The sequence below is a fragment of the Stegastes partitus genome, unplaced genomic scaffold (genome assembly GCF_000690725.1).
Source record: "Stegastes partitus isolate 25-593 unplaced genomic scaffold, Stegastes_partitus-1.0.2 Scaffold1362, whole genome shotgun sequence".
Lineage (NCBI taxonomy): Eukaryota > Metazoa > Chordata > Actinopteri > Pomacentridae > Stegastes > Stegastes partitus.
Window position 1 is genome coordinate 1 of NW_007579093.1, and position 58624 is coordinate 58624.

The window sequence follows — 58624 nt, forward strand, 5'->3', positions numbered from 1 at the left end:
TGGACCTGTCGAACCAATCCCTGCTGGTTGATGTAAAACCACAACCGCAGACCTTTGACCTAAATCTTCAGTGAACTGTTCTGTTTGTACTCAGTGTCGTCTGTAACGGCTTTTTAATGGCAGATATACAACACAAATGTCACTGTCATCTCTGATGCTCACACATTACAGAGACATGAATAATAACGTCCTGAACCAGGAGCCTGGTGAATCCCACCACCCTCCATCTGCGGCACTGTTCACTCACTGACCTGTGACCTCACTGGAACAGGGATCAGCTGATCAGATGTCGTATTTGTGTGTGTTTTTGTTTCCAGCCTGGCTGTGAGAACGTCTGTTACGATCAGTTCTTTCCCGTCTCCCACATCCGTCTCTGGTGTCTTCAGCTGGTCTTCGTCTCCACGCCGACACTCCTGGTCGCCATGTACGTGGCCTACCGGAACCACAAAGACAAGAAGAGGCTCATGCAGGTCTGTGTGAGAGACCTGGTGGTGTTTCATGGACTGTGATGTTATGCCATATCCTCTGGGTTCCTACTATGTCCTGATGTCATGCCGTAAAAAAACTTGTCCCATGTCTATGTAATGTTGTGTCCTCTCCATGTCCTTACATCTCATGTGATAGAAGGACTCTCATGTCCAACATGTGTCTCTGCATGTCATGTCTTTACTGGTTGTGTCTTGTTGGCTGTCTTAACTTGTCATCTCATGTCTTTCATCTAGTCACCACATGTCTTATCTTGTCATGTCCTATCCTCTGATGACGTCACCTGTCTTCTCAGGTCATGTCTTCACTTTTGTCAGGTTGTGTCCTTCATCTTGTCACCTGATGTCTCGTCTGGTGTCGTCTCTGATCTTCTCTCCTTGTGTATCGTGTCGTGTTGACACCTGAAGTCTTGTCTCATATCCTGAGACGTGTGTTTTTATTATCGTCATGTGCTTCTGGCTAATTGGGAAACGAGCCAATTGCAGATACACAAGGCAGGAAGTCCAGACAACACAAACTAACTTTAGTCAGAAACTTACTGAAGGGTTAACGGAGGTCAGAGGGAACAGAGAACAGAGGCTGGAGGTCCAGGGACAAACTCAGGCTACGTTTAACTGAAAACAACAAATCCAAGAAAATGAAGATCATAAAGACATGCAGAGCAGATCGATGCAGGAAACACATCTCACATATCTACACAGAGAAGTAATGAGGAAGCAAGACACATGAATGAGGTGGAGCAAACGATCAGGAAGGAGGGAAAACAAACAGTGAAAATCAAAACCAAAGCCTGAAGGCAGTCATGTCACGTCTAACTTTCTTTCATGCTGATTTGTTCTGTCCGTCCTGTGCCACAGAGTTCTGGCAGAGCTGGTTTCCTCAGCAACAAGGGTCAGGAGGAGGAGGTGGAGGCTCTGAAGAAGCGCAGACTCCCGATAGCCGGAGCTCTGTGGTGGACGTACGCCTGCAGCCTGCTGTTCCGGCTGCTGTTTGAAGGAGGATTCATGTAAGACCTGCGATTCTTATCATCAGTCAGTTTATCACACGGCCTCGGTGGTCTAAGCACTCGGTGTGTCTCTCTGCAGGTACGCCCTGTATGTGGTGTACGACGGCTTCCAGATGCCCCGGCTGGTGCAGTGTGACCAGTGGCCGTGTCCCAACCTGGTCGACTGCTTCATCTCACGGCCCACAGAGAAAACCATCTTCACTGTTTTCATGGCCACGGCCTCCTCCATCTGCATGGTCCTTAACATGGCCGAACTCGCGTATCTTGTCGCCAAGGCTGTCACTAGGTAGAAGTATTACTCAGTCAGACAGTCAGGTGATTAATCAACTGATTGATTTCCTAATTATTTGATCGATTAATGTTTTTGTCGACGTTAGAATTGCAAAGCGTGTCGACGGCGGTCACAGCTTTCAGGCTCTTCGTCTGTATTAGCAAATTATGCAAACCTTGTTCTTGCAGGGCTCTGTGTGGTCAGAGGGAGAGGAGAGCCAGCAGGGACAGAACGCAGAGTAAGACCAACCAGAGGTCACTTGTCTCAACCTGAGGAGCAACAGGACGGATCCAGAGACTGAATACACTGTAAAGCTGCATAGTTCCAAGTGGAGCACATGTGAATGAGCCGTCAGTGTAAATACAAGTGAGCACGTTGAATGAAATCAAAGTGAAATTTTCTGTGAAACCCGGATTGTTGAAATGAAACATTCAAGGGGTGGAGAGGATGTCAGCGACTCTAGACTGTATTTAAAGACCGGATGTCAATAATTTGTACCAAAGCGTTGTTCGTAGAGCAGCTGGACGATGTGATCACGTGTTGTCTATTCTTACATTAGGGTTCTAACTAATGCAACAATAGACGAACACAGATGGTTCAAAGTTCCATCGACTGGGCAGAAAGAAAACTGCATGAGGAGATGTGTGAGGGTTCACTAGCAGCTACACACTCTGTATACTGTGTACACACACACACACACACATGGTTGTACTTTTCATGGATTCATTGAATAACAGTTCATTGAATAGAAACACACTCACAAGTTCTCACTTCTCAAATAAAGTTTCTTCTTATCTTTGTTTTGGTTTGTCTGCTAGTTTCACTGAACACACTGATCCCTGACTGTTCCAAGGATCAGTCACACACCAGCGTCACATGTCTTTCCTTCTTTAATGGGAGGCTATGAATACATTTGTCCTGATCAGCTGCCTCATCAGCAGCAAGTGTCCACACCTGCACAGAGGCTCACCTGCCTCCAGCCACCTCTCCCATGAAGCCCAGGTCAGGCCTCACTCTCTGCCACGCTAACACTGGTTCCCTTTCTATCCTTTGTTCTTCTCTTTGGATCATTCTCTTCTTGTTTCTGCTGCCAGAACCTCTGGACTCTGAACTAGCCGTCTGGTTTTCCTGCTTGCCAAAGTTTTTTTTCCTCTCTTTGCTTTGCTCAGTGTCGTTGCTCAGCCGGTAGTTCATGTTGCGTCTCAACCTGTAGCTTTATGTGTTATCTCTTGCCTCCTGGGAGTTTGTGTTATTTTGTCACCTGCACTTTGATTTCACTGTAAAATTCTAACTAATGATGTCGGGCTCTGGGTCCTCTGGTAACCTGTGACGTTATGTTTCCCAACTGATGCACTGCAATGACCTAAATATCTACTTAAACACAGCATCCTCACATTCATATCGTAAATCACACAATTAAATGGGAGAAATAAACAAATAGATCCCTAACCACAGGATGTATATTACTTAATATAAATGCAAAACTAAAGGATGCCATTGGCAGTGATTTCCATATGAGAGCTTTGTGTGTTTGTTTGAACATTTCCAGAGATGCTGCTTCACACTGAAAGTTATAAAAACACAAGACAGAAGAAAGTTAAGAAGTGAACAGGACAGGTGATATAATCTGATCTACTACAGGTGGTGATGGAGCACTGTGTGGACTCTGCTGCCCTCTGCTGGTGAGCACGTCAAACTCCATTGATCCAGTAGAAAACTTAAACTTTACCTTCATTTTTTTTTAATGGACATTAGCATGAATAATGTCTGGTAAATTATATATTTATCATGTTAGTCTTACTTATATTGGAAAGAAATATTCTGTAGATTTAGAATTTAACAATGTTAGTAATTTTTACACCTGTCTGAACCTTCAGCCCTGAACTTTCACACTTTGTATTTGTTTGTTTGCTTTTTTTTTAAGCATATTTTTATTTGGTGCCCTTCCTGCTAGATTTTATTGTTTTTATACTTTGTTTGTTTGTTTTACAGGGTAGATTTTATCCTGTTGCTAAACATCATCCTGCCTAGTTGTTTAATATCCAGCTGTTACATCCGAAAAAAATCTAAATATTTTTGCCCCCTGTTTCTCAAAATAATAATTGTTTAAAAAAAAAAATTTTTTACAGCAGTTAAACCTGCTTAAATATTATTTTGCATGTATTTACTGTTATTTTCACAGCTTTTTTTTTGCAGTTGCTGAAGGTTATAATATTCCATCATTATTTAACGTGTTTTTTCTGGTATCCTTGCTGCCAGATGTTTTCTCACTTTTCCCGGGTAGCTGTTGGCCTCCTGCTGACTATGAGCCGAGCTTCTTCCACCAGCAGCCCAACATGAGCCCACTGCTGCTGCAGCAGCTGGAGCTCCAGAGGAGCTTCTACCAGCAGATCAATGGTCATGTTGGACTGAATGGAGCGCTGTGCAGGTTGATGATGGGATGTCGGTCTCTGCCCCCCGTCTATACCCACGCATACATGCACGCGCACACAAGCACGTATCCCCCCTCGTGCGCCCCCGCACGCGGACACTGACAGTGGCCTCGGGGCACGCGGGACGCAGCCGCTGCGCTTCGCCTTCGCGGGTCACACCGGACCAGCCGCCCGTCTTTTTTTTTCTGAAACTCTCTCCCCCTCTCTCTCCGGAGCTCCGTGCCATTCTCTCTCTGTGTCTCTCTCTCTCCCTCCCCCCTCCTCTCCCACCAACCTCACCTCTCCCGGTTGCCTGGAGCCCACCCGCGGGACTAAAAGAAAGAAGAAGAAGAAGAAGGAGTGACGGGAAGAAGCGCGCCGCCGGCAGGGAGACGTGTTTCAGAGGAGGCGGTAAGCAGCTGGAGGCTGGGTGATGCTGAAGGGGGAGGGAAGAGGAGGGATTATCATCCTTCCACCTGCTGGATTATCAGCACCTCTCACGCTGCGTTCACTCCCCTGTGGGAGAGACCAGACCAAGGCTCAGCATCACACCAGAATCACTTGAGAGCTTTTAGACCAGATGGTAAAACTCTGATGTTTGGAGGCCTCATGAGATGTGCTGTTATTTATTCAAACAAGCTAAACCTGGTAAAGCTGCAGGAACAAACTGTTGTTTAAACCAGTCTTCTGTAGTGGAGCAGACCAACCTGCAGGACGTCCTCCTGACACTTTATCTTCCTGGTTCAGTAGAAACTGTGTCTGGTTGTCCATCTGTAGATGTTTAATGTTAACATGACAGGACACAGGTTCCTACAGGTTTTCTACTTGTTGATCTGCTTTAGATGACTTTCAATCATCAGTGCAACAAGCAGACTGAAGTTTTCCTTCATCACTAGCTGTTTGTTGAACTGATTATTTCTGTTTTTCCCTTTTTCTGCTGGACCTTTGATCCATCATGTTGCTCTCTTGGGGCCCAAACCTTGATGATGCTTGAGTTCGTCCACTCAGTTTTTTTATTTATGCACATTTCTTTTCCAGTCGTGTGTTCTGCTGCTCACACGTGGACGTCTTTACTCTCTGATATCTGCTCACACCTGCTGCACTTTTCTGTACATTGCACACCGTCGTGCTCCTTCATTCACTTTTTTTTTTTTTACAAATCTTTGCACATCTTTGGCGACGTGACACATAGTTTGTGCAACTTTATCCATCTTTACAAAAACAGCATGTAGCTTTACAAACTTTATGCACATTTATTTTCACTTTGAGGCGTTTTTCTGCACGTTGACACACAGACTGAGTGAGTCTGAGCTCTTATCAGTGTGTGGAATCGTTTCTTCCACAATGAACATTTCTCATATTTACATGCATGGAGTCGTGACCAGATGTAAGCGAGTCTCATCTAAACACCTCAGAATGTTTGTGGATGCACCATAAGCTGCTTGATTAATGGGCAGAACTGTCTTTTGTGCGACTGTCTGCACATCTTGAAAAGGGTTTCGGGGTGCACACGGCAGGCCAAGAGTTAACTGTTTGGGCTGTTTTAGCACAAAGACCTCTGATCCATCGAAAGCACACAGCAGCCAGGACAATGTCCATCTGGCAGCTTCTCCATTGTCCGCCGTGACAGATGGTATTTCATCACGTCAACACATCATGTACATGTACACACGCCGCTGATGGATTCATGTATCTATAGACGGCTGCGTGGCCCCGTCATTCGCTGGCCGGGATTCAACTGTACGGCTTCAGACACAGTGTTCAGAGCCGGCTTTAGCAGACAGGCTTTGAAACTTTAACTGTATGCATCACGACTGTAATATTTTAATCGTGTCCCAGCTGTTTCATCAGTCTGCTGCTTCTCATGAGGGGGAATCAGGTTTTTTATTTAGCATATCCCCTGTTGGCAGGTGATCACGCTGTCGGCGGCCTCCTGGTGGCTCAGACACACACACACACACACACAGCAGAGGACGCTACTGTAACTGTCAGAGTGTGTTCATGTCTGTGTGTGCTCATATCGGTGAATCCCGGGCAAACATTTGCCCCCCTCAGCATTCCTGGGATGTGATGAGTCCGGCATTCAACAGGGACGACCCGTTATCCACTCATTCACTTCCCACAGATGGCCGGCCTTTGTCCACGAACCGGCCGGCCGTGCACACGCTTGTGCACACAAACACTTACACATCTGTGAGCAAATGTACACTGTGCAGCAAATGCATGAGGGAGTTTTTCCTGCATGCATTTACACACATGATGACACAGTTGGTCTGTCTTTACAGAGGATAAAGAGCAATCTAGTGTTAGAACTGGACTGATGTGTCAGCCAGGGGGACATACTGGCCACTGCATATATGGCTGAAGCTCACCAGATTTCATATTTCATCATGCAGCACCATCAGGGAGTGACCTGATGGTTCCCAACTTCATTCTGCAGCACGACAACAAGCCCAAACACACAATCAGTCATCTTCAACAAGTCTGGCTTCATGTGTTTCCTCCTGATCTCAGCACCATAGAGTCATAGAGAGACACTGAAGCCACAGAGGAATTATGGTAAAGATGTCTGGAACAATCCAAACGTCCTCAAACGTTTGTCCAGTCATTTATAAAAGCTGCAGCCTGGAAACAGTTTTAAAGGCAGAGGAGGCTTTAAATGTACTGAGCATCATCTCCACTGCCCAGTTTGTAATTAGAGAGAGTTACAAAATGTTCAGGTATGGAAACTAAATCATTATTGATCCGAGTTTCTAAAACCCGGGTTTGATTCTTGGGGATCTGATCAGAGCGTTGTGTCTCTCCTTCCAGATACAGATTTCTTCTGATCTCTGGTCGATGGATTTCTCACTGACAACACAACAATATTTTAGTAAGTCTGGTTTTCTTTTCTTTAATACATTCCAGAGTCATTTTTAACTCTAAAGTGTTTTTCTTTCTTCCAGTTAGCGCTAACGTGGCTGCTGTGAACGTTGTCTTATTCTCACATGGCCAGAGCTTCTCTAATAGTCGGGACAGCTGCCTTGTTTTCTGTAATTGTGTTGGTAAAATGCCTGTTGACCAGCGTTTAAGACAGTAATTTTCCAATTATGCCGAGGCAGAGTAAGGCGCAGGTGTTGGTTATAGTTTGGCTAAGAGCTACTATTACTGAATAACTGAGTGCCGGATGAGGATGAAGCTCCAGAGATCCCCGTCGTCACCACAGTGCTTCTCGTTCTCGTATCTGTGAAGACTTTTGTGGCTTTCAGATGAAGAACTAATTCCAAATTTCCAGGCTAAATAGATGGATAGAATAAAATAAGCCTAACTCTAATCACTAAGCCTCTTACAATTAAACTATACATTCACGACCTTTAAATAAACACAGAACAGGACTAAGAAAACCATGAATGCTTCTTTTTCCTGCATGGAAAAAGTTCTAAGATATTGGACGTTGGTATTTCAATATGTTCAAGTACAAAATCTTCTTCCCCCATTTTCTTTTCAGTCAGTAATTCATTACCAGAACTTCCTGGTTGTTCACCACAGACTCTTGTTTCTGTCTCTCTGTCTTCAGGCTAGAAAATCGAGTGAAGCATGGGTGACTGGAGCTTTCTAGGGCGACTGCTGGAGAATGCTCAAGAACACTCCACTGTGATCGGAAAGGTATTGATTATTTAATATATAATACATCTACCTCCAGACTTTTGATGGCTTTTACATCATCCTCAGTCGTACTACTTTAGCCACAGCTTAACAATGTTCTAAAGACCCGGTTTTAATCAGAACAGATCAGACAAACAGCTTCTGAAGGTGCTACTTGAAGTAAAGGGTCAAAGATCACCAAGGAGCCTATTTGCATTATTCCAGCTGAAGCTATCTGCCCTCCATCATCTAACTGCTCTGTTTTCTAACCCCTCTGCTCTTCCTCTCCAGGTTTGGCTGACTGTCCTCTTCATCTTTCGCATCTTAGTGCTGGGTGCAGCAGCTGAAGAGGTCTGGGGCGACGAGCAGTCAGACTTCACCTGCAACACGCAGCAGCCCGGCTGCGAGAACGTCTGCTACGACGAGGCCTTCCCCATCTCCCACATCCGCTTCTGGGTGCTGCAGATCATCTTCGTCTCCACGCCCACCCTCATCTACCTGGGCCATGTGCTCCACATCGTCCGCATGGAGGAGAAGAGGAGGGAGAGGGAGGAGGAGCTCAGGAAGGCCGGACGGCACCAGGAGGACCACGACCCCCTCTATCACAATGGAGTCGGTGACGGAGGAGGAGGAGGTGGTGGGAAAAAGGAGAAGCCCCCCATCCGCGATGAGCATGGGAAGATCCGGATCCGCGGGGCGTTGTTGAGGACCTACATCTTCAACATCATCTTCAAGACTCTGTTTGAGGTGGGCTTCATCTTGGGACAGTACTTCCTGTATGGCTTCCACCTGAGGCCGCTCTATAAATGTGGCCGCTGGCCCTGCCCTAATACTGTGGACTGCTTCATCTCCAGGTTAGAAGTTATGGTTTTATTCCTCTGCATCATAGAGGCTCAAATGCCCGTTTTATCATTTGTGTCCCTTGTTTCTCTGTTTCTATTTTTCTGCTCCTTTTACCTAAAACTCTTCCACTGACCACAGCTGAAGCCCAACATGATCATCACTGTTCCTACACCTGTCAGTTTGTTGCTCATGTTGTACAGTCATAACAGTTTCAGATTAAACACCTGAAATATTTAGAAACCTTTGACACAACGGTTCAGTGATTTCAGACATTATGTTTCTATCCAGACCTGTCCGGTGTTGCTGGCAGATTTGATTAACTGTATATTCATGACCCTTATTAAACACAGAACAGGACTAAGAAACCATAAATGCATAGTTTTTCTGGCATGGAAAGAGTTAAAAGATGTTGGTTGTTTATGCTAAATATACACATGAAAGCTTTGCGGATTATATGTGGTAATGACAGAGCATATAAACACACAGTTTAAATGCGTTTAAGTTTCTCTCTCATGGTTTGGATGCTGGTTGTCCTTCCTACAGCAGCTACATGCACACCACTTCATACGTAGACAGACTGCCTGCCATGGTGCAGCCACTGATCTATGACTGGAGAACTGCTTTTGTCATTTTAAACTGCAAAAAATCTGTATTTATGTTTGGTTTGTCATATTTCATTTTCCTGTTTCCTGTTTAGTAAATGTTCTTTTATTTTGTTGTCTCAGGCCGACTGAAAAGACGATCTTCATCATCTTCATGCTGGTGGTTGCCTGTGTCTCTTTGGTCCTCAACCTGCTGGAGATCTACCACCTGGGCTGGAAGAAGGTCAAACAGGGCGTTACCAATGAGTTTGTACCCGACAGTGAGTCGCTGCAGCTCAGTGGAGACGAACGTGGAGACGCAGAGACGATTCCTGAGCAGACCTCTCCATCGGTGCTCAACTGTTTGCCAACGTACGCCACTGTGAGCGTGGTGAGGGCCGGAGCAGCCGGGGAGGGAGCCTACAGCCCAACCGAGTCCTCCCCCACAGTGATCTCCCTAAACCCTGACCTGGCCTCCGCCCCTGTACCTGCTGGATTCAAGATGGATGCACTGCGCTCAGACGAGCTCCTGCTGGAGGCCTTGCCTGCTTCTTTTTACAGCAGCCGTGAGAGGGTGAGCATCGGAAGCCATGGACAGCTGGCAGCCATGGAGCAGAACTGGAGCAACATGACGCTGGAGCTCCACAGTCTGAACGGAAAGAACTCCTCCTCCTCCTACCCTCCTCCTCTCCCCTCGCCCCCCACCTCGGCGTCCTCCTCTCCTCAGGAGGAGACCCCGCCACCTCCGGACGAGGAGCAACGCACCACATGTCCCACACTTCCTCGCAACACTCCTCTTTCAGCCCTCACACCGGACGAGACGTCGATGGACGAGGACGACGCCGTCGCCGCGGCGCCTTGCCTGGTCCAGCACGACGACTTCACCGTGGTGACCAGGGCAGAGATGCATCAGCCTCCTGCAGCCGCCGGGACAGACATCCGGAAGCCAAGTCGGGTCAACAAGAGCAGTGGTGTCCGAGCTCGCCCTGATGACCTGGCAGTGTAGCTAACACACACACACACACACACACACACACACACACACACACACACACACACACACTCACACACACTCACACTCTACCATGCAGACATTATTCATCATATTATTTAACACTCTACATATAAAAACACATATATTTTAAAATGATTACTTTAAGCAACACGACCAGCATTTCGTCAGTCAGCTGCTACAGATCTCCAACATGGCTGCCAGAGGGTGTGTCACAGCACCTCGGTCTCAGTGTGTTAACGCTTCCCTGTCCGGCACAAAGAGAAGAACGAGGCCTACTGCTTCCTGTTCTGGCCTTACTCTCACGTCTCCTTGAAGAAGGAGGAAAAGGAAGAATTGCAAACACACACACTTACACACATACACACACACTAAAGTATGCATATAACCAGCACAGACACGAATAAGGAAGGCTTATAGTGATGATGATGATGATGATGATGATGATGATGATTGGACTGACTAATAAGTTTTGGAGCGTAGAGGCAGCAATACTATATTCTTTTATTTTCATCTTTCTTTTGTTTCTTCGCTGGGAGACATACGAGGAGAGGTTTGCACTTTTTGTTTCTTTATTTTTTTCTTTTTCTTGTGACGTGATGATGGAACCGATCGGTCCGTGGGTCCGTGGGTCCGTGGGTCCGTGGGTCCGTGGAACTCGTCCGTCTCCGTGTGTCGCTCACACCCGGCCTGTAGTTTCAATGACGAGAGGGACGCACCGGTGTTAGGACGCAGCAGACGGCCAGAGAGCAGCGATAGAGCAGTCCCACCCTGAGACGTAGTCCTTAGGCTTCACAGGCTGTGAGTGTGAGTGTGTAGATGTGTGTGTGTGTGTGTGTGTGTGTAGATGTGTGTGTATTTAGGTACCTTAATCCTGTTTCCGTGTTTATAAAATGACATCTCTGCAGTTACATCAGGGTAAATTATATAAAGTATATAAATATGTAAATACATACTGAGCTTTAGTATCGATATGCACCACCGGATGTTATACAGAACTACCTACATTTTTAAAAAAGTTTGTCTCTGATTAAGCTGCAATTTGGAGCAACTTTCATCGAGAATCAAAAGAGCTTTTCTGACAGCGGCCCAAACCCCCTGTGTTAGACGAGGCGGGCCAAATGATAGGGCTACAAACACATTTTATTGTGTTCTTTACTAAACAGTTTGAGGCTTTGCAGCTTAAACGGAGCATTAAAACCTTCTTTCTGATGATTGTGCTTGCAGTGTGTTACAGACCTGTGGAGCTCCTCCTGGCCGGGCTGTATGGGAGGACTCCAGGTTAATTATCTAGATGAGCTGTAGAATAAACTGTAGCTTTTAGACTTTTTTTTTTTTTTGGAAAAAACAAGAAAGCAATACGATCTTAAACTGTTACCTTTCATTTCTCATCCCACGTGTTCACTTTCCCTGTTTTACTTATTAATTCCTGCCAAAAGAAAAAAAAGAAAAAAACATACAGGAATAGTTCTCAACTTCCCAATAAGTTTAATTTATTCGATTTTAATCATCAGGAATAAAAATATATCCTGATAACAAGGGAGAGTGGTTTGGGGCAACCTGTGCGTTGGGTTTGTGCATTTTTGTGTTTCTCTCTGAGCAAAATATGACTTAATTGTAATTAAGATACTTGAAAACAACAGTTGCTAGATCACACCAAAGATCATGTGTTTGAACACTTTGATGAAAATAACCAAATGAAAGCAGAAAACATGATTATGATCGAAATTCGTCATGTTCTTCACAACATTTCTGAAGAAACTGTAAATGTGCCGATGCAGCTGTGTCTTGTTCTAATTATACAAAAGGTATAACTTACAGAAGCACATTTTATTTTGAAAAGCCGACATGTTTCTCAAACTCCAATCAGTGCCTTCTGACATCTTTGAGCTTTTACTTTGAAAGTTTAGACAGTACCAATCAGCCAATCAGATAGAGGAGCAGCAGCCCTCGGAGCTGTGTCGGGAAAATGATTTCACCGCCTGAAGCTCAGTCTAGTTGTGAACAAGCTGATGTGTTGTCATGTGAATTATTCAGGTCTGATGGCAGGTTAGAGACTCTGGGGCTCAGATATAATGGGAGTCAGTGAGGGGCGTGGTCGGCACACTCGCTGTCCAATAATGAAGCTCACACTGGGTGAAAGAGGACAAAAATTACACATTTTTAATGTTTCATGTTCAGTAGAAAGTGTTAGAAGGAGACCAGGTTCAGGATCCATCTCAGCAACATGTTAATTGTAATTAGAGTCAAATCTAATCATGCTTCATTTGGCGCAGTGATCCTGAGAAGCCTTGTGGTGATTCTGTGCCAGTATTCCTTCCTGCTTTGGCTGCAGTAGCTTTGCTGCATTATATTCTTAAATCCATTACAGTGGTTTAGGAATACGGTTTGTTCTGATTGTGAGACGTATGCAGCCGTAGACCTGGCCGTGTTGGATCGTCTGGTGCCAGCACCACTTCATCATCTTTAATGTGAAGGTGCTCGATTCAGAAGTCCTGGGTTTGCTTAACGAGGTGATAACCACCATCCTGTGACGTCTAGCGTGACCTTATTTGTTGGACTCCGTGGTGCTGAGCTGGTAGAAGAGGCCTCAGGTCTCATCGTGTTTCACCATCAGCCACATAACACACGACATCGCTACTGAAATGGAGATGGTGCTACAGCCGTGATGCAGTCGACGTTTTATTGCAGCAGGCAAATCTCTAAGTGCCTTAAACAATGCTCATGTATTTCAATCATATCAAACACATTCCGTTCACTCATCTGCCTTAGTGACAATCTGGAATTTGCTCTAAAACATTTAAACTTTTTAGGTATAAATAAAAACCAGTGGTCTCAGTAAATGAAGACGTGTACCACTCCACACCTGTTTGGTGTGAACTGGAGCTCCACGCTTTTTAAAAATCATCAGTTATGGGCGTATACTGTCCCCCATTTGTTCGGGTTTGGAAGGCGACGTTGGCCATCGCTGTGTCGATCTTTTGAAATAATTCGTGACAAGTGAGGCGTGGGTCTGACTGAGAGCTCAAGGACTCAACAAGGCGATCCGCTAGTGGACTATTGACTACGATATACAGCGTTCTTTAACAGCTCGTCTGTTTACTCCAAATTGGGACCATGATTTAAAAAAACCAAACATCTGTACTGATGAGATCTGAGACTAGTGACTGACACCATGAACTAAACAGGAGGATGTTTACTAAACTCATGAATCAGGGGAGACGTGGGGTCGTTTTCTCATTGACTTCTATGCGGTCCAGCTTCTCGTAGCAGACGGTACAGTTGTCCCCTGACTGCTGCCAGAAAGAATGCATGTTTATTTAAGACACTTCTGCATTTAGCTGCATTTGTCAGGCTATTGGAGGCTATTTCCATTTTATATAGTTCTTCCTTTTATGCTTTTCCTGCTACGACCAGACAAAACATCCATCGACTATGCTGTGGTGCTGCTATGATTTGAGCATTTAAAGTTTTAAAATCAGCGATTTCAAACTGCACAAACCAACACAGGATGAGTTTACAAATGAAAAGCAAAGCATGCTGGTTGCAACACATTAGTTTAGTTAACGACAGCTCATGTTGACCAGACAGGATGAAACAGAGGCGGCACATTTCGCTGTTTGTGGACGGTGTCTCTTGTTTACAAGTCTGATGAAGCTTCGGTGGCAATAAACGAGTTCAGCACACGACAGCAGCTGAAATCTATTCTTAGTAAAGATGTCGCTAGCTATGATGTGTAGGACCCAAAGAAAGATTTTTACCAAAGCAATACGATGTGTGCCAAAGAGATCACAACACATGATGGACTCTAACCACCAGATCAGCTTTACAACCCATTGACGAAACACATTTTGTTGAACTTTGTCTCTAAAAGATTGTTGAAACAAGGTTTATTTGACTTCTTTCTATTGGTGAAATGTTTTTTTTTTTCTTCCATAACCTTGTTAAGAGCCGAGCTGTTCTTAGTACCTTCAGTATGTCGGTAAAGATTTGCACACTAAGTTATGATAATATGAAGAAGAAAAGTCCCAGAGGCTGTCCTACGAGGAGGGACATCAACATGTTTTTGTTTATTTATGGAAATAATGCAAACAAAGTTGGTTTGGATAAGAAATTAATCTAAAATGATTTGATTTTTCTGTCCTGAATCTTGATTAAGAGGCTTTTGGCTCCTCCAGTTTTTACACAATGGACGTGCCTTGAATTAAAGATCCTCTAAAGGAAAATGAAGGAGGGTGTGTGTTGGGATAACGATGGCGCACCAATGAGCAGGTGAACACTCCCACTTAGAAAAAAAATGAAGAATAACTCCTGTTATGACCCCCACTGTAAAATGCCTGTCTTTGAAGAGAAGTGCCTTGTGTCTGAACCTTTTGAACATGTTGATGTAAATGTTCATTTACCTCAGATGTTTACAGAACTGTCACTGAATAAACTTTTTGTACCATACCTGTTGTTTGTTCTCGGATACTTTGGGGTCCAAAAACCATTTCACCAGTTGTCCAGCATGAGTTGTAAAAACATGTGACACAACTGACTGTCAGCTAAAATCCTCCTGCAAAAAAGCTGCTAACATTAGCATGGTTTGCTAACTACTGTATTGTATAGTTGCAGTCTAATGGAATTTTAAAGCTAGCATATTATTAGCTTCATATAAACAGGACTGGAAATTGCAATTGTATTTTCATACAAACTAGGCAGAAAACATAAAAAAATTGTCTGAAGACTGAGTTTTCAACAAACTCATTAAGCGTTAGCTTATAGTTATGTAATTAGCTAGCTACTTAGCTAGCTAATTACAGCTAGCAGTCACTTCAGTTGCTGACTGACTTGAAAAAAGAAGCCTGCTTTTGTTTACACTGTATAAAAGGATGTATTATTTTAAAAAACCAATAACTTTTAAGCAATAATTATACCACTGTTGTATTTAAAACATAAAATGTACCCTGCTCTATCATCTGTTTTACTCTAAATACGACCATAACTGACAAAATTAAGAACATGTCGCATTAAAACAGTTTAGAAACCACCAACTGAGACCATAAATTCATTTTGAAACTGTTTTCTGAGGTAATAATTTAAGGGAGAAGTAGTGTCATTTTCTCATCGACTTCTATGAAGTCCGAGCTCTTTTTACCCAGAGGAGTCGCCCCCTGTTGGCTGTCAGAGAGAAGGCAGGTGTAAAACACTTCCACGCTGCCTTCACCTTTTAGAGGGTATGTTCATCTTTTACAGTCTATGATGGAAACGTGTCTTTGATCCTGCAGTGTAGTAATAACTTACTTTGCACTTAAACTGTTGAAGCACGATCTGCTGAAGACAGAAAGTCAGAACGTTGGGGGCATTAGCTTGAGGAATAAAAACCTGTTCCTGTTTGTTAGCATTTAGAATCAGAGTGTGTCTCGCTGAGCTTCGTGAAAGTAAAATCTGTCTTTGGCAAACAACAAAAACGTTGAATATAAAAGCTCACTGTGTATTCTGGGAATAAACATCTCAGCATGGGCTCTTTTGTTGGACTGACCTGTGGATTTGTCCCTTCTGGGACACCATACAGTCTCTCTGACAGCAGCTGTGCATTAACTGGAAACAACAATCTGATGGTGCCCGTTTCTAAATCAGCTAATAAATGTAAATGTTAATTATCTCATCGTGATGATGGGTCCAGCTATTCATTTGGCCTCACCGACGGTGGCTGTGTGTGTGTGTGTGTGTGTGTGTGTGTGTGATTGTGTCTGTGTGTGTGTGCATCTGTGTGTGTGTGTGTGTGTGTGTGTGCGTTGATGTCTCTATGTGCACATGCACGTGCGTCCTGCTGTGTGTCCTCATGCCGTCGCCCATGAAGCTGTGCTGAGGCCAGCGCTTCCTTTATGTTTGCTGAAAGTCCCGGGGATTTTGGCCGAACAAAAACCTCTCCAGGGAGTGAAAGGGCCTTGAATGCCTGTTAATGCCGTCCCGACCTCTGGACTCTTGCAGGCTGCTGTGTGTGTGTCTATATGATCCAATATGAGCGCAGACAGTCACTGAAAGTACTATATATTGTAATAATGAGAGCGATTGACGCTAAATTAATCGTCGTTCTGACTTTTGAAGGGTGCAGATGTAAAGTCTGGCGTTGATGTTGCAGAAAATGTCATTAAATTCAAACTGATTAATAAGCCTGGAGCAGTTCATTCATCTCATGAAAGCATGGAGGTGTTTGACTTCACGTAAACATCCTGAAATGTGTTGTGATTCTGTCGTTGCACAGCCTGACAAGCGCTTTGCTCTCAGCTGACTCGTCTTTGGTTCGACGCTGCTTCAGTCTTCACAGTGTATCTGAAGGAAACGTGATTGGGCCAAGTGGACTGTGCATCAGGCCTTTCTTGCAGAAAATCCACTCTGAATTGACTCCACACAGGCTGATCTTCAGTCTGCACCTGCCACTCAGTCCTAGAAATCGTTGACATCTCTTTATAAGAACTGCAGCTCCTTTTTCAGCTGAGTATTAAGTCAAGCGTCTGCCCCTTTTTTTATGATGGATGTTACTTCTGAAGCGATTTATGGTTGACAGAGATGCCTTAATATGTGCACTGCTGGGCTGAGCTGCAGCACATCATGGGTGTTTTCAGGGACGTAGACTAAAAACTAAATGTGGAGGCCAAATGTAAAAACTGGATGGAATCACCTGCATCACTGTGGTTATGCACCGAAATGTTTTCTGTTAAACTTGCCTGATAGATTGAAGGTGCAGGTCGGACACATCGTGCTGACGTCGGATTACGTCACAGCATGCACAGCTGCTCTCCAGCATTACTCGGATTTGCTGCGTTCTTGGCTTGTCAGAGGTGGAATAGAGATGCTTTACAGAAGTGATCAAACCTCTTGCTGCCTTTATGTATGTCTGCAGTCCACAGATGCTCTTAGTGGCAGAGTTCACGTTTTTAACCCTAATTTTCACATTCGAGCAGCACTTAAGCAACCCACAGCGGTGTTTGTTCAGACCGCAGAAGCTCTTTGAGGGCAATTGCTCTTAAAAAAACGAAGCATTTACACCACTCAAGCTCCTGTTTGGTGTGACATCCGGGGAGATGTCCCTTTAGGGCACCGACATGGAGGTGAAAATCTGTGTGAACTACACTAATGTCTTTTTAGACACAAACAGGACTTTAAGCTCATGTACCTGCGTCTGGTTCACAAAGTGTGCTGTGAAAAGTGGGGATTAAAGGTTGAGCATGGGTCAAATGGATCCACTAAACAGCAGAGTGGTGCAGAGAGAGCCAGGAGGTTCACAGGCACCAAGCGACACTTAATGTCCCAAACATGTGAAGGTTTCAGACGTCTAATAACCGAAAAAGGTCAGAAAGCTGCTATGAACAAAACCAGAGAGAAAGGCTTCAAGAAACTGCTGATCGACTGAATGCAAGTAGCAGCTAAACGTAATGAAATGTGTTCATTTATTCCAGGATGTGAACTACACGGGTGTCAGGGGGACATTTTGAACTTCACCAGCAAGCACCACACAGCGATGGGGACTGTTTGCAAGTGTCATGATTGAAGGTGGTGACGGGGATGGTGGTGAGGGTCAGCGTGCTTAGAGAGGTTGTCTGGAGGGCTGCTCGGGTGACGAAACATCGGTCTATTATGGACCCCCAAATGTGTGGTAATGTGGAGCCAGGTTGAGCCTGGGCTTGGTGGAGACAATCAAAGCTATGTTGCTCTATTGGTGTATTTTAGATTGAGTCTTATTTTATGCAACATCGGCCTAAATGTTTGATATCACGTCCTGAATACTGATGTAGAACCATCCATCCATCATCTATCCACCACTTCATCCTCACTAGGGTGGTGGGGGGCTGGAGTCTATCCCAGCTGACTCAGGGCGAAGGCAGGGGACACCTGGACAAGTAACCAGTCTATCACAGTATCTAGAACAAACCTGACAATAAGTCAGACTTACTGAAATAAGCCAGACTTACTGGGCAAACTTGTCTTTGTGAAACAGGCTCCCAAACATTCAGTACTGTATAAAGAAATGAAAAGAAAAGTTCATATTTCTAAATCAAAGCAGACTCTTCCTCACTCAGTGTTTGGGGCGTGAAGCTCATCATGTAGATATTTAAACATTCAGTCAGACGTTGGTACTGCATGCTGGTGTAGTTTAACAGTGGGCCTTGTATTATTCCTCTCTTTGTACAGTAGGTCCTCTAGTGGCAGATCTCTGACATCACTTAATGATCAGAGCTGGTTCTGATCACTCTCAGTTTCACACATGCAAACGGAAAACACAGAGATGATGCTTTTTCTTTTCATAATGAGAGTTTTTAAATAATAATCACTGAGAAAGATGGAATAACTCACAACCACCAGCACTGCAGTTTTCTTTTCTGCTTTTATTCACCAAAGTCAAGCTCAACTGCATGACGGTCGGGTTTACCCACGATCTTACATAAGAGGCTCACACAGCTCTCTTCTCGCCGTTGAACTTGTGATTGATGTTTGTTTCCGTGTTGTTGGTTTATCTGGATTCATTTGTTTCCCTGACTCTTAATCCTGGCATCCCATCATTGCTGAGGTGATGTTCTGAGGCTCAACAAGTATCCTGCCCATGGCCAGAATCATGGGGCTGTCGTATTGGTAAAACTGAGCGCCCTTGAACACTTTGACTCCATCAGCACCACACAGAGCAGCATCGATGTCAGAAATAGGCAACGGCACGTCGTTGGTGACAGCTCTGGGTGTGGCGCTGAGGTCGACGTCACGCATCCTGTTTCCTGTTGGGAGAGATATGTGTACAGTTGGTTGTTAATCACTGATGGGACCGTTTAGATATCTCTAAAGGTTTGTTAACATTCAAGCTGTACCAAAAACAAGAGCTGAACGTTCAGTACTTACCTTGGATGATATGAACTGTGTGTTCATTGGGACAGAGAAAAGAAGCGCTCACAGGTCCTTCGATACCCAGTTCCTCTTTCAGGGTTTTAGGGTAGCCTTCGATCAGGGTGTAGCGAGCGTCTCCTTTATAGATGTAAACCTTTTCATCCTGCAACAACAACAGTGATTTTAATTTCAACTCCAACGTAGATATGGAGAAGATTTTTTTTCTGGTTACTTTAAGGTCTACCTTCATCAAATACATTTTGTTCTGGTAGGAGAAGACGGCATCCACACCGCTGGTGACTTCTTTCCAGGCTCTGGTTATTGGGAAGCCGTGAAGGCCGTCACGATGGGTGTCCAGACGCATGAAGGAAGAACCTGAGCAGATTGAACAATTTCATTAACATGTAAGTTAATGAGGGCTCGGCGGTTAGCACCGTCGCCTCGCAGCTAGAAGGTCACCAGTTCGTGTCCCAGTGAGGACACCCGGGATCTTTCTGTGTGGAGTCTCCATGTTCTCCCCATGCAGCGTGGGTTCTCTCCGGGTTCTCCGGCTTCCTCCCACAGTCCAGAAACATGCTGAGGTTAATTGGTGATTGTAAATTGTCCGCAGGTGTGAATGTGAGTGTGCTTGGTTGTCTGTCTCTAAGTGTAGCCCTGTGATAGACTGGTTACCTGTCCAGGTGAACCTGCCTTCACCCTGAGTCAGCTGGGATAGACTCCAGCCCCCCATGACCCCAGTGAGGACTAAGGTGTATAGACAATGGATGGATGGTAAGTTATTGCCTTTGTTCTGTGATTTTGCTGGTTATTATCTGTAGTTTAACAAAACGGGGAAAATCATTTTTCAGTCCTTAATATACACTCATTTATCTTATGAAGAAGAAAAACATCCGTAGAATATTAATATTTTTGCTAATTTAAATACAGTAAAAAAAAATTTAAAAAAGGAGAAGAAGAAGCGTGGGCCTGTATTTTTTAGTGAACATGTAAATTAATATATTTTATCTGTGATTTTACTGGTGTATTTTCTAACTGGGGCAAAAGCCAGGCTGTATTATGCTAAGCTAAGCTAATCACCTCCTGGCTTTAGATGCAATTCAATGCTCAGTAAGCAATATTTCACATAAACGTTGCTTTTTTTGTGTGTCTAACTTTACCTTCAAAATAATACGTTTTGCCTGAATCGTCCGTGGTGATGGCGTCTAGTTTGATCTCGCTGCATTTAGGGACTTTGGAATCACCTCCATGACCTGCAGGCAAACACAAGATTGCACAAAATAGTTCACAACCACTCTGGTTCTGTTTCTTTTACTGAATATGGATGTTTTTAGATTGGTTTTCTTGATGAACGTACCGAAGTTAGGGCACTTCATGAAGTAATGGCGGGCATCCTTTGGGTATCCAGGGTCCACCTCTCCCGTTACCGGGTGGAACCGGGTGAAGTTGTGTCCGTGGAAGCAGTAGTAGTGCTCCAGCCACTGGACAACAGAAGTGCAAGGAGGCAGGTGGGACCATGTCTTGGTTTTCACCGTCTTTGTGACAATATCGTAAACATGCACATCTTGCCCTGTGGGGGAAACGATCAGTTACCAAACCTCGTTATAATGTCATCATTTATATGGTGCTGACTAATTAAACCACGTTACAATCACGTCTTCTGATATGATCTTCCTACAGTTCACTGATTCATGTTAAACTTGGCACCAAAGAGGAGAAACGTAACTAGTAAATACTATTTCGTTTACTTTCAAGCTGCTACAGAATTTGAGAACAACTAGTCCTGCTGTAGCCAATCGCCTCCAGTAGGGGGCAGCATTATCTTTATCATATTTTCCTCTGTCAAGCGAGCTCATTTGTTGAAGAATATTTCAGTTTTTCAGTTGCAATATTTCTGCAGCAAATGCCAACACACCTTTAAAAAACAGGACTGAGTCAGTTGTGCACTCTCCTTTGGGGCACTCTACAGCAGCATCCAGGTGATCAGGGACTCCTGGGAAATCGTCAACCATCTTTTTCGGATACCCGTCCTCCAGAGATCGGTTATAGTAGCTGAACACCCTGTCGTCCTGGAAATTTTATCAACAAGTCAAGATTACAGTCAGTACAACATATTTATGTGTCTCCTAATCTAATAAAGGTTTCTGTGGATCGTACCAAGAAGAAATAAATGTGATCATGGTCGTCTGGTTTTAGTGTATTGTGCATACGGAAAGCAGCATCAACATGACCGATATCATGGATGTCATCCAGCTCCTTGAAGGTTTCATTGGAACGCTGAGCAGGACCATGGAAACCTTTCCACAGGTATTCACCTGAGGAGGAAACGTCAGAGGAGCATGTATTCAGTTTGGATGAATATGTTAACCCTGTGCTCTTATGTACATGCCTCTCTCTCTTTTTTTTACATGCTAGAAGACATGTCATCAGTGAAGTGAGCAGTGAACGCCATGATAGTGCAGCGTACTACAGCGAACACAGATTCGTCCTTTCTGTGTTTCTAAGGAATCCGTGCCATCAGCGTCTAAGGTTGGTCTTTCTGTGTTACTATTCGACAGTTTCTGGTTTGGCTGAATTCCTCCAGTATCACTACTTTCTGTAAAGTGGCTGAGCAGAGTGTCAGCAGATTTGTAGGTTAAGAAGTGAACTCAAGACTTCATAGATCTGCACAAGGAGGCAACTGCAGAATGACATCTAAGACATTTTTAAATAAAAAAAGGATTATTCACACTGGGGGAAAAAAAAAAAAACGAAAATGTAACTATGATACACGAAGATGAATCTTTAAGGGTTAAACCAATAACCGGAACGGGACTTGAAGGATTTTATAGGAAAATATAGCTCATTGTCTTAGTCATTTTACCAAGAGACTGACCTTATTGAAGTGACTTGAGGAAATGTGACACAGTCAGGATATTGGCAAGCCAATGTAAAGAGAGACTCCTGATAAAACAAAATGCTCCACACCTTTAAAGAAGAACATATCTCCATTCTCATCAGGAGCGATGGCATCAAATTCAACACCAGCACATCTGTCTGGCACAGCAGCATCTTCACTCCCAAGAGAAAAAAACAACACACTTGTTATCATCAACGTAAATGGAACTGTGAAACTAGAAATACACATCATGAGACACATGACGGCGTTGCTCATTAGAGATGTGATTGATGCTGTGTGATAGACAGCTATGTTTGTAAAAAAAGAAAAACCCACCATTTCCCGCTAAATCAGGTGACGGCCTGTGGATGATAAAATTGTACAACGTTAGTTTTCTACACTTCAGCGCAGCGCCACATTTCGTTTCATTTCCAAAAACAGAGTCGTGAGTCAATCAGTGACACAGCACCAAGGCGATGTGATGACTCAGCAGTCTGGGATTTGTTCAATTGATCCAACTGGTGACCTTTGTGAACTAGCAAATATACTTATGAAATGAACCGACGGTGACTCGAACTTTTCCACTGCTTAACTGAGAGGAGAAAATCCTGTTAAGTTGAAATGGTCCAAAACAGTTGCAAGAGGCTGGACAAAATAATGTGAACAAATGTCAGTTGTACAACATGTCAATAAATAGCTGGTTTATATTTTTCTGTTTTATTATGAAGAATAGCTTAAAAGCTTACAAATGACGCTGTTGTTCTAAAACTATTACAATTATTTAAATATCCAGATGGTTCCAGATTGTTGTTTTTTTGGTCAGCTGTTGCATTAATTGAGTTTTTGTTGCAGCTCTAATATGTTGATGTGCTGTTTTAGTACAGATCAGGCAAATTAGTTAGAAACCTGATGACAGATTTGAAAATGAACCTATAATGTTTTGCCTTAATAAGCAAATTCTACACAGAGCTTTGACTGTTTGAAAGTTGCAAATAAAAGAGGATGTCACTAGTGAAGGACTTTGGGACCAGGAATGACCTATTTTGCAAACAAATCCATACAGATAAGTGGAACTCATTATTACTCACGCAGGTACTGCAATACCGAGGCCAAGTGCCAGGCACAGAATCAGAGTTTTGGTGAACAGCTTCATGGTCGTCCAGGTGAAGTCCTCTGATGTAGAGTCTGACACCGAAGCAGAGCTGTGAAGTGCAGCTATGCAGGAGCTGAACCTGAACTTTTATTCTGAAATGTGTGTGTGGGTGGACAGGTTAGGGACCTCTATGTGTGCATAGGTTTGTTTGCATAATCTCAGTTGAAGGTTTAGTTGTTGCATAATGAAGCTTTGACATAATGCATTTCCTGTAAATGTGGATGTTTCTCAAATCAGGACAAATCCAATTTTTCCACACAAGACTCTTCTGTGTATGCAGATGTTTTGGACAAAATGTGCACGACAGAAATATGCAAAAGCTAATGAACACCCGTTAAAGTTGTGTGGTAAGGTGTGGTTAGAAATAGATCCAGAAAACAACACGATTGTTCAAAGATACATTTGAATTAAAGTTTAATGATTTTTATTCAGATAAACTGACAGTACAAAAGTCATTCTGCCCCTCCCAGGCTTAAGCTAAACTAAACAGTTTGAGCTACTGATTCAACAAAAGAAATTACATGGAGTCACAAATTTGTCATTTGATGATTAATTATCCACATTTTTCGCAGTATGGTCATGCTATACAAACATTCTACCATTAAGGACCACTCTGCTGGATTGTAGACTGCTTTGAGGAAAAAAGAAAAGCATCTAAGCATGCCTTTGTATTTATTATTTACTTCTGTCTTTTGAGCTAAATTTACGTAAAGAAAAAAGTACTGATTATCTACATTACTGATGACCATAAACCCTTATCTCATTTGGAAATCTCATCTAAACATGATCATATCAAATTCTAATAGGTAAGAGGTAGAGGCTGTAAATTATACTCACAAAGCTCACAATATAATTTTCAAAGGATTTTGACTTCTGTCACAGATTTAACCATCTCAAATCATGAGAGCAATTAGTCATAACTCTAGCCAATTTTGTTTCTTTCTCTCTCTTCACCATCCACTGTAGTTCACTTGTAATGGTAGATCTTGATGCAGTGATTCATGCTGTCTGACACCACAACGTGGCCATCAGGAAGGAGTGCCAGACCCCTTGGGCTACTCAGGTTGTCGGTCACCAGAGGCCAGCCAACGCCCTTGGATGGGTAGATAAGAACACGGTGGTGCTGCTTCCCCCAGTCTGCCACTAACACATCCCCATCGCTGTCGATACAGAGGCCCCAAGGGCAGGTCAGGATGGGCCCCAGCCCGGAGCACACGCCCAGGATTCGGATCGTGTTCCAGCCAGGCTCCAGGACTCGAATGCATGGGACTCGCCCAGTTTCATTGCCTCGTTCTGACACTGCCATGAGCCCAGTGGTGAGACAAGCTGCCACCAAGTAGGGCCTGTGGTACCCGGTCACCACTGTGCGCTCTAACCTGGTCCCAGTTTTGGGGTCCAGTTTTAGGGCAGTTAAGCTGCCACGTTTGATGTCGGCAACCAGGAACTCATCTTGACGGGTAACAGTGACCCCTCTGGGAGCATCGAGCTCTTCATTGGTGGAACCAATCGTTGTGCCTCCAAATGTTTGCAGGAGGCGTCCATGACGGCTGAACACCAACACAGCTCGTTCAGCAGCGCAGGTCAGGGCGATGAGGCCCTTTGAATTCACAGCCACATCAAAGTAGTTGCAGATACGTGAAGACCTCTCTGATCCCGAAGGAGACACCTGCTGTACAACATTCTTCTGGAGATCTGTCACTTGAATTCGGGCATTACCACAATCCACCACAAATAACTGCCCTCTGACAGTTGCATGGACACCACTTGGTAGGTTGAAGTCAGTACGGCCTGATCCTTGTTTTCCAAACTGTTTGACCAGATAAGCGGAATCAAGTGCAGTTGAACCACCTTCTTCCTCCAATTCTCCCAGCGCTGGCACAACTTTCCTGTCCTTGTTGTATTGTTCTGGTTCCTTGACTTGATGTAATTTGTCACCTTCGATGGCTGACATGGAAAGAGATCTGCTCACATGATTCAGACTTAATTCCTGTGTGACACAAGTCTGGGATCTTGATTGTCGTTCATCAGAGCTTAAGGTGTTTCTGTCAGATTCTGTGCCATGTGGTTGTCCTTGCTCAAGAGTTGAAGGTTCGGAGGCCAGACGCATTCTGTTGACCTTTCTGATTCCTCGGCGCTCAGTCTTATCACCATTAATTAAAGCTCCCAGTTTACCGGAGAGGTCAGCTGTGGACATTGAGCGGCACTGCTCTTGCTTGAGAGATCCATTTGCTGGAGTATTCACAGTGTAGGTGTAGCAGGAATCCTCACTGTCCACTGGGGATGGAGGGCTTCCACTGTCCATTGATGACTGATTTGAGGTCTTTTTCTTGTAAAAGCCTTGCTGAGAAAGCACAAGACGTTTAGAGGAAAGATCTACAAGACTGCGCCTGGTGAGTGAACCTTTGCGTCTAGTCTTTGGAGATGCTCGCACATCACTGCTTTTGTTGTCAGCTTCTTCAGGTGGACAGGATGGTTCTTCACATGAAACTAAGACAAGGGCCTTTTGCTTTCTTTTACCTTTCCCTGTGCTGCGCCTCTTTGTTCCAGTTTGTCTGCCATCAGAGTCATCGCCTTCCGACTCTCCTTGACTGGACACTGGTGGAATGGCAAGAAAAAGGTCTTGCCCCTGTGTGTCAGAACACACAGACTCCACTTCCTCATCTTGGGAGGATTCAGATACACCACGACGTCTTGGTATGGGAGACTTGGGTGATTTAAGCTCTTCGTCATTCTCTGTAGAGCTTGACAGACGTAGTTTGCGAACAACACGCATGGTCCCACTGTTGGTCTTATTGATCTCCTCTGGACTGTACTTTTGCCCACCTCTGTTTGGTTGAGGTTCCTTTCTAATTTCTAGAGGGGTAATGTTTGAAAATGCTGTATCTCCTGAATGCAAGGCACACTTCTGTCCCTGGACACCACAGACACCAATGGGGTAGGTCATACCTTGCTCGCGGACATCAACTTCCCCTAAGCTTAAGGTCTTGGACTGGGGGCTTGATAAGAAACTGACCCTTTTCAGTGTTAAAGAGATTTCCCATGGTTGGGTGACCTCTGCCACCCCTCTTTGGAGTTGATTTTTGTTGGATCCACCAGCGGTACTGCCCCATCTTTGTATCTGTTCCTTCAGTTGTCCAATTTTTCTGAGATGCTGATCAACAAGTGACTGCACAACTCTTGCTGCTGCAGCATTCTCCCTCTTCACTTGACTAAGGTGCCGCTGGGCTTCTCTGTGGTCCTGCTCGATTTTTTCAAGAAGACGACGCTCCTCTCGCTGAGCTTCAATCACAGCATTGTCCAGTTCACGGTTCACTTCCTCCACTTCGGCCTGCTGTCGCTCCCTGAGGATCTGCAGCTCTTGTTCTCCTTGCTCTAGGCTGGAAAGAGCCTGGGTCACCCATGGTGGTGGTGAAGTTAGAGATGCGGGTGTAAAGATGGACTCCCGTGGTGTGAAGGATAGAGGAGGTGGGGAGGTCGCATCTGCCTGTTTTGGTATGCTGTGTGTCAACAGGGCTGAGAACCCAAGGAGGGCTCTCCTTTCAGAGTGAGACCTCATCAGCATTGTATCAGTGGTAGATCTGAACAGTCCTCTTGTCAAGTGAGGTTTCACTTTTCACTCCTTTATTCTGTCTGTAAAGACAAAGAGAGAGACGCAAAACAAAAATGTGGTGTCATTGAAATCCTGTTACAATAAAAACAATCACACAGTAAAAGAATCAACATGCACATAGGAAAACCACAGACCCTTACATCAGTTAAGGCATTACAGATTTTATGAGGTGTTTTTTTAGAAACTCTGTAGCTTCATAACAAGACTTGTGGAGAGATAAAGAGCAACACTTAACTACAAGGCTGAGCAAATTTGTACGAATAAAAAGACTGCATGTGATAAGCGTGTCTTGGCTCAGAGCATCAGTCCCCATCAGTCACCCTGTGCTGTTTTGTAATTTAACTCTGCTGTCCTCCAGGAAAGCGACCTGACCTACCTGTTGACTGAGGTGTATCACATAAACCCTTTGAAGGCTTGTGTACATCTCTGACGCTGTTTTAAAACTGGGACACTGGTTCCCTTTCGTTGCAACTCTATCTTTCGTGCACAATATTCAGTTTCTCACGAGACTCTCAAGTGCTCTCAGGTAACCACTGCTCTGTTTCCCTGAGGTCAGCATTGCATTCAAACTTCCACTCTGCTGGCAGCCACTGATCACTACAACAATAAAATGTCCTAAATTGGATGCTAATGAGCAGTGTACTAAAGCATACCAGATGCTAGTAATTACCAGAGTCATTCTGTATGTCTCCTTATTGAGAAAAACATCTTAAATGGATTATTTCCTGTGTGTGTACAGTTATGTCTGATCTCAAATATTGGTTGGATGCTGACTGCGCTCCCAGCTGAGGCAGAAGGGATTGTTAGCTTTTGCTTACCAAGTCACTTCTCTTAATGTCACTCATCATGAAACCTCAGAAGTCTCAATAGTTGCTTCCGAATGCAGCACAGACTCCCATTGTCACTCTTGGTAGAAACAGCAGCGCTTATCTGCTCCGGGCATTGAAACTGAACTCCGTCTTTCATCGCTGACACAAGGTATGCGAGACGCTGCCAGGAGAGGGGTCAGTGCTTTCAGCAAGTATACGCTTTTTATGAGCATGAATAAATGGATCATATTCTGAATAGGTAATCGTGGTTAGGAGCGTGTATATATTAACGGTGTAGACCTGGGCTGAGAGGCTTTTACCCCCCTAGAGTGAAACAACAAGGCTTTTGCGAGGTTGAAAGGTGCAGGTGTCAGTTTACTTGTGCGTGTTCACAATAAGGTCCCCCTGGAAACACGTGAACTCAGAGTGTCAATGGATAAAATCTGTTTCCCATGTTTTAAAAAGATGTCAAAGATGCTATCTGGGGAGGGGGGGCATTTGTTGCATGCTGTTTAGGAGGTCGAAATTGCACTTTAGAAGGAATTTAAAAGAGACATTTTGAGCAGGTGATGATGGAAAACACGTCTGAAGTTCAATGAAATCTACACTTTCCACACACACGGGCCGACGGGTGGATATAAAGAGGATCAGTATGTCGGTCAGGATGACGGAAAATGTAGGTTATGTGTCAGCAGCAAATCCCTGTCAGTCTTCTGGCGTGAGGTCTCCGGGTCTTCTCATCTTACCCCACTTTAATGTTGAATGAGGGGCACTAGTTGCTAAGTTACCAGACGGCCGTCGCTGAGGTGCTGAGACTATAGAATAAATGATACCATTCATAATTGAGAAGATTATGCAGGATGTTCAGGAGCATTCCAGCGTATCGAAGCTACACAATGGAGCTATTCACTGCAAGTTAGAGAACACTAAGGCCAGCACAGGTAAAGAACTCTGAAAGGTTTACTTAAACGGACTTCAATCAGTTAAAAAAAAGGAATCCATCGTCTGCAGCTAATTGCCCCACAGACGACTTTATTGGCATTTTAAAATATTCTTTCAAGTATATTTGTGCAGCAGAACATTTGAGTCACATCATCAAGAATGAAAGAAGAGATTATTTGGGTACATGAACAAAAAATAAATCTCTTGAAGTAATAGCAAAGTTGGGGAGGTCCTACCTGGATTCCAGGTGTGTGCTGCTTCCTCTGCTGCTCCCTCTGCTCTGTCCTGCCGCCTCCAGTTCTTCCTCCCTCCTCCATTCGCTGTCACTCCCCCGTCTCACCCCTCTTCCCTCCCTCTTTCTCTCATTGTATTCTTCACAGGTTGCATTGTTGTGTTGTGGATTTCACTTCGTCACAAAGATTAGCGTCGTAAACAAACTTTGAGATGGAGCGAAATGTGTACATGTTGTTAAAACATCACATACAAGCCAGTTTTGGGATTGGTTGATGTTTACTATCCTGCAGTTCTGTCTTAAAGTTGAAAGACTGACAAAAATAAGACGATACAATGCAGTGCAATCAAATATATTGTTGATGGTTTTGTCTTAGACTCACTTGCTACAAACCACAACTCCAGATGAGTCAAAATTTGTGAGTTATTGCAAAAACTAAAGATCAAGGCATTAAATATGTGAATAAGAGTTAAGAGATGAACCTTTGAGACACAACAACTGCATCAAAAACACTAAAAGGCCAAAGTCAGGCTAGTAGAGGGATGCAGGAGGAGTCTGTTCTGGTACGTCTAATGTGTGTTCTCTTTTTTGTTTCGGTCCTGCTCCATACTGTATGTAATTTATCTGAGACTTCTTAAGTAAAGCAAGACTGCTACGGACAGAAGTCTCGTTATCTGCTGGTCTGATGTAAGTCAGGATAAAGATGTAAAAGCATCCTGATTGTTATGGGACTTTAAATCCACAAATCTTCCTTCATGTTCCATCCTACTTGAACACGTTGGGTATCGTTGACACCTTCCAGTGTGGTGTCAGAGCTCTCAATGGTTCAGTCTGAAGGTTTCTGCTTCTCGTTTTGGTTCTGTTTGAGCTCAGTGCAGCTATTATTACTTCCAACCATGACGTTCTTCCAAATCACCTGGTGTGTGAACTTCTCTATAGATGCTTATAGATATGATGTAATAAACTCATAAATATTACCAACAAATGACTGCTTTCAATGTGATGAATCGATTGTAATGTACTGATTGCACCTGTTATACAGACGCTTGTTCTCCAAATCCATGGTATTTGTTTAACTTGCTGATTAAATTCCCTTTTCTCTGTTCAACCACTAGATGTCAGCAGATACAAAGCATCAACAGGAGGACAAGCTGTACAGTTCCTGCAATGTGTTGTTCCAGATTAAATGTTTTAACTAAGAGAATATGACAGATATTGTCCTTAAACAAATCTAATAATGCAACATAATTCAGTCTGTAGAGAAAAGCCTTTATGCAAGTCCATCATGTGCACTGAGACTCGTTCTGAGGAACCAGGTCTGTTTTGTTCTTGGTTTATTTTCTCCTTTTATCTAGATCTTTAAATCCTGCATTAAACCCAGGATTATGGCTCTAAGTAGATATTTCAGTTTAATGCAAGATTTATAGATGCGTCAATATGCGTAGAGAGTCCACATCACAGCGACATGATTTAATGTAAGTTAAGGTGAGAAAGGACTTTAATGAAAGTACTGGAGCTAGTTATCTTCCCGTTGCATAACATTTTGCAGATGGCTAACTTGTCTGTGGGTGGTGTTATCTTCACTGTAGTTTAGAAGAAGTCTGCTGCAGGTCTGCACAGGATACTCAGAACAGATTTTTAACAGCTTTGGTGCCAATTAAAGAATCACACTTGTTTACTATGTTTGCTCGTGCTCCAATTCCAACCGCAAACTCTTTGCACGGCGGCACGTTTGGAAAAGGAAAACTCATTCCAGCAGGATTTCATCTGAAATCAGTGTAAGTTGTGCAAATCTATGGATTTTGTTGCTGCTGTGTGCAAGCTGTGAGAAAAACAAACGACATTTTTGATGCCCTGCATGTTCAACATCTGCCGTTTGGTTTTCAGTTGCATTGTGGGACTCAGTTTGTCTAATTGCCAGTATTAAAAAGCAAATGATCCGTCTGGTAACAAGCAAATAATTAGAGGGAAATGTTAAAGAGACACAGTTTAGACATTTGTCCCAAGATACCAAAGTACATTTTGTTTCTGGTGCTGCGAAAGAAAGATTTCCATCCAATCATTTTCTCACAGCAGATGATTTTATCGTTGGTCGTCAGGCTGCTTCTGCTTTTTTTGTTTTTTCTGGAAATGCATTGCAAGATGACACAACCCAATAGTTAAGTTTGTTTAATATGTAAAAGCTGTTGGTTTGCCAAAGCAGGCTGTGAACATACTTTTCAGATGGCACGAGTCCACATAAAGGCCTGATATCCCCTGATTGGGTATCTACTGTATAAGCCTCTGAGCAGTGTAACAGATTCCCTCTTCTTATAGGATCCAACATCTTCTCACCAATTATCTTCACCCACACACTCAGACGTGCACGCCGAGCGTTGCCCCCCGGTCACAGATGGGTCCTGAGCCATCAGTGTTGCTGGATGTCACACGAGGTCCTACAGGCTGCCTGGCTGGTGTTGTGACTGATTATTTCTATCTTCCGCTCTGTCAGGAGAGATGGAAAATTATATCGGCCTAAGGTGGCGCTCCGTTATTGATATCACTGTTAAAACTCTCCAATCCAGCTGCTCGCCTCGCCTGCGACATCACTGCAATTAAATCTGCGCGCCGCTCGCTGCCTGTGTGTGTGGCAGAGAGTAATGGGGCCAATAGTTACTGTAACAAATCAATAACGTGATTCAGGGCGGCAGCACAGCGACCACATGTATGTTTTTATATATGACAGAGAAGTTAATGGCTTATTATTACCAGCATCACAGCAACGCAGCTACAACGTGGACTTGTTGCTAACAAACAATTAGAAAAGAAGTCTGCAAGCTCTCACAGATGGAATTAGAAAGGCGGTCAAGAAAGTCATATTGCACTCTTCTCTTCCACTTTGCATACAGCAGGCAATATTAGGTGATGAATATGGTAATGGTCCTCATTCTAGTGGGACTATCTCCTTTCAGAGGGGAAGATCTGGTTCGGCTGTTAGATTCGATTAATTCCTCTTCATGCCACTCCTCATTTTTGTGTCCCCCCCCCTCCTCCATTCTTACCCTAGCACCCCCATCCTCTCTAACACTTTCAGGCCTATGATATTAGACGAACAATCGCAGAAACAAAACGAGCTGGAACAACCAAGATGGGAACAGATGGCACGTAATTGCCTGGTGGAGGAAGCCAGGGAGTCAATTTTTACCCGTCCTGGGGGAGTTGCAGTTGCAAGGAGGAAAAAAAAAAGTGCAGGTGCATTTGTTTTGATCAGCTATGGCCTGGAGGAAGCATCTGAAAAATATTCATCACACGCACATTAGGGAGAGGAATTTAACAAAAGCGTTGTGGGTGAGACCTGGGATGCAATGGTGAGCTTTCATCAGGCCAAACGGGGAGATGTGTGGCTGAGTCACCAGCAGCAGATGCACCACAAATTAATATCACATCGAAGTGTTGCAAAAGCTGTCAAACTTTCAGACGGTAGCAGTCTGTCCTGAACACTCAGGCTTTAGAGATGAAGCAGCACTGTACATAATGTGAGAAAACTTTGGAACAACTGCCAGTCGAAATATTGCAAAATGTAATTTTAAAAAAAATCCAATCCTTCATGTCTATAATCTAATAGGAGAATTATTTGCTGGGATTTCATTTTAAAATGCTTCTAAATTCTTATATTGAGGATTTTAAAGGACAAAAGATGACACTAGAATAGGTTGTCATGCTTCCTGGTTGGTATCTACAATTTCTTGAAAGAAAAAAAAAACATGTCTTCTAATAAACAATATTTTCCACTAAGTGTTACTCGTTTCATACTTAGGATTTACTGTTGGAACGTTTTCAGAGATTCCACTGGAATCTCCTCTGAAGAAACAAATATTCATCAGTTTTTTGCTCGAGGCTCAAATGCTGCTGAGATTCTGAAAAACTCCTTAAAAAACACAAATCATAGCTGAAGTTACTCTGTGATGACACACATTAAAACACTGGATCAGGCTCAAACCTTCTGAACTTCCAAATCCAATCAACACACTGTCGAGAACTAAAACTCTCACATCACATAGATTCAGCAGGTCAATTGTGTGATTAAAAATCGAATAAAGCTGCAGTATAATGGAACCAGACAACCAGAATTCAGTTTTTTCTTTTCTTTAAAATCATTGCTTAGTGATAAATAATGTTGCACCAAACTTTAAACTCGCTTGAAATGACTAAAGATTTAATTTTAACCTCTTTTAATCTCTGTTTATTTTTTTTCTAAACCTACATTTAGTGTAATTCTGTTACACTAAAACCTTAAACAAACCAAACTAGTATTTACTTCTAACTTAATCTAAAATAATTGAGCCAATAATCAAGCTCCTGGAAGAAAAGTGAAGGGTTAGATTCAACCCAAATGGGTTTTCTGATGCTGCTGAAGGTACCGGTTCAGTACAGAAACTGTTCTGGAGATGAACAAGAAGACCGAACCGACCGTCAAACATGGCAGTGATAGAAATGAAACCAGCCCTTAGATTTTATATGACTGGGTGTTTCCGGAGGCTCCACTATCTGTCTGTGCAGAGTGCACCAGAACATCCGGTTCCATCTCGGCCCAGAGAGCAAGCAAATATATTTCTATTTATTTTCAGTAAACCGCCATCTCCATATTGCTCCAACTCTAAACCGCGGTTTGCTAAACTCTGATTACAACGTAGATTCAGTCCATCACTGTTGGTGCAACCTAAATGCCAATTAATGTTTCTGCAAGGATCTGCAAAGGAACACGGTGCTGAAAGGGTCCACGTTGTCCCAAGTGTGTTGACGGCACATGTGAAAGGAAAAACAAATGCTTAATAAAACACATGTTTAGTATGAGGGGACACTGTACAAGGAGAGTTTATCATCCACATCTTTACAGTTCATCAGTAAAACAGTTGCATAGTTGTTGCAGGACTCTGATTCGTACATGCTTTACACTGATGAGCCCAAACGCAGCAGGAAGTTCTAATTTCTCCTGAAATCCCGTGCTACGTCCAACCACTGTGCTCAGGAACAACCGCACTAACACGATGCTGCAGCCCAATCTGTCATCAGCTGGTATGTCCTGTAAAAAATGCAAAGTCACAGCCTGTCAGAAACATCCACAGTGGTCCTGTGTGTTTTCTTTGTTTGATATGAGGACACATACGACAACCTGATTACCAACCGCTGCACACCTACAATCAAATAAACAGAACCTCACATGCGTCTGCTGTCCACGTCAGGCCTTCAGAGTCTACAGCCATGTTCTAAATGATTCAACATCGTCACGGCAACACTGCTGTCATGTTCATCATGTTAACGTATCAGCGTGATGCTTCATAATAAGAAGCACCAAACACAAAACACTTCAACCTGTTCAGTCCTGAGCTACTTTTCAGGCCTCTGCTTGAAAATGACACAATAACAAGAGTTTATCTGCAACCACAAGGTCTGTTTGAATTATTGTGTCACAATAAAAGGAACACTAGTAAGATTTGTTCAGATGTGTAAACATCAGCATGTATGTTACTGGTTCAGAGTAAATGAAGATGGCACACAGCACAAAGGAAACATTTTCAGGTTCACTTAAAAAAAAGCCTTTCCAGGATGATGATCTGTGTGGACTGATCCAGCTGCAGCTCTGAACCTCTCCCAGATCAGAGACAACATGTGAACATTGTGACTCTGGCTCACTGGTGACCATCTGAATGTTCTCATGTACAAACTATATATTTCACTAGTATATCACTGATGGTGTTTAATACATCCACATCCAGCAGCTCTTTAGTTTCCTGAACATCCAACCAGACCGCTGTCTGTGTTCCGCGTCCTGATGCTGATCAGACTGCTGTGGAGCTCCTGTGGTGACGCAAGGCTGTATCTCCGTCATGATTGGTCGGCTTCAGTGATTGACACCGCCTTCGAATCGTTAGAGCCAATAGAATATGGCGACAGTCACCAAAATGAGATTGACAGCATTGTTAGCCAATCAGAATTAGCAGGACGCCATCTTGAAGACGAGCCGCTTGCTGAGCGAGTGTTCACTCCTTCGCTCCCTTCGGCTAACGAAACCTCCAAAAGACGCCCGGAATGATTTCAGTGTAACACGGGAAGTGGTACTAACTGCTTCCGGTGTGGCTTTACCGATCAAACAAACTTTTCACGGCTAAACAGCTATAAGGTAAGAGACATTTTCCAGCTCCGGTTTGGGTTTGTGCTGTTCTTTGGGTTGTTTCTCGCTGATGCTTTGATCTCAGAGAGCTTTGATGGACATGTCTGGACTCTGTGGACTGTCTGCTTTGGTCTGAGGCCTGTTGGAGCGTTTAGCATAAAGTACCAAAGAAATGAGGCGAGTGGGTTGACTGGGTGGCGCTATGCCCATGTCCATGTGTGATAATTCATGTAGTTGGTGTGTGAGGTGTGTTTAGGGCGTGTAGACATGGCTGATATGTTCTGGTAGCCCAGGTTCTGCTGTTTAATCTGATGTGCAGCATCACTAAAGTATTGTTGGTTTCAGCTTAAACTTCATGTAAATGCATCGTTTTAAAATGTGAGTGGTTAAGCTTTGCTTCTGTCTGAAAGCTGAATGTTGGATTGGTAGCACTCGTATGTTTGTGCTAAAGCTGTAGCTAGCAGCCGGTTAGCTTAAAAACAGCTAGCTTATCTCTGTGTGTGACCACATTATATCTCATTAGTAAGAACTTATTGTCATGATTAATTAGTATTTATGTTCCTCACTGTGTCTTACTTGAGAGCAAAGACTTCCTGGTGTGTGTATAGCATGTCAGTTACCTTTATGGTTAGCTGTGCTCCCTGTTTTCAGTGTTTATGCTATGCTAAGCTAACCAGTCTGCTGGCTGTCTTTATGCCTCAGAGTTTCTAACCTTCTCTTCTAACCCTGAGCACGGACTTGAATAAACAATTTCACCAAAACCATTAAAATTCCATTAAAAGCTGAGTAAACCAGACCTTTATGGTGCTTTGCTGCTAATTTATTTTTATTTTTTTTTTATATTTCTGTGTAGATCTTTCCTTTCAGGATATGTGTTAACTTAATTAGTTTGATGCAAGTTTAGCATAAATTTATACCGGGGCGGTTCACTGTGTCGTGACTACAAAGCCAAATAACACTATTTGTCTGCACCCACTTCATCCTTGGACATGAATCAGTCACATACTGTACCGAGATGAATTCCTCTTCCTCGGTCCTCTAAGCTCTGACCACATCTGTTCAATTACCAGCATGGAAAGTGCATTACCATTGGCTTTGTTGTTGGAGATGCTTGATTTTCTTAGTAAAAAGCAGATGAATTTATAATGTTGTGATCCCCTCTGTTGTGAATCTCTTCAGCCAACCGAGGCCCGGGATCAGAATAAGCATTTTGATGAGCTATAGGCCGTCTCTTCTTTTTACAATCCCAAACTTGCGCTGCCTGCCCAATATCAAACTAATAAATTACAGCCCCCGTCTCCCACATAACTCACTGATAAATAAAAAAAAGGGTCTGCCATAGTGTGCAGCTGTGACCCAGGGTTACCTAGCAACAGGTCATGCCCAGACGTGATGCACAAGGTAGAGATACACCTCTAAGGAGCAGGAGAGGAGGGAGGGCTGGAGGTGGAGGAGATGGAGGAGTCGGGGGGGGAGGCAGGGAGGGGATGGGTCTCATCCTCACTCTCTATGACCCTTGACAGATAGAAAACGCACTCAGAGGAAACGGCGTTTGATTGACAGGGATATTTGAGGAACCTGAGACTCCTTGGTTTCTCCATTACTGTTTTCAGGCTGGACTCTGAGCCGTCTGCAAGAAGTGTGCAGAAAACCGCGTTTGTGTAGTTTTATGAAACCGCGGACTGACAAATGCGCCGATAAGCGTCCTTTTCATTCAGCCGAGGCATATGAAAAGAATTAATTTGTATTCTCCGCATCCGCATGTACCTGAGACAACAATCCGATTTTGTTCTTCTTAATTCCCTCTGAAGAGTCCCCTTGTCTCTTCCTCTATCTCCTGTACACATGCATTAACACACACAGGGAACACATTTGCCACACCGAAGTACACAATCAGCTTTCCAACCTCGGCGCCCAGAGAATTGTCTGATGAAAACCCTAACTGACAGGCCTAAAAAGATTGAGCTATAGCACTAGAGACGCACAACCACAGCGGTGTACAATGTCTTTGCCAGAACAGTGCGGCATGAAAATGAGTGTTCAGTTCGCTCCCCCCCCTCCACCACTCCTCCACCCCCTCCACCCCTCCACCGCCGCCCTTCCTCTGTTGCCTGTGCGACAAACCCTCAAGGGGGCTCTGCAGCTGTGTGGGGTTAGCACATGGTCGAGTTAGGGGCCACACACACAAACACACACAAACACACACACACACACAAGCTGACAAATACAGTCCTTGTAAATATGGAATATTTATGCTGCGTAAACTCTCGTAAGTTGTCCTTTGATAAGACAAAATTAAACATTTATTGATGATATTTAGAAGACTCGAAGGCAAAAAAAAAAATGCAGCTGCCGTTGGGACTTTTTATTTTAAAGCTGCTATAATCCATATTTGTATGTCAGCAATAGATCGAATGACTGTGTGTTGATGAAACACATGAAGAACAACAGTATAGTTCTGGGTTCTGAAGGTTCTAAAAAGCTCTACATTGCTTTTTAAAATCTTTCACCTCATTGCTCTGATTTAATAGAACTTGAATGTTTTGATTGACTCTCACCGTTCTCATCAGCTGATTTCACACAAACACAATTTGACAAAAACAGTCATAAATATTGATGATTAGTTCTAATAAGTTGTCATTTAATAAGAACAATTAAAAATGTATTGATGATGATTTTCAAAAGGTTCGATGCTGTTAAACAGACAATGCAGTTGTGATTTTTTTCATTTTAAAGCTGCGATAATCCATGTTTTCATATTAAAAATGGATCCAATCACTGTGTGTGTGAAAACGGTTGCCCTGACCACACACACCAAAAAAAGTCAACATTTTAGTTGACTCTCTCCGTTCTCATCAGCGTTGTTGCATCACAGATGCAGTAGGAAGCTCGATTCATTGAAAAATCTGTACCGCCATCCTGCACACTTCCAAAAGTTTTCAGCTATTCACCCTCAAAACAACAGAGACTCACGACCCCCAGCGTCCCTGGAGGTGGCTGAAGCACACAAACATGCAGCAGCGCACATGCACTAATAGGCCAACGTGCACAACAACAACAACAACAACAGAAGATATTTATTGGAATTTATTATATGATACGAGCAGAACACATCAGTCAAAGTAATCTGCGGTGAGGACACATCCAGTCTGTAGGAGTCCTGCTCTGTTGCAAACATGCATGTCGGGAGTTTTTACACATTTCTTTCATTTCAACATTAAGTTCTTTACCATGGATGGAGTATTTCCACCTTGAGACTGTAGTGTATGGATGACGGTCTTCCAGGGTTTTAGAACAAACCTAAAGTACAAATCTTGTCAAATTTCAGACTGGGACTTTCTGTATCATTGACCATCTCAGGTGAGCCTCTGAGCTCAAGGTGCATCCAAAAGGATGCAACCGTGTAGAGTTCCATCCATTTAAACCAGTGACCAGAGAGATGAGTTGGCTGCATTCTTGGCTTTTTGCTGTTATTGTTGTTTTTTAATTGTTATCCTGGTTCACGTCCCGGTGAGGACACCCGGGATCTTCCTGCGTGGAGTCTCCATGTTCTCCCCGTGCAGCGTGGGTTCTCTCTGGGTTCTCCAGCTTCCTCCCACAGTCCAGAAACATGCTGAGGTTAATTGATGATGTATAGATGATGGATGGATGGATTATCCTGGTTTACTTTAAGTATTTTTTTCATCTTTTTTTTGCAGTTTAGGCTAAAGGATGCTTTTCAGAATTACATTTCTGGAATTCATCTTGCAACCCTCGACTCTTGGAGTTTAACCGATTAGTCCTTTCCAGGTTGAACCAATCAGTGTCAGGCTCCACGTAGCAGTCTTTTCCATAGTTTATGGAAGCATTTGTACAAGTATGCAGTCTGTGGTTGTTGCAGGGCCTCTTACCTCCTTGGATATCCTCTAAAAACACCCACAAAGATGCTCCTTTAAAAGTTCCTGCTGTGGTCTATTGTCAGTACTGTGTTTATTGTTAATGTAGCTTTAAATTGTTCCTGCTTTTGAATCTTCATTTCTAATAGCAGCTACATTGCTTCCTATTTTTCCTCGTCTGTCCTGGTTTGTGGAATCTGTTTTCCTTATTGGACGTGAGTAGAAAACAGGATAACGAAAAGGAGAAACGCTACAAACGCTGCACATTCTGTAAACCTATGGAGTGTGTGTTGCAGTCCTTCCTGGTTTTCAGCTTGCGTCCTCTCTAATGTGCTCTCATGCACCAGTTGTGTGAGGCGGGAGGTCACATGGCAGGGCGATGTGCAGCTCTCCGTGCAGCTAATGGGCAGCTTACACGCGCTGATATTTCACAGCTATGGCAAATGTGATGTATGCCATCAGAGGCTGGTGTGAGCAAAACGGGCATCCATCACAGATGCTAACAACTTTGATTAAAAATACATAATCTGCAAGCGGCCCCCTGATACCGCCGTCAAGCCATTTTGGGTCTAATTGCAATTGGTCTCCGTTATGATCAAAGGCAAGTCACACCTGCTCGCCTTTAGCTTTCGTTTCGCTGATTACACTTTCAAATTTCATCAACGTCAAGTGGATAGATATGAAATTATGGGATAAACCTGTTTACTCATGGTCAACACCGTCACAATCGCATCTTTTTCCCCCGGACTTTCCCCCGTCCCTCCTCCCCGCCTTGTTTTTCTGCTGGAAATCTAATCAAGTGTTTCATAGTTGGACGACAAGGAAAAGTAGGCAAAGAGGTTAAAGGAAGAGCAGCCGTGAAAGACACAATACAAACAGGATGGAGAGCAGACAGCTGAGCCGAGCTGCGTCTCCCCCCTCGCTGCCTTCACCTCACCCACCACCTGTTTCTCTTGGGCTGTGTGTGAGTGACAAAGCATCCAGAGGAAGAGCACCAAGCCTTCACTCACAAGGCTTTGCACCCAGCGCTCACCCAATTTACACCTCTCCCTTTCCTGCAAACCCCACCCAGGATCCCCCGGTGACAGCACCATGCTAACCATCACCTCCCTGCTGGCATGGCCGTGTGTGTGTGTGTGTGTGTGTGTGTGTGTGTTGGAGTTTGAATGTGTGTCAGCGCTAGAGAGAAAGCAGAAGAGCATGTGTGGTATCCTTGTGTGTGTGTGGGGGGGAGCAGATTTAATCCTTTGGACTTGGGGACATTTTTGTGAGAGGATTTTCTTTTTTTTTTTTTCTCCGTCCTCTTTTTCTTTTTTATTCTTCAGAGCACAAGTGTAGAAAAAGAACATGACTTGAAGGTTAAAATGAAGAAAGTTAACATTTGCTCAGGGTTGGAAATGTTTGCTTCCAGACCTTGGAATCGGTTTCATTATGCCTGTTTGCCTGCCGCTAACCCGTTCTGTCGTTTCAGCCCCCGACATTCCTTCGCCTTTGCTTTCATTCCTGACCCTCGCTGCTTCCCAGCCAATCACAGTCACCTGATCCTCACCTGCCTGCACCTCGTTCCCTTCATCAGCTGGCTGTGATGTACATTCCAGCCAGTCAGCTTCTTGTCGGATTGTCTTTGTTTTCCTGTTGTAGCCTCCAGGAACAAACCTTGCTCCGTGCTCTGGACACTTTCTCTTTAATCCGACCTCATCCCGAGCGGTCAAGGCAGATGGCCGCCTTCCCTGAGCCCGGTTCTGTCGGAGGGTTTCTCTTGTTTGCCGACTGCTCGCTCACAGGGAATCCAGAGGCAGATTCATAACTTACTCTGTGAAGTGCTGTGAGATGAAATATGCTGTGAACTGGGGCGACATAAATCGACTGAATACTTCTCAGTCATGCTCTCAGCGTCCATGTTGGACAGTTCTGCACGTCGTAGTTCAGACATCCAGTGCTCAGCCGGGCCATCGTGCTCTTCTTGGGGGATTTTCCACTTATTTAAGACGCTCAGTTTAGTCGCTACAACTAGACAGACTCTCGGCTTTACAGGCCAGTCAGAACCCAGTCCACCTCCCACCTGACTCACCAGCACTCACCTGTTTAGTCAGACATGAGCGGAAATAACCAGCAGATCAAAACACAGTCATGTACTTTAATTAAAAGACAATTTTTAGCCTTAATTGTACTTTATATCAATGGCTGCTTAATGTAGGGTATCGACATGCATTCATTATCTACAATATAATATAATAATGTGATAAGTTGTGGAAATGGCTGCAATTATACAAGATGTCTCTCATTTAACAAACAAATCTGTGTAAAATTATGGAACCAATAATTCTCTTTCTGGTATTTGTCATTTGATGTATTTTACCAATTATACCGATTAAAAAATACCCATTAAAAAACTTGAATTTAACAGTTAGAAAATATTTATGACATGAAATTAAATGTCAGATTTGATAGTCTGTTACTCTGAATTTATACACGTATTTATTTTCTTTTTTTGAAAAAGGCACATTTATGGTTCTTCTGGTTTCAATTCTCTCTTAACATAGGCAATGTGAACCCACAGTCTGTTTGGGAGTTTGATTTATTTTCTCTTGTATTTTAAAAACATCTGTAAAACAAACAAGAACAAATGATAATAAATCACAGTTTTGTTTTGTGTTTTTTACAGTGTATCCTGCATCATTCCTTAATTGTTGTGCACACGTGAAGCACAAAGCGAAAACATCAAAACACTGGCATTGGTAACTTTAATATTGTCATTATTAAGCAAAATTAGCAGTAAGTGCCCCAACGAGGCACCAATTCCTGCAGCATCATCTCAATAAAGCCTGAACTGCTGCTGAGAAACACCAGATCTGAACGTCTGCGTGGTCTGAGGAGTCAGTTTGTCGATGCTAACAAATGCAGCTGGAGGAGTTTTACATATTAATGGCGTCAGACGAGGCTGTGTGAAGAACGAGCACAAGCTGCCAATCACAGCGAAGCGACCGTCGGGCAGTGGCGTCCCGTTCCACGTGTAGAGAAAACACCTTGTTGTGTTCCCGCATGTTGTAATCAGCTCACACGGATCCCAGCATTCTGCTTCCTGTTCAGCTGAATCCTGTTTTCCCAAAACAAACTACTTTGGTCACGACTGTGCCTTCTGTCAGTCATAACCCAGTTAAGCAAAGAGACAAACCATAGAGGGACACAGCTGCTCGCTACCGCACCAAAATTAAAGCTTGATTTTACAGTTACTGGCCTTAAATTTACTGTGTAGTCGCACAAAAAGTGTTTTCGAATTGCGGTAGAGAACGTGTGAGCATGATGGGCGGCGCCAGGATGATGCCCCTCCAAGACTTGTGTCAGTGCCGGGGCAGAATCACAGACAAACACTCCCACTGAGCGGACTTTCCCTGTACGCGACGAGTAAAAAAAAAAATAGAGAAAAAGTCAGTGACAGGTTTTGAAATGATGTACCTACTGTACGTAAGGCCTGTTTAAACATCTTGACAGGATTAGAGTGGAGTTAAACTGCTTTGCGGGCGCAGTTAATTGAAGCGGATGAGGTTTTTAATAAAGCGTGCAGTGTTAGCAGCTGACAAATGGCTCGGCTGACACACAGGGGAAATTGCATTTAATGGCATCAGGTATGTGCTTTGCTGGAGCTTATCACATTACACTGGTGGGTGCACACACACACACACACACACACACACACACACACACACACTTGTACTAACGCACACATGCAGAAACACACACTCCGTTTCCTGAGTGTGTGTGTGCGTGCACGTTGGCCCACATAAACACATTAATTTCTGCCTACCTGAGCCAGTCAAGGTGTTTCCCCAAGTGGATTTAGATTATGGGTCGGTGGGATGCCTCGTGTGCAGCGGATAGGTGCAGGTCGGTTTGTAGCTGGACTGACTCACTGTGGACCCATTACTGGAGCGCTGGAGGAAGAGCTGCATTCAAGTATGTGTGACGTATGTTGAGTTTATTTCGCCAATTAAATGCTGCTGGAAGCGCAGATGTAGGGTGAAGTGGCTGAGGCAGCAACCGGACACAGAAAAGAAGAACATCAGTTATTCCTGCTTTGTACATCCTGTGTGCTAACGGACAGCTCCATGTGGGCCCTACCTTGGACATGCTCTGTGACTGAGAGGTGGTTTCTGGGTGATTTAGTGCAAAAATGGCACAACAGTCCACTCTAATCTCCACAGGTGGATGACAAAGTATTTTAAAGCTAAGTACTTAAAAGATAGTATGTGAAAAGGTGGGTCGGTGGTTATCATCGTTGCCTCGCAGCCAGAAGGTCGCTGGTTTGCGTCCCAGTGAGGACACCCGGGATCTTTCTGCGTGGAGTCTCCCCGTGCAGCGTGGGTTCTCTCCGGGTTCTCCGGCTTCCTCCCACAGAGTCCAAAACATGTTGAGGTTAACTGGTGATTTGTAGGTGTGAATGTGAGTGTGCTTGGTTGTCTGTCTCTACGTGTAGCCCTGTGATAGACGGGTTACCTGTCCAGGTGAACCTGCCTCTCCAGCGACCCTAGTGAGCATTAAGTGGTGTAGAGATGATGGATGGATGGATGGATGGATGGATGGATGGATGGACGATAGATTGGGCAGTGCTGAGTGTGTGCTGAGCCTCCTTTGGGCGGTCAGGATTTAAATCTTTTCACCATTGTGTGGTTTATTTTATACATAAACAGCTTCCAAAAGCAACATGGTGGATTTTGTTAAAGACTGTTGAGTCTGAGATTAAATGAATCCACATTCGTTGCTGTAGCAGCACGTCCATGAGCAGAAGGTTGTACGTGGGCCTGGATACAAACACGTGTCATCGTTGGTTCGGTCTATTTCATGGTTTTTCTGTTGATGATAGCAAAAATACAGAATCTCAACGGATGCATGAATGTTGTCGGTCTGTGCAGACTCTCACTATCTACACCAGTCAGACCGTAGTGGAGAAAGTACAACACTAGACTCCTTCTGTGAAGCTTGATTAGTCAAGTTCAGTCAAATAACCAGACAGTCAGCGCTATTTTAGAGTCCAGCGGTGATCCGATGCCGTTTCCACCCAGATTATTTCTGTTTGATGGAGGAGCAGAACGATGGAGGACATAACGTTTGTTGTTTCTTGTAATGCGAAAGCTGTATTGGAGTAACTAAAGCGCTGCAGGGAAAATTACAGTAATAAAGACCTTTTCCATGGCACGCCTGACTACCCTCTGAACACACAGGCCTTGAGGAAAACATAAAAGTTGCCTGCCATTTCTTTTTAGAGGCTGCGTATCCATTTCTTCCTCGTAATGTTGTTTCTGGATCCGGTGGACGCCATAAAGGCAAGAAACTGTCAGAAAGGACAACAAGGCAACGTGAATCATTTCAAGTGATATGTCGGGAGAGCGCTGCATAGATGCCCTTTAGGAGTTGTCAGTTTGATATCTCACCCAGTAGTGCACACACACACACCCATACACAACACACACACACACACAAACACACACACAGAGCCTGTAAGAAATTCCTCATATAAGAGGACAATTAGAGAGTCTCATTTTCCCCTAATATCAATCACACAGCTCATGAATAAAGACAATTAGGTCCTCAAGATTTCATACAATTGCATCTGCCCTTTGAGCCCCCCCCCCCCTCCGATTTGGGAGCAATGCCTCTTGGGTATATGGCGCTCTTCTCATCACCGCAGCTCAGTGTGAGCCAGCGCAGTCAATAATATGAGACAAAACAGAGGAGGCAAGGGCCCGGTTTCAGACTAGATCAGATCCTCCGGACGCGTGTCACTCTTCATTAGGGAGGCGGGGTAGCAGGGGACGCCCTAAAGGTGAGGATGGCCACGGAGTGAAGTGGGGGTGGAGGGAGGGAGGAGGGACGGAGTGGCAGCTGTGGAACAATGACAGAATCTGTGTCCAAGGGCCCCTCAGGCCAAACACCAGCTCTCCTCCACCCTGAACTGATCTCTCGCCTCTAGACCCAGAGAGGCAGCGAGGGAGGGAGGCAGGCAGACAGAAATAGACCAGTCACAGTCGGTGGACTTTCTATCCAGACTTGCTGTACTGAAGACTGGCTGACATTGATGTAACACATCACATCAACGTGTCTAATGTCATATTCATAGAAATGCGATTGGTTTACCTCGGGCATGGGTGGTTCCCCTTACAGCACAGCAGCTTGGATAATGTCAGGTATTAATCTTTCATAGCCTCCATTAAATTAAGCACTTTGATTCACTTATTATTAATTTATACTGATTGCTGCAATGTTGGCGTACATGCAGGCGAAGGCGCTGACTAAAGGATACCCCTCCCTGGGGTTGCCATTTGGGAAGACAGTGATCTTTACACAAGTAGGAATAAACACGTCTTACTGGAAGGACTTGCACTGGTCTGAGGATGGTTTTCCATAGATGACAGGATAATTCTCCTGTTTTGATGGTTGATAGATTTATCGTTTGTTCTTAAAATTAGCCCGAGGTACCATCATCACATCTTGTTTAGTTTGAAACTTTAAAATCATTCAATTTGCAATCAAAAAATCACCACGCTGTAGAAATTAGACAAAAAATGAAAACAGAATGAATCCGCTGAGAAAATTTGTGGCTGATTATTATGTGTAATTCAACGAGGCTGTTTTACTTAATTAGCTGATGAGCAGCAGGGCTGAGCTCCGACCGAGGCCTCCGCTGAGCGAGGGGGTGTGCCCACGCTGGAAATACAGCAGTTGTGCAGCACTGACTGAATCAGACGGACACTCAGCCTGATGTGCTGTGTGTCTGCTGTAATGGACACTCGGTTTGCTCAGGAATAGGTCGTGGTGGTGGTCAGTGAGAATGTTATCTTGATGTTGTTCAGACATGATGAACATATATCTATACCTGTTTTTATACCCCCAAAAAGACCCTGGAGGGCTTCTGCAAGTTCATGAATTTAAAAAAAAGAGGCGTAGTGTTATATAAGTCTCAACTGGAAGAATTGTTCAACTTAAGATTTAAAACTCAAATCAAGAGCTTCACCATCATTAGAATTCCAGCTTCAGATTCACTTGTTTGCACCAGATGACAGTTTTAAGAACCCGACTCTTAAATCAGTCAGTTGAGGGTAAATTATAGCCCCGTGTTTTGCTCTCAGCTCTAACAAGGCAGCAAAGACTCCGACCTCTGACTGACCTCTAATCCAAAGCACCCGAGGCTCATGGGTATTGTAGTATTTTTTTTTCTGTTCTGCATCGTCTGGACGAGTTTTGTGTCTCTATGTCGTGAGCACTACAGTCAGAGCTATTGCTAACATAACAGCCATACAGTTAAACAAGAGCTGAAATTGTGAGATAAGCAACACTGACCAAAGCTCTTGTTGTTTCCTAGCTTGCTAGGAGGAGCTCTGCCTATCCACTGTATATATAAGATGTGGTTATGCCTGCAGTCTTTCCAACAACCAGCAGGGGGCGAGCTGCAAAAACAAGTCCGCTTGTATAGAAGTCAATGTGAAAATGAACCAACTTCTCACTTAATCTGTTACCTCAGCAAACATTTTCCTCATGAGTTAATGGTGTCAGTCACTGGTTTCCAGTCTCCTTCAATACAGCATGATGATCATTTCGTAAATTATGGTCCCATCTGGAGGACAACAGATGATAAAGGAAGGGCAGCTCTACCTAGTGATTGTCTTTTAGTTCTAAAAATGCAAAGATGGCGACAGCAAAATCCCAAACACGAGTCTTCAAACCACACATATAGTCTGTTGTGAAAATAATAGTTTCATTCCATCTCTAACCATCATCATTTAGAACAATTTGAGAGAAATGTCCAGCATAAAATCTGGATATTTATAACGGTATTTGGGAAATGTTACCTTGATATAGCAAATGCTTTCTGAGATTTGTAATTTCAACCCCATTTCAGCACGGTTTTTTTTTTTAAAACAAGTCGATCAAATGAGCTCTGATCGTGTTGAAGTCTAAAAAACTGTCACTCGTTTGCTTCTGCATGATTAATTTCTTTGTTAATCTTTGCTTAAAGAGCTGCTTGTTTCATGACATTAATTCTAAACTGATAACGATGAACATTTCAGACTTTTAATTTAATAGTTCCTGAGATAATGTTGTTTTAGCCTCAATGTGTTGAAAGTGGCTGGACAAGATTTTTAGATAAAGAAAAAAGATGACGCTTTAAATCTGCATATTTCATGATTAAAAATAAAGAAGTTTGAAGTAAACCAGAGATGTTTGAGCAGATGATGATTTAAGAAGAACTGATCCTCTCTGGAACTGTCACTCGTTTTGGGTCGGCTGCAGTAGTCGTTGTTCTGTATCGTTAGAACTCAGCTTTCCTCTTGAAAAGTTGACATTGTGGAGACGACAGAAACTGTTTTGCGTCCCCCGCCGTTCGGCCGTACGCCACGCCGAGCGCCGCGTGTATCAAAGCAACTGATGTTTGAGCAACACACACGTTTTTGTCACGAGTAATACATCAAACTAATAACCTCGTCTGAGAGAGGACAATGGGCGCCGTGACGCAGGCCGCCGTGCTCTCCCGCCACACGTAGGTGGCACACGCTCGCCTTATTAGCCAGGTCAAACATAATCAGTGATAGACACGGCAGGGCTGCTTAATTATGGCTGGCAGCTGGCAGCGGGGGCCTTCCTTTAGGGGCCGGGTTATGCCCATGCATGAACCCCCGCCCCTCCACGCCGAGCGCTCCTCCACCACCACCACCCACACTGCCCCAAATGAAGAATAAATCTAACCTCCCTTTTGTCTGGAGTGAAGCATGTGGCAGCCCCTTCATTTAAAGCAAGAATAAAAATGTGGACTGAATTCGGGATTAATAGAGGGGAATGGGGCATTAAATTAGTGTAATTGTGAGGCAACAATGCTGCTGTGTGTGTGTGTGTGTGTGTGTGTGTGCATGAAGGTAATAAAAATATTCCTCCAACAAGAACAAATCCTTTCCTCAGAACAAACCAACAAAGCACCTGAGCTATTAGAGGGCTCCGATTTTTCAATTTCATAACACAGAATGCCTGACAGCTTGTTTGCTGCACTTTGGATGACACAACAGATGTATTCACACGGCAGCTTCCTCCCAACTAGGCGCAACGCATCCCGAAAAGGCACCTAAGCTCCTGTCGCAAACAGCTTGTAAATCTGCACTTAAATGAGAGCAAGCGAGAGCCCGACTCCTGCCTGCCTGCTGCGTCACTGAAGAGATATAGCCTCGTGAAGTTTGCAACAAAGCAGTCTGGAGGCTGATATACTGTGTGATTATACCGGCGCTGCATCTAAATGTTGCTGCGCTTAAAACAGTCTGTGTTTGTTGCTGCAGCAAGATAAAGAGAAAAAAAAAAAACAGCTGTGTGCGTGAGAGACAGAAAGAGAGACACTGTTTGAGGCCGCAAGCAGTTGTGCACTCTGATCTCCCAAGGCTGTCTGCACACACACACACACACACACACACACACACTGGCTCTCGTACATGCAGAGCCCCCAGATTCAGCCCCCTCTGGTATATTGATCCACTTCATTCTGCCTCAATGAGATGCAGACAGCATCCCAGCGCCCAGACCGCTCATAATCATGATATAACACTCGGCTGTATTGAAACCTGCCATAGAAAGGCATAAATCGGATAATGCTACAGCCCGGATAATGAACAATATCAGATGACATATCGATGTTGTCATGCACGGCCTGTAATGAAACATAACTGTGTATTGCGCGGTGTTAGGTTTTGAATTGGTACATGCATGCAGGAGCACACGCACAGCTGCAAACACGTGTTGTTTTTTTTTTTGTTTTTTTTGTCCTGCTACAGTTTTGCAGGCGAAGTTCTTTTAAAGCAGGACCTTGGACATTTCTCCATTCACACTCGAGGGCCGCTCTCCGCTGTGTTAATGTATGTATGGCCGTGTGTGTGTGTGTGTGTGTGCACGAGGTGGATGTGAACTCGAGTCCACTTTCCTCTGCTCCCCTTTCCTTTCAGCCTCTCCCCATCACATCACACCGTAGCCATGGCAACTATTCTGATCGATCCAGTGCCATCTAATACCAAATGTTTCTCCAAACCAAAAACTTAAACAATCAAGGCGGACGTCAGCGGCTCGCCGGCGAGGTGGCGGCTCCAGCAGAGGAGGATGATGGGAGTGCTTTCTGAGCCTGTTAGCGATGAGGTGGTGCAGCTCAGCGAAATCCAGATTATTGTTGTTATTAGCATGTGCTGGAAAAGACGTAAGTTTTGTCAGGGCTCCCGTACAACACGGATGCAACAAAGAAAATAAAACCGAATGCAGACTTTAGCGCCTGGCCAGCAGCTGGAAGGAGGCGGCGGGTGTTTGGGTTTCTGTGAAGAGGGATGTGTCACGTTTACTTTATGTCAACAGCCATGGATAGCTGGTCAGGGTTCAGGGTTCACGCTGTGATATTTCACCATGTCTCTGTTCCCCTAAACTCACAGCATTCGAGTTTATGTCCAGAAGCTACGCAGCCTCTCGTACCGGCTCTCTCTCTCTCTCTCTCTTGTCTTTTTATGTCTTTGTGTGAGATCGCGAAGGGGGAGATGGAGAGAAAAACGTCCAAAACAAAACTGGAATCAAACAAACGCAGAGAGGAAGACGGAGCGGAGAAGAGGGAAAGCGAGAGAATGAAGAGAAAGCTTATTACCGGAAAACAGATGGCCCCCCAATTCATGGTGGCCCCACAGGGACCTGGAGGGACAACTCTTTGCACCTCCAGGTTACCGGCGCTGCAGAGAGGGGTGGGGTGCTTAAACACAACTCTGTGTGTGTGCACTTTTGTGTGTTAACTTGTAAACAAAAAGCAAATTTGTGACATCTCTGGCAAGGTGCCACTCTCGGCCCGATTTCCCAGGAGTTCAGGTTTAAAAGACTTTTTCATTTAGAGGTTCTGTTGCATCTGAAAATGGATCACGAACGACGCAGTGACGCTGGAAGGAAGAGTCGTGTCTGCTTCCTCCGTGGCTGCAGTGAAACCCACCAGAACAGCAGAATAATTCTTTTTTTAAAAACACACAAACATTTGGCTTCACCTTTTATTTCATGGAACCGTCACTCAACATCATCACCGGACGAGCTGATGTCACAACATCCGTAAAATGAGATCTCACACGCGCCCAAACATTCACACCCTTTGAGCGTACGTGTGCAACTGTATGAGTGGACGCGTGCACACACACACACACACACACACACACACACACACACACACACACACACACACACACACACACACACACACACACACACAGATGACAGGCAGTGAGTGGAAATGAAGGATTTGGAGTTCCATCCCGTTACATTATGCAGCAGATGGCGTTCAGGCCAAGCCCGGCCAGGCCTCTCCCAGGAGAGAAAGAGTGAGAGAGAAAGAGGGGAAGAGAGAAGATGGGGGAGGTGTAGAAAAGAGGGGTGAGGGACAAAGCTGTTGTCTTTTTTTCTTTTTTTTTCCTTTTTACTTGCGCGAACACACGTGTTTGTTTCCTATTTTTCGACGGTCTCCCTCTTGGTTCGCCTGTGGGACAGAATCCTTGTCCTCGCCTCGCCTCTCTTCTCCTCTCCAGTTCCTCTCCTCTCCTCTCCCCCTCCGTCCTCCCCCCTCCTGCCCAGCTGAGGCTACACCTGAGCCCAGCCACGGAGGCCCCGACCCCAGGTGACCCGCCGCCGAGAAGAAGGAAGCGGAGGACGGAGGAGGGAAAAGGTGAGAGTGGAGAGAACGACACGGTGCGGTGAAGCTGCAGGTAGAGGACCGTGGGAGTGCGTCTGAACAGGGAGAAGTTCAGACTTCCACACTAACATGCCTTTTTGTTGTTATTTCATAAGGAGGAAAAAACAACCCCTGATTAAATCGGCGTCTGTAAAGCAGCTGTATACGTCCACTAATTTGAACAAAATTCACACACACATACACCACAGCTGACTTGATCAAATGCCACAATCAATACGCACACACACACTGATACACACATACAAAGCGTTCTGTTAAGTCCCCCAGATCTTTGCCCCTGGCGCTTTTTGTTTTGTGTTTTCCGAATTAATTGAGCCAACGCTCAAGTGTGGGGCCAGATGTCACTGCGACCTGTGGGGATTATTAGAAATCTGTTTGCCTCATTGTTTATGTGGACCCCTTCAAACCACAACGCCTCGTGCTCTTCCCGCTGAAGTTTCAGGGAGAAACAAGCCCCAAACCAGATTGCTAATGTACAAAATAACAGTCTCCGGCTTCCAAGAATGGACAGAGTCTGCATATCGACATGTGGGACATTGTGGGACTTTTCTGTCCCGACTCCAATGACCATGGCCTGTGCCCAATGGCCACCAGGGGCCCCCTGATGCCCTCCCGCTTTGGCCCAAACACCGCCATGCTCCTTGGCAGAGCTCTGGGCCTAATGAACTCATCAGCCAGCTGGAGGCCCTAGATGGAGGGACAGGGGCCGCTCGAGGGAGGCTGGGGGGCCGGAGGGAGAGGAGAGAAAGAGGGGGTCAGAGGGCCGGGGGTGCTAGGTACGAGGAAGATGGAGGTGTGGGGAGGTGGAGGAGAGCTCAGCAACACCGTAAATGAGGCAGGTGCAGCTTCAGAGGGGGGCTGGGGGCCAAGACAGGAGGGTCAGCGGGCAGGAGGAAGAGGTATGGGAGGCTGTGGAGGCAGAAAATGTAGGTCTGTGCAGAGGAGGGTGGGACGGAGACGGAGAAAGATGGAGGAGAGGACTGAATGGATGATAGTTCTGTGCCACTAGAGTTCAGATGAGCAGGTGATGGTAGGAAGAAATCAGAGAAGTTTGGAAGAACTAAATGCAGAAAGTTTGGAGTTGTTGTGTTTCTCTGTGTGAAATTGTCGTCACCTCACCATGTGACGTGCTGAGATGAGAGATGTTGTGAATTGGTGCTTATATAAATAAAATGGAATTTAAATCCTGTAAAACTTGCTGTCAGCTCACCTGCGTTCACCAGTACTTCACTTGTTTTTAAAAAATTGAGAAAGACACAAATCCAACCAACCAAACATATGATTAGTGTCACCAGTGATGGGTTACCCTGATAAACTGTGTAGGTGTAGATCAGGATAGCAACAGACTCCATGTTACTATAACAGTACGACCGCTGATGAAATCGGTTACGGATGCATGAGCAGTAGTGCATCAGAAACGTGTGAACAAACAGCTAGAAAAAAGAAAACCCTTTACAGTCAGTGAGTGTGAGCTGAGCTGAAGTGATCCGTGTTTTCCACCTCTACACATACAGTCGACTCGAATCATCTCGGACAGAACGCCTGTAAATTATACCAATTCTTCACAATTTGAAATGCTTGCAGATGTACACATGAAATAATATGGACTAAAATAAATGAGCGTATGTGTGGCAGAAGTGTAATCAGGTGTTCAGCTATCAGCAGATATGTTCACGTTGGATTCCAGACGTGCAAACCTCATCATCTGTGGCTGATTCTCTCTCTGATGTATTATCCTCTGGTGCGGTTTCCATTTAAAACGTTCCTCTGCATCGTGCACACCGGATGCTGCCATCTTGATCTCTCTCGGCGCTGTGAACATAATGTCATTTTTAAAACGAGGCATTTATATCAAACACACATGCTGCCATGTATAGATGCTCTGGATTTACTGTTGATTTTACATTTTTTCTGTACAGCTGTCAGCTTATTTGTTTTTCTTCATTGTTTTGATAACCTAAAAAATAAAACTAGAGGAAACTGAGTCGACACGACGACTGTTAAAAAGCTCGTAAAAAGATGTATTGACTTGAGATTTATGAATGTACTGGTACAGAAGAAAAAGAAGTGAGTGGAGGGAAACAGAGCAAAGGAAAAGTTTAGTTCTGAGGGTGAAAATGAACTCATACAGTTAGCATCTTGTTGCTAGCTAGCATACAGGTAGCATTCATGGTATTTGGAAATTATGAACAAAAACTTGCAGCAAATTTGCAGCAAATGAGGCTTTTTTTGGCTTCTAAACAAAACTTAAGACTTGTATTTATTTGTCTCAAGAAAAGCGGTTTCACTTTTAATTCCTTTCTAAACGGTACCGGCGATGCTACAGCTAATACTGTGTCGCTAGCAGCCACAAAGGACTGGTTGAAATGGACCTTTATCGTCTTTCTATCTTATATTATTCTGTTTGATATGATTTTAATACATGTTAGGAAGCACAATAATGAGCCAACAGCTGTTTTTAACAATTGATTTGTTTAGTTAGCTGCTCTAAGTTAGCAGGAGGCTAAAGACAAAGAATGCAAATAATGGACTTTGTTGGGGCCATGCTAGCACTCCAAGCTAGCTGTTTTCCTATTTGCAGTTCTTTGCAAATAAAAAGACAAACATATTCTCAGGGTGTTAAAGTTAAGTCAAATGTGCATTCTTACTAACAGCCAGCAGGGGGCAACAAGAAGTCCAATTTTATAGAAGTCTATGGGAAAATGACACCACTTCCTACTTCATCTGCTTCCTCAATCAACAATTTCCTGTTAAGTGTATGGTCTCCGCTGCTAGTTTCAAGTCTACTTCAATACAGCATGATGTTAATGTTGTAAATATTGATCCCATTTAGAGGAAAATAGACGACAAAGCAGAGTTTGTTTGAGGACGGAGCTGACTTGTGATTGAGAAGTTGTTACCGAGTCTCATCATAAATAGTTTTAAAAAACAAAGATGTCGATGGTCAAATGCCAAACCTGCAAAACAGAAGTTCACAAACCAAAGAGTGATGCTGCTGTGGCTGCTTCAGTTTTTGTATACAGTGTATAATGCTAAGCTAGCTGTAGCTTCACAGTTAATGCACCATTATGGATTGAACTGGCTCTCTAAATGTAATTCCTCCTTCAGTTTCTGAAGTGGATCCACAGCTCATTTTGTAATGAATCACAGCGATAGGATGAAAGCAGACTTCACACCGGCTTGTGTTCCATAATGAAGCCAAAGAACCAACATTTGTGTCCTTACAGTGAAAATAAAAGGTGTGACTTTGTGAGCGTTTCGGAGCACAGCTGGGTCGTTTGCTGACTAATAATGGATCTGAAGTCATCACACTTAGATCAGCATCATCACCAAGACGCCATCATCCTGCTCATTGCACAATCAACAAACTCATCATCCGTCCTCCCATCTCTCGCCGCTCGGTCCCCAGTGTGCCTCTCTGTGCTCCCAGCGAGCGAGGCGTGTATGTGCGACTGCGTGTCCATGAGAGAGACACACTGAGAGGGAAAGTGAGCACCTTTGTGTGTCCATATGTGTCTGGGTGGCGGAGAACGCGCTGGGCGCCCTGCTGGGAGCACAGATGGTGCCGAGGCCTGCCACGGCAGCGCTGACGATGGCCACATTCTCACATGGGACCCCCAGCTTTCTGGATCCCACACCTCCTGTTCAGGCCTGAACTGACAACCCCTTCCCCTCCCCATCTACCACACACACACACACACACACACACACACACACTCACACAAGGCCACGGTCCAGGCTACTGCCTATTTCACTACTGTGGAAGAAAAGACGGAACACAACACATGGACAAGTTGGCGGTCACACGCTGCCCAAAGTGTCTCCCTGTGCGTGAGTGTGTGTCCGAGTGATGGAAGTGATGCAAATGTGAGAAGAGTGGAGCTGCAGCGCTGTCAAATTTGGAGTTTCGGAGGCTAAATGATCAGTCACCACAACTTCCTCCATCTCCCTTTTTGTGTCTTACAAACTGCGCTTTGTTCCACTCCGTCTTCATTTTTGCACACTTCCATTTGTCTCCTGGTGTCTGCTCTTCTCTGTCTTCTCTTCCTGGCCTCTCATTTCCTCTCTCTCCCTTCTCCCTCTCGCAGATGCCCCCTGTGGCTCGCCGTCCACCTGAGAGAAGCCTCATACATCTCCTGACAAAGTGACTAATCCTTCCCATTTCACAGCTCCATCCCACTGCTCCCTGGGAATGTTCAGAACCGTGTGTGCGCCGGTGTGAGCGCGTGCGGCGTCTGATAGGTGACAGGTGGGAGTGTGTCACACGAGTTCAAGGTGTTTTTTGTTGTAACAAGCAGCTCAGACAGCTGCGGGGTCGACTGAGCTCTGACTGATTAGAGAAATAACTCCATTACAGACGTCTCATCAGAGTGACATCACTCGCTGACTTCTCGGTGACAGCTTCTTCAAAATGAGGTCCACCTACACAAAAAACGGATTGTTTTTATGACCTTTAAAGTCTTTTTGCCTCAGCCTGGAAAACAATTTGATCCTTTCAGGTTTCAAATTTGCATCCTATTTCCTCAGAAACTCCGTATTAGGCCTCAGCTGGTGATATAAGCCCTGCAAAGAATAATCATAACCATAAATCACTGAACTGCGTTCTTCCTGTGCGTCTGCTGGTTCGCAATGATTGTAGAAACCACAGTAAGAAGGCATTTCAACCCACACTGAACCTGTGCTCAGATGCTGCTTTTTTAGAAAAGAATATTTCACTCTAAAACTAATAAATGAAGCCTCTCTGATTTTTTTTCTCTTTCTAGCTATTAAAAGTTGGATGTGTTCACTTGAGTAGCTTTCAATAAAACAACAACATCACTGTTTGTGGGTTTGGAGGCTGGAATGTAAATGCAGTCATTTCAAGCACAGTTAATTGTTTCCCATAATTGTCTGTTTTTTTTCTTTTTATTTCACTCAGGATCACAAAACAAGCAAAGAAGATTTCTCGTTGCATCATTTGTGCGAGGCTGCAAGGTGGAGCAGTGGTTAGCATCGTCGCCTCGCAGCTAGAAGGTCGCCGGTTCGATCTTTCTGTGTGGAGTCTCCATGTTCTCCCCGTGCAGCGTGGGTTCTCTCCGGGTTCTCCAGCTTCCTCCCACAAGGTCCAAAAACATGCTGAGGTTAGTTGATGATTCTAAATTGTCCGTAGGTGTGAATGTGAGTGTGCTTGGTTGTCTGTCTCTAAGTGTAGCCCTGTGATAGACTGGTTACCTGTCCAGGTGAACCTGCCTTCACCCTGAGTCAGCTGGGATAGACTCCAGCCCCCCATGACCCTAGTGAGGATGAAGGTGTAGAGATGATGGATGGATGGATTCTTTGTCCCAACTAGCCTTTAGCTAGCTCGCAATGTATTCATCAGCCATAGACCTTTATATGGGAGGGTGGGGTTGGGTGAAGCCACAAATGGACGTTGACTAGCTCGACTATTTTTGTGCATTTGAAGCATTTTCCACTCTTTCTAAAGTTCTGCTTAAATTCAGAAAAGTCCACAGTGTTTGCTTACGTTTAACCAAACTCGTACCCTAACCTTAGCCAAAGCGCTTTGCTTAGAACCCTGGTTTGAGAGCTTTGTACACCCACCCTCCACCCCAACCACCTCCATGGTGACTCGAACGCTCCAACCAGCACAGCATAACTGGGAAAACAACGTAATAGATTGAACAAGGTTTGCATCTTGATTGGATGCTTAAAGGAGCAGTGCGTAGAGCTGCAACCAACCAAGACACCCCTATTTTTCTCATGTGAGGAGCAGAACCAAAGGGGGGTAAACATAAAAACATTAAGGCTCCTCTCCAGAGTCAGAGTTTGTCGATTCTGAGCAACTGTAGGAACATAAAAGTTTGTGGATGATTGCATCTTCCTATCCTATCCTACACACTGGTCCTTTAAGAGCACAGAGGAACTCATATATTCAGCTACTAGAGCATGAGACTGGATGCTGCTTAGTTTGGGTGCTTTTTGGAAGTAAATGCTTGGTGCAATGGTTTTAGGCACATGTTAGGCAGTTTGGATACGATTCCTGTTCCATAGCTATGATTGGTTTTCCTCAGAAGATGCTTGAGCTCTTTATTTCTATGTTGTTGTGTCCTTAAACCCTGTTGTTGTTGGAAGACATGACAAAGCACAATCAGCATCATCAAAGCTTCATTTTCCACGTCAGACTCGTTGCACACAAAGCCGCTCGGCCGACGGTAAACACTTTTACCAGCAACGCCGTGACTAAGCCAAACATCATCCATTAAGCGTCCTCTGGTGACTCCACCACCCTGCAGTTCCCCCGCCCGTCTCCAGAGTCGGTACATCAGCTGTGGGATGTAATTGCAGCAGGCACCAACAAAACAGCCTTGGAGGGGTCCTTCATGTCTTTGGCCACGGGCCTTACAGACCGAGGAGGGGTCCGGGCGACGCAGCAGACCACCAAGCACAGACCATCTCCTCCACTACCCCGTCTGTGGAGCAATTAGGGTGGTGGTCCGTGTGTGTGTGTGTGTGTGTGTGTGTGTGTGTCCGTCCTTGGGCTCCAGCTGTCAGGAGGCCTCTGTCTCCTGGTCCTGACATGTCTCCGATACTCCCCGCTGTGAGTCTCTCTGTGTCACACACACTCCACGGACCCGGCCGGAGCCCAAGGCGAGCTGTCCGTCATCTCACACACACACACACACACACACACATTCCCTCTCTCTCTCGTACACACACACACACACACACTGAGTTTTCACTGATATGGTCCTTCTGGCGCTGTGGTAGTACTTCTCTTCAGTGTGTGTCTGTATGTGTGTGTGTGTGTATGTGCGCGTGTGTGTGCATGTGTGTGCGCGGTGGCAATAAGCATGGCGGTGGCTGCGGGCCACGGCTAGTCATCCATGCTTCCCCTTATCGTTTTAATCACCTCGTTAGGCGCAGCTAGTCCCCACACTTACTGGCCGCTGCTCCTCCTCTGGAACCGAGCCCTCCTGACCCGACGCTGGTGCCGCCACCGGGCACCGCGATGGGAGGAGAGAGGAGAAACTTCAGACGATCCATCAAGTCCTCTCGCAGAGCCGTGTCAATAGAGCATATGTCCATAAGAGCAGCGCCACTAAACCCACATTAATGTACGATTAGAGCGCTTTCAACCCGCTGGACGTTTGCTTTTCCAACATCCAAATCATTTCAGATGTGTAACAGGTGCAGCGAAGGCAGCAGAGCTCGACTAAAAGTAAAGAATGCTCCGATGTGCTTGTTTGGAACAGGAAGTACAGATAGTTTCTCACTTATATTCTTGGGTTTCTGCCATGCAAAGTCTCCTCCTGCCTGCTGACAAATTCCTCTTTATTGCACATCTGGATGCCTTGTTTGCTTCTGCGAGAGCCGCTTCTGTATTTGCACGTCTTAATGTGTGCAAGTGCAACAGGGAGCAGCACAACTTGAGAGGCACTAAGTGACGTCTGTGCCGTATGTGATGATTGAAACGCTTTGTGAAATTGAGTATGGAGGATTTTTGCCCCCTTTAATCCCGTGCATTGTGTCTCCTGACGTTTGCTCCGGATGTAATTCCTCCTTTATGAGCAATGTTTGAAGTCCAAATCACATTATGACGGAAATCATGGAGGAGACGTCAGAAATAAGGAATCAGAAAGTTTCCTCAAGAAGAAGACTTGAGTCACTTTCATCCATTTAGTCGCTTTAATTCCTGTTAAAAAAGTGAAATGAATCCGACCTCTCCTCCTCTTTGTCCTCATCCCGCTGACTTTTTAAATCACCGTCATTCAAATCCAACATGTGTCATCAGCCGGTCACACAGAAGTCTGACTCAGGAAGACTCACAATCTAATGCACTCTGATGCTTCGTCATGAATTCAACTTTGATTTCGAGGATTAGTGGCAAAAATACTGTGACTTCCACCAGCGAAGCGCATCACCTCCATCCAGCAGGAGCTCAGGAATAAACAGATTGTTGGATTTTTGACATGATCGACAAAAACTGAAAATGTAGGAGAAGATTTTACAGGTTGTTTAAAAAATAAAGGATCCAATAATGAGAAATAAACATGTCAAAGGATTATTATATGATCTAAAAATAAAAATAAACAAAGGTTAGGTTTATTTCTTTTAGTATTTTTACCTCCATCACTGAGCTCTAGTTGAGTTTTCCTCTTGGGGGGACAAACATCATC

At 44.4% G+C, this 58624-nt stretch overlaps 4 protein-coding genes across 4 annotated transcripts; 2 read left to right on the forward strand and 2 right to left on the reverse strand.

Moving 5' to 3' along the window:
- Nucleotides 1-317: 317 nt before the first annotated feature.
- LOC103370049 (gap junction beta-6 protein-like) lies at nucleotides 318-2525 on the forward strand (the record flags this gene model as incomplete). The annotated part of the gene is made up of 4 exons (XM_008298951.1): nucleotides 318-470; nucleotides 1344-1492; nucleotides 1572-1778; nucleotides 1952-2525. Coding segments are annotated over 4 exons (594 nt in total), but the record flags the coding sequence as incomplete, so codon positions are not given.
- A 5225-nt stretch (nucleotides 2526-7750) lies between these two features.
- Nucleotides 7751-10228, forward strand: LOC103370038 (gap junction alpha-3 protein-like). Its single transcript, XM_008298940.1, has 3 exons — nucleotides 7751-7819; nucleotides 8090-8652; nucleotides 9367-10228. Exons 1-3 carry the CDS (start codon nucleotides 7751-7753, stop codon nucleotides 10226-10228), a joined length of 1494 nt encoding a protein of 497 aa, XP_008297162.1.
- Nucleotides 10229-18583: 8355 nt separating this feature from the next.
- Nucleotides 18584-23173, reverse strand: hpxb (hemopexin b). The gene is made up of 10 exons (XM_008298941.1): nucleotides 23054-23173; nucleotides 22302-22327; nucleotides 22055-22138; nucleotides 21245-21402; nucleotides 21003-21156; nucleotides 20445-20657; nucleotides 20248-20340; nucleotides 19335-19465; nucleotides 19106-19253; nucleotides 18584-18984 (listed from the first exon to the last, which is right to left on the reverse strand). Exons 1-10 carry the CDS (start codon nucleotides 23116-23118, stop codon nucleotides 18758-18760), a joined length of 1299 nt encoding a protein of 432 aa, XP_008297163.1. The 5' UTR covers nucleotides 23119-23173; the 3' UTR covers nucleotides 18584-18757.
- A 510-nt stretch (nucleotides 23174-23683) lies between these two features.
- Nucleotides 23684-24432, reverse strand: LOC103370040 (tripartite motif-containing protein 2-like). The gene has a single exon (XM_008298942.1). It carries the CDS (start codon nucleotides 24422-24424, stop codon nucleotides 24086-24088), a length of 339 nt encoding a protein of 112 aa, XP_008297164.1. The 5' UTR covers nucleotides 24425-24432; the 3' UTR covers nucleotides 23684-24085.
- Nucleotides 24433-58624: the final 34192 nt, after the last annotated feature.

What these genes read in the sequence shown, in the direction of transcription:
- LOC103370038 (XM_008298940.1), top strand. Translation starts at nt 7,751, where the DNA reads ATGGGTGACTGGAGCTTTCTAGGGCGACTGCTGGAGAATGCTCAAGAA. An exon ending in ACTCCACTGTGATCGGAAAG is followed by an intron (nt 7,820 to 8,089) that starts GTATTGATTATT and finishes CTTCCTCTCCAG; the next exon opens with GTTTGGCTGACTGTCCTCTT. An exon ending in GTGGACTGCTTCATCTCCAG is followed by an intron (nt 8,653 to 9,366) that starts GTTAGAAGTTAT and finishes TTGTTGTCTCAG; the next exon opens with GCCGACTGAAAAGACGATCT.
- hpxb (XM_008298941.1), bottom strand. Translation starts at nt 23,118, where the DNA reads ATGAAGCTGTTCACCAAAACTCTGATTCTGTGCCTGGCACTTGGCCTC. An exon ending in CTCAGTCCTGTTTTTTAAAG is followed by an intron (nt 20,658 to 21,002) that starts GTGTGTTGGCAT and finishes TTTCCCCCACAG; the next exon opens with GGCAAGATGTGCATGTTTAC. An exon ending in CATGAAGTGCCCTAACTTCG is followed by an intron (nt 20,341 to 20,444) that starts GTACGTTCATCA and finishes GTTTGCCTGCAG; the next exon opens with GTCATGGAGGTGATTCCAAA.
- LOC103370040 (XM_008298942.1), bottom strand. Translation starts at nt 24,424, where the DNA reads ATGGCAGTGTCAGAACGAGGCAATGAAACTGGGCGAGTCCCATGCATT.